The sequence below is a fragment of the Parasteatoda tepidariorum genome, chromosome 6, assembly GCF_982258835.1.
Source record: "Parasteatoda tepidariorum strain Cologne lab strain chromosome 6, Ptep-v5.0, whole genome shotgun sequence".
Classification (NCBI taxonomy): Eukaryota; Metazoa; Arthropoda; class Arachnida; order Araneae; family Theridiidae; genus Parasteatoda; species Parasteatoda tepidariorum.
In genome coordinates this window covers 7,296,482-7,368,570 of record NC_141760.1, presented here as the reverse complement: position 1 = coordinate 7,368,570, position 72,089 = coordinate 7,296,482, and the positions used below count along the sequence as shown (strand labels likewise).

At 37.6% G+C, this 72,089-nt stretch overlaps 5 protein-coding genes and 1 pseudogene across 5 annotated transcripts; 2 read left to right on the top strand and 4 right to left on the bottom strand.

The window, feature by feature from the left end:
• Positions 1 to 14,514: 14,514 nt before the first annotated feature.
• On the top strand, positions 14,515 to 15,300 carry LOC147807537 (innexin inx4-like). The gene has a single exon (XM_087166673.1). The coding sequence runs from the start codon at positions 14,515 to 14,517 to the stop codon at positions 15,298 to 15,300; it is 786 nt and encodes a 261-aa protein (XP_087022799.1).
• Positions 15,301 to 37,700: 22,400 nt separating this feature from the next.
• Positions 37,701 to 38,841, top strand: LOC147807536 (ribonucleoside-diphosphate reductase subunit M2 pseudogene; annotated as a pseudogene).
• A 162-nt stretch (positions 38,842 to 39,003) lies between these two features.
• Positions 39,004 to 39,951, bottom strand: LOC147807535 (uncharacterized). The gene has a single exon (XM_087166672.1). It carries the CDS (start codon positions 39,949 to 39,951, stop codon positions 39,004 to 39,006), a length of 948 nt encoding a protein of 315 aa, XP_087022798.1.
• Positions 39,952 to 54,708: 14,757 nt separating this feature from the next.
• On the bottom strand, positions 54,709 to 55,194 carry LOC147807534 (uncharacterized). Its single transcript, XM_087166671.1, has one exon. It carries the CDS (start codon positions 55,192 to 55,194, stop codon positions 54,709 to 54,711), a length of 486 nt encoding a protein of 161 aa, XP_087022797.1.
• Positions 55,195 to 55,452: 258 nt separating this feature from the next.
• Positions 55,453 to 55,992, bottom strand: LOC147807533 (uncharacterized). Its single transcript, XM_087166670.1, has one exon. The coding sequence runs from the start codon at positions 55,990 to 55,992 to the stop codon at positions 55,453 to 55,455; it is 540 nt and encodes a 179-aa protein (XP_087022796.1).
• A 7,245-nt stretch (positions 55,993 to 63,237) lies between these two features.
• On the bottom strand, positions 63,238 to 63,720 carry LOC147807532 (dnaJ homolog subfamily B member 6-like). Its single transcript, XM_087166669.1, has one exon. The coding sequence runs from the start codon at positions 63,718 to 63,720 to the stop codon at positions 63,238 to 63,240; it is 483 nt and encodes a 160-aa protein (XP_087022795.1).
• Between the last annotated feature and the right edge of the window lie 8,369 nt (positions 63,721 to 72,089).

Below are 72,089 nucleotides of genomic sequence, written 5' to 3'. Positions count from 1 at the left end.
ATTCCACGCATACTGTATTTGAATTGAATCCAATACTACGTATAGGTTTTGTTGCGAGGTTTCTGATGACGCTAGCGTAAAATTCCATGATTTAAACAAGACGATGGAAACCCTGGATATAGATCAAATTTCTAAGAATCTTATAACCAAAAACATTATCTTTCAAAAGATTTTCAACGAGAATCTCGAGTATGCCAATATGCAACCGCAAGAAATTGAGGTGGCGGCAGCAGAGTTTAAAAGATTATATCCAGCTGTATTAAATGGAAATTATAAAATGTTTCACAACATGTGGTATGCGCAAAAGATGCAAGGGGAATTGTATTCCGTAGAGGAGTCACAATCGGAAAATTTTGGATCAGCTTGTTCACAAAATATATATGATGCTATAAAACGCAGGTATCTAACTCCAAAAGTTGTGCAAAATGGCAGGCGTAAAAAAGTTGAAAAGTTTGACTTGTTTGGATTTATTTCGAAAAAACGAGCCAACCAAAGCTTTCACGAACTGGTGTTTGAAGATAATGAATACATAGGTGATATCTTGGAAGAAGTGCTACAACACACTCAAAGAGAAAATGAACTCTTGGACGGTATTGCAGAGATCGCGTCGGCATTAAACAATTGCAGCACGTACAAGATTTTAAATCTACACCCAGTGCAAAGCGTTAAATAGAATTTAAAAAAAAAAAAAAAAAAAAAAAAAAAAAAAAAAAAAAAAAAAAAAAAAAAAAAAATTTTTTTTTTTTTTTTTTTTTTTTTTTTTTTTTTTTCCAACTTTACTTAATTTAAAAATCCAGTGAGATCTAGGCAAAGAGTCATCGGCTAAACAGGACTGAGCGCAAAACATTTACCTGTAGTTATGATTTTTACTGGATATATAGCATGCTGTACATTTGAGGAGCGATTTAAATGTGCATTATTCAACATTTTGACGAAAGAAATGATCTATTTGAAAGTACCTAATGACACAAGAAGACAATCCAATTTAGAATGCATTCCAAACAATGCTATTATTTTTGTGGGTGGAATAAATCAACTCACATGCTTTCAGAAACTCTTTGGTTCACGCAATTCCATCAAAATAAAATGTTTAGATTCCATCAACGTTCAAGAATATCCCAATGCTAAGGATCCACTGATTCCATTTTTATTTAGGGATAAAATATATTATTCGAAAGAATACTTTCAACGCAATGCAAGATATTTGGCGAGAATGATTGAACCGACTGAGCTACGAAATTGCAATTCCAGTGACATTAACACTTGTCCAAGTCTTTTCCAACTGTCTATGGCAGCAGTTTCTGATTCCATTGATAATTATGATTACTTAAACGACTTAAAACTACCAAAGTGGTTTGAATACGAATTAAAATATAAATTCGTTCAAAGAAAAGCGAAACCTCAACTGAGACCCATCAACTTTTTAATGGCCGCCATTTTGGAAAACAAAATTTTGAAAAAGTTTCAAGGAATAGATTTCATTAATCCGAATATGAGCAGAGCTTTGAAAGACATGAAAAAGCCGCTGAAATTTTACAAGAGGTATGTTTTTCAGAGACGTATTGGAAACCAGCAACTGAAATTTCGAATTTTAGTGACTGAAGGAATTTTTTACGCCGTCCATGGAGATTGTTTGATTGAAAACAGACACTTTGGATCTATTTTGAGAAGCATACAAGGACAATATGAAAATATTCATGTAGATACTGTGCATTTGAAAAAAATGAACGAAAATTTTGGTGATGTGTACATTGTTGAATTTTATCTAAACATTCGAAAATGTCGCAACAAACGAAAGATTATAGTGTGTTTAAGAAAAGATGGTACACTTGTCGTATATCCAACTTTACTCCGTTGTATAGATTACTTTATACAGGACCTAACGCCAGAATTACTTCTTGCCATTGACTTGGAAAAACAACATAATCACATTTCTCCGTAAAAAAAAAAAAAAAAAAAAAAAAAAAAAAAAAAAAAAAAAAATTTTTTTTTTTTTTTTTTTTTTTTTTTTTTTTTTTTTTTTTTTTTTTTTTTTTTTTTAATATATATTGTTGGTGATATCTGGATTCATCACATCATCATCAGCTGCATAGGACTGAGCGCAAACTATTTACCTATAGTCATGATTTTTTCTGGATATATAGCGTACAATACATTTAAGAAGCGATTGAAATATGCATTATTCAACATTTTGACGAAAGAAATGATCTATTTGAAAGTACTTGATAATGAAACAGACAGACAATCCAGTTTAGAACTTATTCCAAACAACGCCATTATTTTTGTAGATGGAATAAATCAACTCAAACTCTTTCAAAAAATCTTTGGTAATCGCGATTCCATCAAAATAAAATGTTTAGATTCCATCAACTTTCGAAAATATCCCAAGGCTACGGATCCTCTGATTTCATCTGTAGAATATATAATAGATTATACAAAAGGATACACTCAACACAATGCAAGATATTTGGCGAAAATGATTGAACCGACTGAGCTACGAAATTGCGATTCCAATGATATTAACACTTGTCCAAGCCTTTTCCAAATGTCTATGGCCGTAGTTTCGGATTCTATTGAAAATTATGATCACTTAAATGACTTAAAACTACCAAAGTGGTTTGAATATGATTTGAAATATAAATTTGTTCAAAGAAAAACGAAACCTCAACTGAGACCCATCAACTTTTTAATGGTTGCCATTTTGGAAAACAAAATTTTAAAAAAGTTCCGAGGAATAGATTTTATTAATCCAAACATGAGCTACGTTATAAAAAAGCAGTTCAAATTTTACAAGAGTTATGTTGTTTGTCAGAGACGTAAGGGAAACCAACGTCTGAATTTTCGAATTTTAATGACTAAAGGATTTGATGGTTTGGTCTTTAAAATCAGTGATTTGTCTGTAAACAGACATTTTAAAGCTATTTTGAAAAGCATACAAGGAGATTATAGATATATTGATATCGATAAGGTGCATTTACCAAAGGTTAGAGAAATATATTTCGGTGACGTGAACGTAGTTGAATTTTATCTAAAAGTTCGAAGATATCGAAAGACACGAAAGATTGTAGTGTGCTTAGATGAAGATGAAGACCTTGTTTTTTATCCGACTTCAATCACTTGTATAGATTCATTTATACAGAACGTAACACCAGAATTACTTCTTGACGTTGCCTGTGATAAATATCATGATAATCGAGATTATCACCCGGAATCATCAGATGAAGAATACTCGGAATCGTCGGATGAAGAGCACTCGGAATCGTCAGATGAAGAGCACTCGGAATCGTCAGATGAATAGGATATGACCAATTTGTTTCGTTTCTTTTATTAAACTTACGACAATTTATAAAACTCCCTGCAACCACGTGTTCCACGTGCCATGTCTCAATCTATGGATGAATAAGCATCAGACTTGTCCCATATGTTACAACGAAATATCTAAACATTTGGTGGAACAAATTAAATGTACGACGTCAACTAAACAAATTCAAATCGACGCTCATGTTAAACGCCTGGATATTGTGAATGAGTGGCTGCATATTTTTATTTTAAAAGTCATACGTGAAGTTGAGCTGTGGCGTTTACCAGTGCTCTTAAAATTGCGTCAGAACTTGTGTCAAAAAAAAAAAAAAAAAAAAAAAAAAAAAAAAAAAAAATTTTTTTTTTTTTTTTTTTTTTTTTTTTTTTTTTTTTGTAGGCTACAAAAATCAAACGTTGAGTCTTGATGATCTCAGACTCGTCAGATTTTCTTGAAGCAGTCCACTCGCAACTTAAGAATTTCCTGGAACTCGCAAAGATGGAAATGGAAAGTGATCAAGATAGATGTTCAATTTGTCTTAATTCTTTCAAGCAGCTTAAAATTTATAAAACGCCCTGCAACCACGTGTTCCACATGCAATGTCTCGATCAATGGATTAACAAACATGAAACCTGTCCTATGTGCCGCTTTGAAATATCAAAAGGTTCGTTGAAGCAAACACCAAAACAAATTAAAATTGACACTCATACTAAATACCTTGATTTTTGTCAACAGCGACTACATGTAATTATTTTACAAATCATATGTGAAATTGAGAATGTAACATTATTGCTTAAAGAAGAGGAATCCGTCTATCAATTGATAAATGAACAACGTAAACTGTTCATGGAGTCATCCGCTGTGGCGTTTACCAGTGCTCTTGAAATTGCATTAGCACTTAGACAACACTCAAATGTAGAATTGGAATAAGTGGAAAAAAAAAAAAAAAAAAAAAAAAAAAAAAAATTTATTTTTTTTTTTTTTTTTTTTTTTTTTTTTTTTTTTTTTTCAATATATCTTTGTGTGCAGAGACATGCATTTCATTTTCTGCATGACTGACATTCAGAGATGGAGAGGGATCAAGACAGATGTTCAATTTGTTTCGTTTCTTTTATTAAGCTTACGACCATTTATAAAACGCCCTGCAACCACGTGTTCCACGTGCCATGTCTCAATCTATGGATGAATAAGCATCAGACTTGTCCCATATGTTACAACGAAATATCTAAACGTTTGCTGAATCAAATTAAATGTACGAGGTTAACTAAACAAATTCAAATCGACGCTCATGTTCAACGCCTGGATATTGTGAATGAGCGGCTGCATTTTTTTATTTTAAAAGTCATACATGAAGTTGAGAATGTAGCTCCATTGCTTAAGAAAGAGGAATCCGTTTATCAATTGATAAATGAAAAAGGTAAACTGTTTAAGGAATCGTCCGCTGTGGCGTTTGCCAGTGCTCTTAAAATTGTGTCAGCACTTGAACAACATGAAGTAGTAGAATCAACAAGCCAGAATCAACATGGATATTCAACAATGTAAAAAAAAAAAAAAAAAAAAAAAAAAAAAAAAAAAAAAAAAAAAAAAAAAAAAAAAAAAAAATTTTTTTTTTTTTTTTTTTTTTTTTTTTTTTTTCAATGGATTATATCTCGATTTGCTGAAAAAAAATCTCTTTGATGCGTTGCGATGGTGTAATAAAGACGTCTGCCGAGAGCAATGTCTGTATATCTGCATCGAATCAATACTGTGGAAGAAGCTCCCGTCTCCGATATATACCTCCTCTATAATATTACGGGCGGTATTTCTTATGTAAAAGTGCAAGAATATCTCCATTTTGCTCATCATTGGTGCTTACAAAATGCATTTATACCTTGCACGTTGGATTTGGCATCGGCCGAATGTCATTCTGTGGTTTTGGATTTGGATTTCCATGCGGATGGCCAAACGACTGAATCCTTGTTCGATATCATTCTACCTCAGATACATTCCACCCTCAAAATGACATTTTTGACACATGTTAATCATTTTACTTATATTATAGCGACTCGATCCGACGGACATGGTGTTCACGTTCATTTACCAGAATTTCTCATATCGCACGACGATTATATACTGCTATGTGAATCTTTGAAACCCATCTTGCGATATTCCATTGCAAACAGGGGTACATATACACTCGATATTTTGCAAAATATGACACTTGCGGGATCCGCCAAACCCGACACAAAACCCTACATGGCGCTTCAAATACATTACGTGGACGAGAAAAATGAATACATGATTGATTTCAGTAGGACGTTGGATGTTCAACTGGAAAAAATTAAAAAATCATTTAAACGTGTCAAATACAATCTAGAGTCGTATTTTCGCAAATTTTTGTTTGTCGAAAAGCAGCAGATTCGACAACACATTTTGAATTTTATGATGCCCGTCGCAACACCCTTCCCTGCCTTGTATAAATTGTCCTACCCGACCCTGATTGGATGTATTCCGAATGAATCGAGTGATTTTCAAGCCATTTGTTCATTTTCATACAAGAGTTCTTCTGCCATGGGATACATTTTCAAAGGGAAAAAACTATTGTTTGACGGCACTCATTTCTTGAAAAGCCATCATTATTTGCATTTCAATACATTTTTATTAAGCGATTTCGAAACCAATAACGCCGCCTTAAAGAGTTGGTACGAGCGCGGAGCACGTTTGACACCCCACTCTACCAATGTCAATCCCATTTTTCATAAAATGAATCAAGGGTTGCGAGAAAATAACGACAAGTTTGTAAAAGACGCCAACCCCGTCAAGACCATCATGGAATTTAACGACGGCATTTACTTTTTACCCATGTTTTATGCATTGTGCAAATGCCTAAACACTTCCTCTGTGGTGATGGTGGCACATTTAAAAGGAACTTTGGACAAGGATTTTTTTCCGCTCTTGGATCGCATGGAACTGGTGGATGTGGAACACACCAACGTCACCATGAAGGATTTCACAGAAGAAACCATCTATTTTTGCGGCAACAATTTGTGCGATCGCTACGTCCGCAACAAGGACAAGCTGAAGCAAATTGTGAAAGATTCACAGCGGGCCATTCTGAGTGTGACGACGCCACAGCAAATGGTGGAGCTGTATCGACGCATCCAAGAGAGTCACTTTCCCATCAAGGTGCTGCGCATGCTCAATTCGTTGCGAAAACCATCGACGTACATTTGGAATTATTTGATTGAATCGTGGAAAGAAATTTCGAGCGAAAGTGAAAAGGAATCGCACCTGAGCAATTTGTGGCAATCCATCGTTTCGTGGTTGCAAGAGTACAAGAGATGTCGCAAATTGGGTGGACCCGACGACGAAACGATTCAGAAATTTAACCTCAGGGCAGTGACGTCTACCATTACAAGTGATTCGAATTTGGAACAGAAATACATTCAAATGGATCGTCATAAGTGGTTTATCCGTTTACAGGACGGTTTACTAGACATCTTGACTGGACACATTGGAGCTACGGTACCCGAGTTGTTTTTATCCGATAAGCGTCTCGGCATTGACGTTTCCAGGCAAGAAATGATCAAATTGTATCACAACTCTCCCGATTTGGAAAAATTGTACGAATTGATGACTGACAAATTTTTCTTTTTAAAATATTTAAAAGCGTTGTTTACGGATCGGACGGACGATTTGTTTGACACGTTACATGAAATGATTCAGGAAGAAATGTCGCACATTGCTTACGATCCCTATGCCAAATCCATGATGCATTTTTACGTTCATTTGTGTAAGTACACTGCATTTGAACACGATTTGCTCATGTACTTGTGCGATGTGTTGGCAAGCATTTTCATCGCCACCAATTATGAGAGAAAATTTTTCGTGTGCAAAGGCAAGACATCCAACGGAAAGAGCAAACTCTTTGAGATTCTGGGCCGCGTGTTTGGAGGCTATTACCATTGTATCCAATCGGACAATTTGAAACCCAGCAATGCCGCGGGTAACGCGACTCCCGACTTGGCGTCGACCATTTTCAACTGTCGCATCGTGACATCCGAAGAACTGGAAGGTAAATTGAACGAGAATCGCGTCAAACAAATTACGGGAAACTCTTGCGTAACCTTTCGAAACATGTATGAAGCCAGTCAAGGAGGCATACCCACGGCCAAGCTGTTTACGTCGACCAACAACGTACCAGATTGTCAAGCCACTGAAGCATTTCAAGATCGCGTCACAGCAATTCCCTTTTTGTCGCGATTTGTCAACAAACCACCGAAAACAACTTCGGAACAAGTGCAGCTGAATCGATATGGAAAAGATGAATATGCTGTTGAAAGATCATTTGTAGGTTGTTTTTTAATACTCTTGTATCATTTGAAAAAACACATGAGTATTAAGGACGGGTTGCTGCATTATCGAGACGAGCCTCCCAGTGTAGTGGAATATACTCAAATGTATTTGCTCAACACCGATGTTTACAATCAGTTTAAAACGCATATGGATGTACAAATGAGTGATGATCACATTACAACCATGACGGATCTTCGATCAGCGGTGCGTCAATTTCTGAAAAATACCAAAAATAATACGACTCCGGAGGCAGATTTAATTGTAAAGTTTGAGGAGGAATTTAGTGAATATCGCAAATCTGATTTACAATTGGGATCTGTACGTCACAATAGTATATTGGATCAAGAGGATGAGCCCTTGACATTTGAAAACGGTATCTTGCAAGAGGAAAATAAAAGAAGCGCAACGCTGGAAGGTTTGACAAACAAAAAACGAAAAGTGGAATCTGCAATTGTGTATTATGATCACATCATCATTAGAAACTTGCGTAGGACAATAGAATCCTAGAATCCAAGGGGTGAGAGTTTCAAAGCATCCCGATGAGCGATTGAGACTCGACAGCATTTAGAAAACTGCTCAAGGGCACAAGACGAGCTACATACAAGACGACAATTCTTAAAAAAAAAAAAAAAAAAAAAAAAAAAAAAAAAAAAAAAAAAAATTTTTTTTTTTTTTTTTTTTTTTTTTTTTTTTTTTTTTTTTTTTTTTTTTTTTACGTTGTAAGTTAAAGTCAAAAACGTCGAGTCTTGTTCATCTCAGGCTCGTGAGAATTTCGAAGCTTTCAACTTTTTTTTAAATCTGATGCTAACCTGGTACTCTGACACAAATCATAAAATTGTAAAACTAAGCATTTGTAAGATTATGAATATTAAAAGAAACTATTTAAATATTCAATATTTAAAACACTATAGTGAAGATGAATCGAGCGATATTTGGAGAGCACTGACAAAGGAAATTACGTATCTTAAATCTCCGAAAATAAAACTTGGGAATAATTTGTATAAAATTCCCAGAAAGCTAGCAGCTTATGGAGATGACATAGCTTATACATTTTCCGGTATCACTTTTAAAGGTTTACCATGGACTCCGATATTGTTTAAATTAAAACAATTGGCAAACGAGTTGTGTTCTTTTGAGTTTAATTTTGCTTTGATTAATTATTATCGAAACGGTTACGATAAAATTGGAAAACATCAAGATGACGAAAAAGAATTGGTGGGCCCGGTTATCGCTTTTTCGTTTGGAGCAGAACGCACGTTTGTTTTACAAAGACGTTATTTTAAAGATGAATCAATCGTGTTGGAGAATGGAAGTATTTTAATCATGTACCCTCCAGCGAATCAATATTGGTTTCATTCTATTCCAGAAGAAAAGCATGTGAGCAAACCTCGACTTAGTATTACATTTAGAAGGATTCAAAATTAAAAGGGATCGGGATCACAGTTGACAATAGAGAGTTAAGCTCAAACGTCTACAGCATAGTTGAAAAAAAAAAAAAAAAAAAAAAAAAAAAAAAAAAAAAATTTTTTTTTTTTTTTTTTTTTTTTTTTTTTTTTTTTTTTTTTTTTTTACGTTGTACTTTTAAGGCGAGTCTCAATGTTCTCAACTCATCAGAATTTTTTGGAGCTGTCACCACTTGCAAAATTTAAATGATGAAGAATTTGGATAATCTCTCGATGCGAAGACATCGTCAATATTAAATAACACATCGCAGGCAACAAGGGATTAAGGAGGGTTGAGATAACGTCAACCGGCATATGCAATCACACAACATTTCGAGACCTGCTGGCAACTCTGAACCACGTACATACACTCCGTTACCTGTAGAGTCCCTGCAATAGAGATACGGAGTATCGTCTTTAACGTACTCTAGTAAATAATTCCAAGGAATCATTGAAATACCTTTATGATTTTTTGCCAAATACGGTGTACCATCACTTTGTCGCATCAAAAACGGTTTCCCTTCATGCAATAAGTAATACTCGTTACCGTGTTTGTCCACCGGATAACGCTCTGCGCCATCATGCATTTTTGCAATTTTGACTCTCTCTCCTTGCTGTATTAAATAACTTTTCTTGTCTCGAAGAGGATAATACTCGTTTCCATTTGCGTCACAAGCGTAAAACTCTTCAAATTGCTTGTCACGCGCAAATATATTCTTTGCAGAGTCTGGATACGTCTGGTTTCCGTGCTTGTCACGGGCATACACCTCGCTACCCAACCTCTTTAAAAAACTCCTTTTATCTTTGGAATAATACTCGGAACCATCTCTTCGTCGTCGATAACTTTCCATGGCTGTCGACAATTACAAGATATCTCTCTTGTCTTTACAAGATTGCCCTATTCAATACCATCCCGAGGAGGTGATTGAAATTTTAAAAGCATGGCGCAAGAGTCACACCAACGAAACCAAATGTTTAGTGTGCAAAGATGCGTTAAAATTTACAAAGGTGTCGTGGACAGTATGTTGTAAGCAGTTTTATTATGATGGGAGTATTCGGTCCTACCCTGTCCAATCGATTGCAGTCCCCACACCGGGCTATACGTTTGCTTTACCCGTGTTGAAACGCACGTTACACAAGTTTCGTATAGCATCGAATCAAGATTTTTTAATTCTTCCCGATCCCATTTATTGGCAAGTCAAATCGACACTCACGTATGAAAAAGTCATGAAATTTGTACAAGGTAAACCCATGACGCAACGCACCAAAGTGGTTCAACCCAAGGTGAAAGTAGACAAAATGTTGATCGATATCTTGGAAACGCCGCTCAACTACGGGAGCATAGCACGCAGATCGGGTGGCAAATACACCATCATGAGATATCATGGATTCGGCAAGCGATGCACCTTGTCCATGCGGGGCATGATTGTTCCGGACGCCACCTTACGACCCAACGAAATCCGATTGCCTATCCACATTGTAAAATCGTTCAACTTGTACAAGAAATGGATCATTTTGAATCGTATGCCCTCCCTACAACCCGGTAATTTTGTAGGGTTGTACGTTTCGTCTCCTGGATGGGAATATGATTGTTTTGGAATTCCATTGACTATTTTGCAAGCTATTAATGGTGATTTCGATGGGGATGAATGCAACTTGTACGTGATACCCAATGGTTTGTCGCAAGCCGAAGCCGCCACCATTTTAAATTCTGAATATTCTTTGGGTTGTTTTGTCATGCAGGGTCCCAAGCTGACGCCCAACCAGGACATGTTGGTGGTCTATTTCTTAAAGTATGAGGAGATTGATTTTTTGCCTTTCAAGGCGAAAAATTTACATACTACGTTTAAAGTGTTGTACGACCATTATGGATCCCAGAAAACGTTTGAATACATTGACCGTCTGAGATTATTTTATTTGGAAGTGTTGCAAAACGAAATTTGTTTCGGTTTGACGCTGAAAGAAATGGACATGTTGAGCGAGTTTGGAAGGGGATCCTTTGAAACGTTTAAGCAAAAAGCTGAAGAAACCAATGGCTGTCTGGTGTCTATGGTTAAATCGGGTGCCAAAGGCAGTTATGAACACTTGTATCAAATGTTTGGGCGCATTGGTTATCAGGAAGACATGTACGTTAAAAGTTCGTTTTGGGATGGATTGGACGCAGTGCAAGCATTGGCACATGCCAAAACTTCAAACGATGCGCTCAGTAAAACGTGTAAAATTTGGGAACCCGGCTACAGTTATTCAAAGATGGTTTTCAATTTACAAGGGTTGTACGTAGATTACAAGGGACGCTTGATGGATGGCAAAACTGTTATTGAAATGGATATATTGAACGCGTTACATTTTACAGATGTCATGAGTAGCGAAAGCTTCCTACATCTATTAAGCAAAACATTGAAATTGTAAAAAAAAAAAAAAAAAAAAAAAAAAAAAAAAAAAAAAAAAAAAAAAAAAAAAAAAAAAAAAAAAATTTTTTTTTTTTTTTTTTTTTTTTTTTTTTGTAGGCTCTGTATAAAAGCTTGCGAGATCAACCCGGGATCCATATGCTATTCTCTCATCACTACTTGTTGGACATTCTCTCATCACTACTTGGAAGATGTCGGAACGTATATTACACTTGCTCAACGAGGAAAAGGATAAAGTGCAAAATCACACGACTGAACAAGAGTTAAACGGCCAAGCTGAGGTAGAAAATCGAATTTCCGAAGAAGAAACAGAGTTTTTATTGTGGTTCGATGAAGATCCATTGCATTTGCCAAATAGAGAAATCATTTTAAATCCTGGAAAAATTGAAACTGTAAAAATAGAAAGAATAATTAAACTGCGACCAAATGAAGCAGCTAAATTCTGCAACGAATTAAAAGGTGTTAAAGTACACAATGAATTCTTTCCCCTTGGATACGAAGGACAAATTGAATTGCAATTATCTACAGAGGGAAATGAGACTGTTGTGTTGCAGAAGTACCAAAGAATTGGATATTTGACAACAAGGACATATATGGTTGACGATGGAATAATATGTTTAAGGAGAAGCGTTACCATACCTACAGAGTCAGCTTTTCTGACTATGAAGAATTTGGCCCTCGATGAAGAATTCGCTACTCGATCAAAAAGACGGATCGGATCTTGCTTAAAACACATTTAAAAAAAGAAAAAAAAAAAAAAAAAAAAAAAAAAAAAAAAAAAAAAAATTTTTTTTTTTTTTTTTTTTTTTTTTTTTTTTTTTTTTTTTTTTTTTTTTTTTTTTTTTTTTCTAAAGCTCTGTTTAAAACCTTGCGCGATCAACCCGGGATCCATATGCTATTCTCTCATCACTACTACTTGTTGGACATTCTCTCATCACTACTTGTTGGAAATTCTCTCATCACTACTTGCTTGAAATTTTCCCATCACTACTTGTTAAAAGATGGAACTACCGACTATTAGGTGGCCTACAAATATTGATTACGTTGCAAAGATTCAATGGATGCATTACAATGGAGAGTGTGTACCGTATTCTTTGTACTTTGCTGCCACCTATGAGGAAAACCACGATTACGCTGTGGTCGCAGAAAAGGATTCTCTAACGTCTTTCACGTTTAACGAAGTTTTGAAAAATTGGGAATTACCTCAATCACCCTTTAAGGACTGGCACAATTTACCACCCAAACATTTCGAGATACCTATTACACAGATGAAACAATATTTGAAAACGGAATTTTACCACGAGCATTTGAATGAACCCGCAGAAAAAGTTCATGGATGGCAAGCAAAAATAGCGACTCTGGATATGGGTACATTTATGTATTTGAATGCATTACTACCTATGGATAGTGTGACATATTGCGGACCAAAACTTGATGCTGTAAGTCTGGCTACTGATTATATAAGACAGTATGATTACAATTCTACATCTACAGAGGACGACAATAAAATAGATCAAATTTAAAAAAAAAAAAAAAAAAAAAAAAAAAAAAAAAAAAAAAAAAAAAAAAAAAAATTTTTTTTTTTTTTTTTTTTTTTTTTTTTTTTTTTTTTTTTTTGTAGTTTAAAGGCAGGAGCTGAGTTTTGATAATCTCAGAGTCTCGTCAGAATTTCCGGAAGCCCTCCACTCTCAACTTTGGAATTTCTTGGAACTCGCAACTTTAGAATTTGTTGAAGGTCTCAACTCAAACAAAACATGTGTTCTGAAATTTATTGTATACATTGTAAAAAAGTCTTGGAGTTGTATTTGTGTAACAACGGTTGCAATAGACCCTTTCGCTCAATAAAGTTCTGCGATACGTGTTCAGACAAAATTCATGGAGAGCCATCATGAATGCATCGAGACTCATCGCTCGAATTGAAGATTAAAAAAAAAAAAAAAAAAAAAAAAAAAAAAAAAAAATTAATTTTTTTTTTTTTTTTTTTTTTTTTTTTTTTTTTTTTTTTTTTTTTTTTTTTTTTTTTAACCTTATTGTTTAAAGTCAAGCGTTGAGTCTTAATCAATTCATTCCACCTCTGAATATATTCGTCATCATGGCCATGTATTGTTGTGATATGAAATGTTTTGAAATACCTCGTGAATCTGTGGATGGTATTGCTTGCAAAGATTGTAAAAGTTATTGTTACTGCATTTGCGAGTGTGAATCATATAAAAGAAAACATTCTTGCAGCGGATGCTTCCAGCTTAGCAAACAACTGACATTGCATCAGGGTTTTGAAAAGAAATGTCCTTCGTGCACTGAAAAGAGTTGCAAGAACCATTCTAATTTCCAGATTTTTGAATGCAAGACTTGTAACGAGCCAATTGTGTATCAACTTTACAAACCCAGTTTATAAAATTTGGGAACCCGTCTACAGTTATTCAAATGTTTTCAATTAAGATCAAGCGTCAAGTCTTGAAAAAAAAAAAAAAAAAAAAAAAAAAAAAAAAAAAAAAAAAAAAAAAAAAAAAAAAAAAAAAATTTTTTTTTTTTTTTTTTTTTTTTTTTTTTTTTTTTTTTTTTTTTTATGCTTAAAAGTTTTACGTTTGTCAAACTGGTTACTTGTTGATGAACCATCCAGCTACAGCATCAAGGTCTCTTTTTACTCATCAGCGCTTTCTAGCATAAAACATTGTTGCACCCACACCAAACGATACGAGATATGTAATCAGTTGTATGATGTAGTGCATTTGATGCGAACTGATCAAAGTCGCTCCCGTGGTTGCAGTTGCAGTACTGTAATACATTCCATACGCTGAATAGGCAAAGGACAAAAATCCTATAAACACTACTACCAAGAGTGCACCAATCATTAGTATCTGTAGATTCATATTTTTACTTTATTACACATTCAAAACAAGCAATCATGTTTAACGTTACGCAACTGCTGAAATGGAAACGTTCCCAGGTGCCACAAAAAAGCTTTAGCGCATTGATTGACCTGCAACAAATACATGTACGCAACGTTTTCTTGTTTTGCTTTGGACTTGCCATGACCCGACAATTTTTTGGAAGCAACATTATCTGTCAAGTGGATGGGCATCGCATCAACCAAGAATTGCTGGACACCAAATGCTTCATTAATAGTACTTTTACAGAGTCTTCAAGTGGAATTTTATATCACAATTACTATCAATGGGTATCGGTGGTACTTTTATTGCTGGCGTTTGTGTTTCATTATCCCTTTCGTATTTGGTCAAATCAAATGTCTAAATTTATGACAGAAATTACACACGAAATCAAAACCACAGATGATTCCGTGAGAGTTTTTAAACTTATTCGGGCATCTCGAGGAAACCGTTTGTTTTGGAAAGTGTTTGGATTGGAATGTGTTTACCTCGCGCAAAATGTTTTGATTCCGATAATTTTGAATATTTTTTTCAACTACGCTTGGTCGCTGTATGATTGGCATTGGAATACCATATCCTTATTATTTCCCGAAATGGCTTCATGCAACTATGATTATTATTCTGGAGGAGGAATCACTACAGGAAAATTTAGATGTTTGCTGCCTTTGAATAGCGTGTACAGAAAAGTGTTTTGGGTCGTGTATGGCATTTTTCCGACATTGATTGTATTTCACGTGTATATGTTGCTATATCGCCTTTACCAAGCTATACGTTTGGGAAAAGAGTGGATAAACATTTGGTGGTGTCTAAACATTGCAAAAGCTGAAGCAAAAACTTGGCATGCAAAGCAGAACTTGAAAAACCAATGGCGAAATGCACATTTGAAGGATCCGTTGTATGTCAGCATGGAAGCCTTCATCAAAAGTTAACAGCGTTTTATTTTAAAAAAAAAAAAAAAAAAAAAAAAAAAAAAAAAAAAAAAAAAAAAAAAAAAAAAAAAAAAAATTTTTTTTTTTTTTTTTTTTTTTTTTTTTTTTTTTTTTTTTTTTTTCGTCTTTATAACTTTCAGAGCACACGGCGAGTGGCTACTTTTAAATCCCAAAGCTCGATGAGCATTCAACGTAGAAATTCTGCTTCGAAGCATCTATATTTAAAAAAAGCGATGTCTTTTCCCCGTGGTCGAGGTGTTGTGTTCATTGATGAAGAGATTATTTTTGAGAATGAAGATTTTTCGGTGGAAGCGGAACGAGTGGAATCATATGATGCAGTGTATGAAGATTTACCACCTCTAGATATGGAAGCGGGGCGAGCCGAATCACCTGATCCCTTGTATGAGAATTTATCTGTTTTAAACGCTGAAGCGGTACAGTCTGATCCATCGCATGACGAGTTATCCATGGAAGCAGAGTCTGTCGAATCACCTGATCCAACGCACGAGAATTTATCTGTTTTAAACGCTGAAGCGGTAGAGTCTGATCCATCGCATGACGAGTTATCCATGGAAGCAGAGTCTGTCGAATCACCTGATCCAACGCACGAGAATTTATCTGTTTTAAACGCTGAAGCGGTAGAGTCTGATCCAGCCCACGACGAGTTACCACTCATCATCTCTCCCGATGTGGAAAATTTACAATCCGAACCAGTGTCTCGAGAATTGCCACTCGATTCGATGGACACCCAACCACCCGTCGCCTCTTCCAACGAGAGACAAAACACATCCATTGAATCATCAGAGGCCTTCAAACCTCCAAATGCAGTTATAGTGTTGCCTGCTGGCCCAGAATTGGCTCAATATGATATCAGTCATGAAGTGCTATCTGACTTTTTGTGCGTGAGTGGCAATCAACACAAAAGTTTTACTTTTCTCGCCGTGCGCTTCAAGAATCCAGTTATTGTCTTGAAACACTTTGGAGGGGACTGCAATCCTATAGACATTCCTCGCAGTACTTGCATGTTGGTCGAGGCAAGCAATCGTCCACTCCAAGTACGATATGTTGGAACCCCTCTGATGTTTGTCATGCCTGCAAACTCAAACGCTACACCTACAGAGCACAGCATTCTCTTGTCGTTTTTCCCACGAACATCCGTAATATTTTCAGTGTTTGACAGAGAAACCCTATACATTGTGACCACAAGGAATCCATTTAAAAAAATTTGGAAGCGTGCGAGAAAGACAAAGGCCTTTGAAGCATTAAAGACATTCTTAGAGTGTTGCGTTTTACACACATCCAAATGTATGTTTGACATAAATACAGCGGCACTGATGAGGCATTTTAAACGCAATACAAGAAAGATCAACGTTATAAGTACGTGGTATGCCCTGGCTTTCGCGATGGTTCAAAGGGACGCGGTAAGACATCATGGTCGCGATCCCTGCGCACTCTTTGGAAAAAGATTGTTTCAAATTGCAGAACGCACGAAACACTTTGTACCTCTTCCACATCTCCCGCCACCAGACTTTTACACGTGTCAAATCACTTTAGGCAATGAGCACCCCGTGGGAATTGCCTTTCGATTGATAAATGGTAAAGTAGAATACGTATCTTTGATGATTATTAGCTACACCAAAGAATGGTACTTGGACGCGAATAAAAAGGCTTGCTGTTTTGTACCCACTTCCAAAGAAACCCTGTGCCGCAACTGGTTTCCACTCTTTAAAGATATCCTTACTTGGCGGACGTTTGGATGTAAGTTTTACGAGAGCAATTTGGAACGTTACAAAAGGATCTTGATGACCTTATTGGATTGGTTATCGATTCAAAAAACAGATCCGCATAGCTACATTAAAAACGATTTGCTGCAAGTGTATCAACTTTTAAATGGATATGTTGAAACAAGATGGTCTTTAAATCATTAGTGGCCTCGATTTTACAATCTCGAAGGAATCCGAACGACTTGGTGCATTTGCAGCACATGCAAACGTTGAAAAGGAATGTGTCCCGTGACATTTCCGAGGCATTCGTCATGAGTCAACCTTTGGTGGAAAGCCATTCCGAACTGTATCGACATAGCAAGAGTTTTTTGGATTTTTTACTTCAGTTGTGTCACGTGGACACATCCGAGGAACCACGCGTGTGCCAGGTGTCTGTCGAAACGTCAAACTGGGACGAAACGATAAAAAATTTGAAAGCGTCCAAGGATCGTTTCAAAGACAAAATGGACGCATTGGAAATGGAGAAAGTGGAAATTGAAAATAAACTCGAATCATTAGAGGGCGAGGTCAAGTCTATGAAAGCCCAACTGAAATGCTGTGAAAAGAAAAATGTAGACCTAGAGAATCAAATGAAAGAAGAGGTCGAGTCCATGAGAGCCAAACTGGAAGGTCGCGAAAAGGAAAATGCAAAGCTAGAGAATCAAATTGCCGGTGTTCGAGAGGAGAATCGAAAATTACGAGAAAATATGGAGCCTGAGCGTTTGACGGATATCCACAAGAGCGAATGGAAGACTGCTCTCAGGGACATGTTGGTCCATTTTAAAGAGGAATGGTCGAAAGAGTTTTCGACATCCAAAGAACACGAGGAAAAAATGGATCTATTGTTGTCGAAACTTGAAAAGGATAAAGATGAAAAATTTGACAATTTAATGTCAAGGTTGCCCACTTTCAACGTGCAACTCATTGGCGACGCGCTGTGTCAAAAACTCGAAGGACTGATGAATCGGATCATTACACACGAAGAAATGACTGAAATGTTGGGCATGTTTAAAGTAGAGGCTCATTTCGAATCCCTCAAGACAAAATTGAAAACTTATGTCACAGCAGATGTAGCCTACACTGAATTGGAAACTGAAATTAGTCACAGCCAGCAAAATATTATGGGACTGGCGAGAGAGTTGTTGCGAAAAGTATCGGTGGGATTGGGTAATAATTTACCGGTCATCCATTTGTCCAATCGCATCGACGAGTTGCAACAGCATCTCACAGAAAGCAATACTCAACTGGCTCGCATCGATAAGGATTCCAAAATTACTCAGTATTTAAAAATGCATTTTGCAGAGATTGGATACGGAGAGAATTGGCAAGAGCAATTGATTGAGCTGATTGAACGATACAAAAAATTCCAAGTCGATATGGTGGAACAATATCAGCGGGTTAGAAACAGTGTGGCGCAACGGCTTCTAGTCGAAATACCCATGATAACGAGTGAGGAGACCGAACCTAGACTAGATTTAATGTTACTTTTTAGACCTTTGGAGGCTGAAAATGTGAATTTAGTAACGACCAATACTGCGTTGCAGCAAGACGTACAAGTGACGCTTTCGTCTATCCATGAACGCATGGGCACACTGAACCAAACCGACCATTTACAAAATTATATTCAATCACGTTTCATGGATCTACAGGCGCGTTTGGAGACCCTGCAACTGCAATGGGTTGAAAGACCCCAGATTGAGGAAGTGCCAGAGGCTCAGCCCAATTCTGATGTCATGTGTATTGAAAATGGATCGCAACAGGCCTTACCGAGTACCGCCCAATTGGCCATCGAACATGCACCAGAACAAAATGAAGACATACAAACATTGAAAGGTGTTTTGGAAGCTGTTTTACACGTGACACTCCCCGAGGATGTGGCCCGATGGGAGTCGCTCATCAGAGAAGAAGTTTCAAATTTGAACAATCGATACCAATCAGCGAATACCGAAATAAGTAAATATACCTCCCATTTAAACACATTGAAAGTTGTTTTGGAAAAAGTCTATGACGAGAAATTTTCTATGTATTTTGATGAATGGGGCGCTCAAATCCAAGACATAATGTCGAAAATGAAAAACACAATGTCGAAAATGGAAAAAGAATGCGAATCAGCAAATAAGGCATCAAACGTTTCACAAAATGTAGAAAAACACGCGAACGAATTGAAAAAAGCTATAAAAGAAAAAGACTCCAATGTAGAAACCTTGAAAGGTGTTTTGGAAAAGGTCTATGGTGTGACATTTTCTGACGATATGAGTCAATGGGGTGATCAAATCAAAAGCAAAATGTATGGAATGAAAGCTGAATTCGACTCTGTGAATAATACAACATTGAGTAAATACAACTCCATTTCAGAAACATTGAAAGGTGTTTTGGAAGATGTCTATGAGGATGAATTTTCTAGTGACTTGAGTCAATGGGAAATCCAAATCAGAAACAAAATGGGGAAGATGAAAAACGATTACGACTTGGTGAATGATAAATTTGCTAACTACGTCTCCGGTTTAAAGACATTGAAAGGCGTTATGAAAAAGATCTATGGTGAGACATTTCCTAACGATTTGAAGCTATGGGGTGATTATATCCAAAACACAATGTCAAAAATGAAAAACGCGCTGTCGAAAATGGAAAAAGAACGCGAATCAGCAACTATCGCATTAAATGAGCTTACCGCCTCCTTAAAAGATGAGAAAGAAATCAGTGAAAAGTCAAAACGGCGCCTCAATGTTTTACAAAATGAAGAAAAACGCGCGAATGCATTGGAAGAGTCTATAAAAGAAAAAGATGAGACGTACAAGGTTAAAATGGGTCAGCTCGAAAAAACCATACGCGAAAAGGACCAGGAATTGAAAAATCAACATGATGAATGTAGTCGTGTCATTGAAAATCTTAATGATAAAATTGGGTGGCGGGATGGTGAAATCAGTCGATTGAATGCCTCTGTCAGCAGTTTGGAAACAGAACGAAGCAAACTGTCGGAAGATTTGGAAGCGGAAAAAATGCAAGTGTGTGAAGATTCCCTCGTTGAATCCCTCTCTGAATTGAAAAAAGAAAATGAAATGAAACAAGATCAAATTACTGAAAATTTGAGGAATATTGAAACGCTAAAGTCGAGAATAGAAAATTTGACACCGGCCATCGCGACTTTAAATTCAGAAAAGGAAAAATTGGTACAAGATGTAGCCTCAAGGGAATCACGATACGCCGATCTCCTTCGGGAAGCGGAAACATTCAAGAACGAGACCAACGCCAATCTTCGAAATTTTACCGATAATGCTCGTAAGGAATTAAGTCAAAAATTTTCTAAAGAAAAAGCAGAGTTGAAAGAGCAAATAAAAGAGAAAATGAGTGAAATTAAAAAATGTGAGGCCAATCTCAAAAGTACAAATGACGAAAAACAAAACTGGGTCGCGGAAAACGGAAAGCTGCAGGAGCAACTAAAAGAGAAAACGAATAAAATTGAAAAATGTGAGGAGGAACTCAAACAATTAAATGGCGTAATTGAAAAATCGGCCCAAGAAAAGGAAACCGATAAAAAGAACTTTAACGCAAAAGTCGTTGAATGTGACAATTGTAAAACCAATCTCGAGAAGATAAGGGGTGACGTCAAGAATTTGACCCAAGAAAACGCTACTCTCAAACAAACGAAGGAGGAAAACACGAATGCGCAAAAATCGATGTCTGAGGAATTGCAGCGATTACGTGAGGTGGAGAAAACGCTGACTCAAAAAATAAACGAGAGAATGGTTCCTGAATCCATACAGAAATTGCGGCGGGATATCGATACTCTAAACGAAAAAAATTCAAACTTGCAAAGAGAAATAACCCACTTAAACAATTCAAAGTTGAAACCGGAGGTAGAGGTAAAGGGAAAACGCAAGCGCGTGGCAGCAGATGAGGAAATAGAAACAGATAAGGAAATAAAAAGTGAAAATTTGAGAAAGGAGCATGAGCGGTTGCAAAAGAAATATGACGCCATTGAAAATAGCAAAATAACCATGGCTCAAATGACCCAGTTGTTTGCATTATTTTATCGAAATGTGTTTTCAATGTATTTACATTTTAAATGGAATCTCATTCTCTCACTTCCAGAGAAACTAGTGCTCGAAATACGAGAAAAATTGAACCGTTTAAGGGAAGTAGATGTTAACACAAAGAAGCCAAGTGCAATTATGAAATTATTGCTTTCGTACGTCCGATACGATTTAAAAACTATAATTGATGATGAAACCGATATAATGCAATTGATTAGGCATGGTGATACCGTTTATCCAGATCTTGAAACTTTACTGCTCAAAAATTTGGAGAATACAAAGGATTATATTGACGAGGTGGCAAAGAATCTAGTTCAATTTGGCAAAATATCCAACAGTGACACCATGGACGTTCAACAGACAGAGTAAAAAAAAAAAAAAAAAAAAAAAAAAAAAAAAAAAAAAAAAAAAAAAAAAATTTTTTTTTTTTTTTTTTTTTTTTTTTTTTTTTTTTTTTTTTTTTTTTTTTTTTTTTGACGTCGTAGTTTAAAGCCAGGCGTTGAGTCTTGATGATCTCAGACTCGTCAGAATTTCTTGAAGCCCTCAACTCGCAACTTTAGAATTTCTTGGAACTCACAATTTTAGAAAGTTTAAAAATTTCCTGAAGCCCAAAGTCCTTAGACCATATTAGTTCAAACGCCCAAAAGTCAAGGCGTCCACCACCATTGTCTCGCCTTACAAAACCAATAACACAGATCAAAAACATCGCTAAACCATTCCAAAAACAACCACTTTTTGATGTAGCTCAGGAAAAAAGCAATAAATATTAGTATATTTATGATAAAAAATAGCCATAAATACCACTTTCTTGTTATTAGCATGCATAACGCAATAGCGCCTGTCGTATAAGCAGCTGTAGCCATCAACGTGCCAATGACTAAACGATCCATCCCAAAGGTTTTTCTTGAATCATATACAAACGCCACTCCTTAGGCGTCACATTTTTGTATAGTGTATGCCATGTAAGTTTTATATAGGCGTGGTAAAACCGATGATTCCAACAAACAAAAACCATAATCGCACACAACAGTATGACAATCATCTTTCTTCAACGTAAAACAAAGGCATGAATATCGGACGTGATCAAAATGAATCTATTGTAAGGCGACGTCGAAGAGCTAAAATGGCGAGAATGGAGGTCGACAACAATGATTCGGAATTAGACAAGGGTGAAACTAAAATTTTTGTCGAGATTCCAAGTGAAATCAATCCCGATGTATCCTCTGACAAACCGAAAAGTCGCCGTAGACCTTTCCCAGCGGTACCTTATGAATTTGAGGTAAGCAGGGATGATTATTCCGATTTCGCGATTCCCGCTTTAAAAAGGCGTCGTTCCATTGAAGAAGCTCCAAATCCTTCTGAAGAACCACCCTCTAATGACACTGGAAACCCTTCCGAGGGACAACCCATGGATGACACTGTAAATGCTTCTGAAGAACCGCCGACCAATGGCACTGGAAATCCTTCTGAAGAACCTCCCGCTCATGAAACTGAAAATGCTTCTGAAGAACCGCTGGCCAATGACACTGGAAATCCTTCTGAAGAACCTCCCGTTCATGAAACTGAAAATGCTTCTGAAGAACCGCCGGCCAATGACACTGAAAATACTTCTGAAGAACCTCCCGCTCATGAAACTGAAAATGCTTCTGAAGAACCGCCGGCCAATGACACTGAAAATCCTTCTGAAGAACCTCCCGCTCATGAAACTGAAAATGCTTCAGAAGAACCGCCGGCTAATGACACTGGAAGCCCTTCCGAGGGACAACCCACGGATGACACTGCAAATTCTTCTGAAGAACCACCGGCTAATGACACTGCAAATTCTTCCGAGGGACAACCCATGGATGACACTGCAAATTCTTCCGAGGGACAACCCGAAAATTCTTCTAACAATTTACCCGAAAATTCTTCTAACGATTTACCCGAAAATTCTACTGAAGAACCACCCGCCAATTCTTCAGAGGATGAACCCATGGATGAGACTGGAAATTCTTCTACAGAACCGCCAGCCTCATTCAATCCTTCCATCGAGCCACCAGCCGATGAAACCACCACTCCCTTAGAAGAAACACCTGTTCCCGCAACTCCTTCTGTCGAACCACCTGCCCCCGAAAGTGACATTGAGTATTCTTTGAATCCATCCAAAGAGGCACCTGCACTGATGCCCACCACAGACACTGCGCAAGAGCATTTTAATTCAACCGTCATACCGATGGTGGTGAGAAACGTGACGCTCGATACAAACGACATTTATTTCGCTCAGCCCGCATTTGCTCGAGTTTTACTTTCCAATGAAAGATTTACCTGTTATCCCACCTATCAAATGATGGTCAATGGAATATTGCGTACTGTTGAATACATTCCGAAAGCCCCAGACGGGACTCCGAAATATTTGTTCACCCGGGACAATTTAATCGCTTATCCATTCGACTTGACATCCAAACAACCCTTGTATCCTAGGGATGTGAATGGGGATGAAATCTACTTTGGAATCGATGGTGTGGAACACTATGCGCGTGATGCTTTGGGAAATCCAATCTATGCCAAAGACAGTCAGAATAAAGAAGTACCCCCCAAAAATAACGAGGAGCGCTACTATGCGCGCAATGTGTCTGGAAAGGAGATTTATCCTAAAAAAGCCAACGGAAGCGAGTATTACATTTTTCGCGTGTGGAAAGAAATACCCGCTAAAGATAATTTGAACGGATATTATGCAGTCGATGAAAAAGGTTTTGGAATATATCCAAAATATAATAAAAATTTGAAACCTAAAGACGCGACTCTACATTAATCTTATGAATCAAGTACAATGTACATGCTGCCTGATGTTCTAAAGGGGGTTTTAACCATGTCCGAAAATTTCCCAAAGGAAGACGGATATTTTATCGTGGATGCATTAGGCGACCAACACTATCCAAGAAACCCAGATGGAGGCGAGGCTTATCCCACCGTGGATGATATCGATGAGACAAATGGGAATTCAATGTTTGCCAGAAGAGGGGGTGAAGCGTATTACGCGAAAAACTCCATCGGCAATGAATATTACCCGACGCCAGCAATACCCCTAAGAACGAGTACCGGAGAGCTTAAATATGCTCGCGATCACTTGGAAAATGAATTATATCCAAAGTTGAATAATGGTGATGAGTATACCTTTTGGTATGGTAAAACCCCCCAATATGCCTCAACGTTCGAAGGAGATCGATTTTATCCAAAAAATAATACAGGATGTGAAGTGGTGATCGATAACAATTGGATTATGAAAATAAATCATGATACACAATACCCTCTCTGTCATGATGGTAGACCCATTTATCCAATGGACAGCTACGACAATGAATATTACATGGATAACTTGGCAAAAAACAGAAATGGGGACGAGGTGTACGCTCAAAAGGCGAACGGAGACGAGTTTTACTTGGACAATACGCGTTTTGCAAGATTGAAAAATGGCAATTACATTTATGCCCTGGACGACAATGGAAAAGTCATATTTCCAAAAGACGAAGACGGAAACGAGTGGTACATTACAGACAAAGAGAGCGATAGTGACGTCATACACATGAACAATAAAAACATTGACCGATACGCAAAACGGTCCAGCGGCAAAGAAATTTACCCCAGGGTCAAAACGGATCCATTGTCTTTGGACAAAAAGGAAGTCATTTTAAACAAAACGTATGCTCGAGTATTTGGAAACGCTGACGGATATCCTGTAGATGAAAACAATAACGAATATGTGAATGATTTCTCGGCTTCAGATCCCAATATCGAAGAAAATTTTCCATTGGGATATCCCAAAACCAACGATGGGTACGTGATCCTACCATCTGTTAACGACAAACCTTATATAAACGCAAATATCAACCCCCCAGTGAATGAAGATAATGTCATTGGGAGATTGGATCGCAAACACAAAGGCTACGTCGATTATTTAACAAATGTCCAACATAAGAGTCGTCCAAGGGTACCGAAGAAAAAATATGACGTGATGCCTTTTATTAAAACTGCGCAACCTCCAGCTCAAAACTACCCTCCAGTTCAAAATAACCCTCCAGTTCAAAATAACCCTCCCACAAAGAATGAATCTCCTGCCGTAAGAGTACCTTCTTTGAAACCAGTAGCGCCCGTTCCAACAAAAAATTGGTTGGTGGTGACCCTACTCATTGTAATGGGATTACTGATTGTAGGTCTTGGCCTGAGTATCCGTATGTTTATGAATCGTCATTTGCATCCAACGTCATTTGAAGAAGCATACAAAGCAAGCAACAAGCAAATTTAAAAAAAAAAAAAAAAAAAAAAAAAAAAAAAAAAAAAAAAAAAAAAAAAAAAATTTTTTTTTTTTTTTTTTTTTTTTTTTTTTTTTTTTTTTTTTTAAATATATAAAAAAGATTTAAAAGACGAAACAAGAAATGTCCAGCACCACTCTGACCGAGAAAATTGAAAAAATATTGGCCGCGGATGATGCAGATCGTGTAAAGGAACCCTTTGGTTCTAGCGAGAAACAACTGGCGCAGATTGTATTGTTTCTCGTTGCGGTTCCAGCAGTGTCCCTACCCGCAGTGCTTCATTTCGTGTGGAAAAATATTTATTGGGGGATATTCATTTTGGCTCTGTACTTGGGAAGCATATATTTTGTTATTCAGCATCGTTTGAATTGGCTGCTGTACCTTTCAGAACAATTCCACGCATTATACAATGTATGAGTACGAATTTCGGCTGGTCGTTCAAAGCAGTTCGAGTCTCGAATATCTTTTAAATCACATTGCGTCTGAATGGTGCGTCACTCGCCCAATCTATTATATAAAACCTCACTTTCGGTTTCGTGACAGAGCTCTTGAAATCAAAACAATTTTAGATACAAAAATGGTTTATCACGATCGTTTATGGTTCAGATGGGTACATTCTAAGGAAATCCCCTATAAAAAATGGAACGTGGAGAATCACAAGCAATTTCTGGATGCAGTGGGTAATTTCCAATGTCCATTTCGGATCGAAACGCGTCGTGTTTTGAAATTGGATGATTGTGCCCAAATTTACACGTTTCAAGCAATCGATGGAATGTTTCGGTTAGTATTTGAATGGGAGTATGGTGTGTTTGAAAAACCCCTTGAATCCATTCCCGGAGAGCATTTATTATCATGTTTAACGAAATATAAAAAAATCTACCCTTATTTCCGCGATTTTCCACACCCGACCTACACACTAGATGAACACATGTCCCGAAAACCAGTAACGTGCATTCCTGATCTCATCTACTCTGATACCCATTTGGTGGCCCATAAATGGGATGGTACGTTTGGAATGGTATACAGTTATTCGGATCGTATTGTAGAAAAGTGGGAAGGTGGATTGCAAAAACTCCGCAAGGGCATCACAATTGATGATGGAATTGTATTCTCTGCTGAAAACTTGGGTCACACAGTCATTTTGCTGGATGTGTATCAAGTCCGAGGACATTTGGTCGCACCTTGGAGCAAGAAGAACATTTTTTTGGAGTATTTGCCTAGCATCTCTTTGCCTGAAGGGTATCACACGCAAAAATATTATTTCTCAGTATTTGAGTTACCCGAACCAGATTTCGATACAGATGGCTATATTTTCCATGATACGGAAAGCGATAGTGTTTTTAAAGTAAAAGAAAACCATTCTTTAGATGTCATTTACAACGATGGATACTTTTACATTCCTCAACATCGTTTCAAATCATTGGAAGAAAATACATTAATTAACGGCCACGTTTACGAGGTTTCTATATCGAATGGTCGTGTCTTGCGTGAGAGAACGGATCGTATGACGGGAAACACACAAGATCAAATACACAGTATATTGAATAAAAGAAAATGGGGAGGATCAACGATAGAAAAGATAATTCCTCCTGTGGTAAAATTAAAACCGGGAAGAAAAAAATTTAGTTTGTTCAAATGAAAACTAAATTCTCACGAGTTGAGATTATCGAGACCCGCTACCTGATCTACTTTAGAATTTGTCAAAGGTCTCAACTTTAGAATTGCGTGATGCTCTCCACCCTTGACAAGACAATAGTGGCGCAACATTAAAAAAAAAAAAAAAAAAAAAAAAAAAAAAAAAAAAAAAAAAAAAAAAAAAAAAAAAAAAATTTTTTTTTTTTTTTTTTTTTTTTTTTTTTTTTTTTTTTTTTTTTTTTTTTTTTTGATCTCCTGTTTAAAAGCTTGATTGCCTCGACACAAATTTCACTCTCAACTAAAACCAACCAAATCAAGACATGGATGATTACAGTTCTCTCATCGCTCGGGTTTTGAAAAATGAAACCTTGTCCGAACAGATTAAGGAGTTGGCTGCCGAAGGCGATGCTTTAAATCTCACAACGCAGGATTGGAAGCAAGTGTTGGAAAACGACTCATTTTACCAGAGATTACAAACCGATGCCAGATCTCTTTATGGTCCCGCAAAAGTTTCATACAACCAACAATTTCGCGTTCAAAACTTGAACAACGAATCCATTAAAGTGATTCTAGTTGGACAATGCTCTGTCTATCGTTCGTACGACAAGGATTCAAAACGCAGTGACAGCAAGTATTTCGCCATTAATTTAAAAGAGTGTCCCATTTTGAACGTATTGAGTGCAGCGATGAACAGCGATGTGAAAAATGTAAAGTTTTCAGACACGAGCAAATTAAATTTTGGTGCGTGCAGCATGTTTTGCAAGTACTGCAATGATGCCAGAGAAGAAATGATTTGTAAAGGAGCACATTTAAAATTGAACAACTTTCATAGTTGTATCGTGAAAACAGCCATCTATGATGGGCGTAGGGTTATGAATCGATTTGATACTCAAATATCGCAAATGTTTGAGGGAACATTTATCGCTATTCTCAAATTGGAATTCAATATCCGATATTTTTATACGCCAAAGGAAAGCCAGGATGAATGTGTTCGCCTTGGTGGCAACGTGTTGAAAATGATTGCCTTTCCAGAATCCAATTTGAAAGAATTCAAAATATATTTAGGAGATGTTTTTTGGGAACCTAAGCCTGACGTACCAGAAGATGCTTCTCAGAAAAGAGCTTTGGACAATGATGACGACGAGGTAATTGATGTGTACTCGTGCAAAATGATGAAAATGGAGAAACCTGAATGCGTTGTCGTGGAAGAAGAAATTATAGATTTTAATTAAAAAAAAAAAAAAAAAAAAAAAAAAAAAAAAAAAAAAAAAAAAAAAAAATTTTTTTTTTTTTTTTTTTTTTTTTTTTTTTTTTTTTTTTTTTTTTTTTAATAATCAAGTATATACTTAATAGGCGCGTCCAGCAATCATTGTTCTACGCAATGCATTTTGTTGATTAATCATACTTTTCGAAACTTGGTGGTTTACAATTTCTTTGGGATGCACGATAACATTTTCAGCATAGAATCCCAAGTCGGACGCTGCCCCTGCCTCGTGAATTCCTCTAGCAGATCCAAAGATGACGAGTGGATAACTACGCTCGATTTCCTTGCTGGCCACGACACCAATACCTTCAATGTACATGCAACTGTACAGTACATTCGACACCTCCCATGTTGTTGAATTTAAATCCTTCACGATGTGATGGGAGGTTTCAATTCTACTGAGAAAGTATTTAAGGCATAGAGACAATTTCTCTTCTTGCATGAGGCTCAATTTTTTATCCCCGTTTAATACAATTCCATTCATATGCTCCTTGTTGGCATGATTTTCAATAAACGTTTCCGATGCTGTCATTTTCGATCGGATATAACCAATGCTTAAGGGATCAATTTCACAGGCTGCAATAGGGTTAAGGTTCACTTTATCAGACGTTTCAGATAAATTTCGAAGCATTTCGAATGTTGTGCGATCGCCTTTAACGACTTGAGTTTTATCGGTTGCTCTTCGCATAAATGTGTCCAATACGTGATTCATGGAAAACGTTTTCTCCTTATTAGTCAGGGCTGGCGTGTTTGAATCATTTTTATTTCGATATGTTTTATCAATAAAACTTTGCACGGGGATAATGACTTCGTTTCGTTTAAAATTAATTCCTTCACAGGGCTTCAATACCCAACCCGTAAAATTGTAAGAAGTTGGCTTTTCTATGCAATGCGCATATACTTCGAGTCCGTAATACTCTTTCAAATGTTTGGCACACAAGAGATTGTTCAAGTGAGTATTCTTACGTCCATTGCAAAAGGAACTTCCTCCACTTAAAAGGCAAGCAGTTGATTCCATTTCTTTACTTTGTTTACTTTGAAAAACTAAGCAATGGCGGCTTGGAAAAAATGGGTGTTCAAGCGCCCAAAAATTGGAAAAAGCTTCAAAGGATTTAGGGGGACGGCTAAAAATGTGAAACACTTACGATCTTTTGTGAGTAAGAATGATACGCTGCGTCACGTCATTTCCAAAGTGTTTACCAAAAAAGGTTTGGTGGCGGTCACTGCTGCCACTGTGGTAGGCGTAGGCGTGTCTGCCATCAACGATTACATACAATCCAATTCGGGTTGTTTCGTCAAATCGGAAAACGCCGTGTGCAAAGTGAGAGACCTCAGTTGTTGTCAACCGGATCCAGTGAATGAGCTTCCATTCTGCTCGCAAACCGTACAAGGAGACCCTTGTTTAAATTTTGATGAAGACAAGGAAAAGTCGTGCTGTAAATTATGCGATTGTCAATTTTATAATTGCTTACCTGGTCAAGAAATGGAATGCCGCCGACCCACGATTGGAGAAGCGTTGGCCCATTATGCTCAAGACTTAACGTTTGGTGTTTGGAATTGGGTGACGTATTTGGTACCGTTACTCTATTGGGCAGCGGGAATCACGACAGTGCTTATAGTGTTGTGGATAGCGTGGAAGATTTATAAAAAGACAAGAGCGACATGATTCCACAGCTGAGACAATTGGATTTACCAAACGATCAATTGATTCAGCTCATGCGCAAACGACACAAGATGGACATTGAGAAGAAAATCCCAACATGCGAAACAATGAAACCGTTTACCAAAAGAATAACACTAGAGTTTGTCAAATGTCCAACGGTACAGCAAATGGCCAAGACGTATATCGAACATCTTTTGAAAAATAAAAATGATTATGGATACTTGTACTTTTTAATTAATCAACCTCTTTTTGTCAAACTAGACATTCGATTTAATGGAGAAATGGCCATCGAATGTTCACGAAAGGATGAAGTTGTCACAATCATTGAAGATTTGGCCAGAACCTGGGCAAGAGAAAATACAATGCTCTATGAAGTGACTCGATTGGAATTGTTATACTTTTTGGTTTTGCTAATCAACCCTCACTTGAATTGGGTGGCTGTGGATTTTTTGCTGAAAGGAACCAGAGGTCATGCTCATCTCATTGTTGCACCACATCGTCTCTTGAAAAATAGGAAAGCAACATTCTGAAAAAAAAAAAAAAAAAAAAAAAAAAAAAAAAAAAAAAAATCGTTTTTTTTTTTTTTTTTTTTTTTTTTTTTTTTTTTTTTTTAATTTTGTATTTTAAAGCCAGGCGTTGAGTCTTGATAATCTCAGACTCGTCAGAATTTCAATTTCTTGAAGCCCAACACTCGCCACTTTAGAATTTGCTGAAGGTCTCAACTTGAGAATTTCTTGAAACTCGCCACTTTAGAATGTCTTGAAACTCGCTCGACTTGAAAATCAACTTATCACACATGTACTCTGTTCCTCCAAAGTCTTTTCATCTCCTCTATGTACACGAATGCTGTTGATGTAATTTGTCTCGTTTTGACCCATCTGCAGCTCAATGTCGTCATCACTCAACATGTACACGTAGCCCTCCTTTTTGCGAGGGGGTGTAATTTTTGTTTGAAAGCAAACTTTGTGTTGAACTAATGTTAACGCCATTGGAACCATTTTGACATCGACAAAATTGCTTGCGCTGTGCCGAAACAAATTCAACCACTCCATCACCAACTTTGGCATTTGAACTTTGGAAGGAAGTACAGTGTCGGATTTTGTGAGGCACCACGATGGATACGCTACACCCTTTTGAATACCTTTGTTGACTGCGTGTACGTGATCAAATCGAAACGATTCCATCACTTGAAATTCATCCGTGAGTGTCGCAGTTTGAAAAATGTATTGAATGCCTCGTTGTGATTCTAGCGCAGGGCGTCCCTCCAAAATCGGAAAACTAAAACAGAAAAATCCCCCATTGTAGACGTATCCCAGAACCGTCGAATCTACACACACTTTTTCTGTATCGGGTGGTAATTTTAAAAATGTCGGGACATAATAAATGGGTGTCCACGCGGTGGTGGGAACTTCATGAAATTCTGTATACACGTCATATGGATATCGGACATACAAAACGCGTTTAGGCAATAGTCCATTTACAGACAATGCCACAAATTCCTTGGGTTCCTGTGAATGGGCTCGCGTTCCTTCATACGTGATGCGTAATGGACATTCGACAATGACGCCCAATTGCTGCAAAACGTCATCTGAAGGTTTTCCTTGGAGAGTGACGACATGATTACGGTGGTACGAGTTTAAAATGTCTTGTATGATAAGGTGGGGTCTGTTTATGGACAAGCGTTTTTGTATCGCCCCGGTTCCGACAGCCCTCTCTTCTGGTAAATAAGGTCTTTCAACGAGTTGAAAAGGAATCAATTTTGTATCTGTAATTTTATCTTTGGTCAAATACAATCGAGTTTCAATACCCATATTCTGTTTGCTGCGCCATTCTTCAGCAACAGACAGTACATGTTGGGACGATTCCTTACTCAAAATGCAAATGCGATACATTGCATTTGTGCACGGTCTGCAATCTCCAAAATAGTTTCCACCGGGATACGGTAAATCCTCCTTATCCAAATAGACAACGCAGTTTTTGTACGAAAATATAATATCTGATGCTTGATGGGATATTCCTCGCATGTATTCGGCGACAAGAGCGGGATCGCTTACAAAGTAAGGGGTGGCATACATTTGAAATGTAGCAGATTCCTCAGGCATTGGCGTAATTGTCTTGGAATTGCCCAAGAGAGCGCTCCAAGTATTATTTTGGCACACGACAGTGATGGGATCTTCTGTATTGAAAAACATTTTGAGTGCTTGAGCAAAAGGTTTTGTTGTATTTCTGCGGATGGTATCGTATCGATACAAATGCAACACGGACCAAGGATCAAATTTCGCATCTGCAAAATTTAACACAATCAAATCTCCTTCATTTTTGGCTTCCGTATAACCATGAAAATTGCTATACAACGTGCTGTACCTCGGAAGATTCATCTTTGCTTTATTTCGTTTGTAGTAAAGTAACAAAATGTTTAGAATCTGAATTTTTTGAAGCTCTCACAACTTGCAAAGTTGAATGATGAAAAAATTAAAAAACCTCTCAACACTTTAGACGAGCTACGTGTTATACAACAATGTAAAAAAAAAAAAAAAAAAAAAAAAAAAAAAAAAAAAAAAAAAAAAAAAAAAAAAAAAAATTTTTTTTTTTTTTTTTTTTTTTTTTTTTTTTTTTTTTTTTTTTTTTTTTTTTTTTTTTTTTGAACGTTGGATATTTAAGTGAAACATCGAGTCGATAATCTCAGCTCGTTCAGATTTTCCAGAGCTCTCACAGCTTGCTCAAGTTTGGACCAGTGTTGTAACCAGTGTTGACGTCGTGCCATTCCCATCTAAACATTTTTCAACGTTGTTTAAAGTTTGAAATCTTTTAAATCATCCGCAGCCTCTACAACTGATCCAGACCACTTTGGAAAGGACACCCACGAATCCTAATCGGCTCTCCATCCATTCTTGGCTCTCTTCCCGTGGAAAAAAAAAAAAAAAAAAAAAAAAAAAAAAAAACGTTCTTTCAAAACATCCTGTGACACTTCCTGCCTGAGCAGTATATAAGGTGGAGCCTTCTGAGCCTTCAGATCATTCAGAGCCAGTGCTTTGCCTCTGCCAGTTCTCTCTGCTCTTCTAACCATGGATGACTCTCTGGACTTTGAATTGTCTTCCTCCTCTGACGACGACGACTTGTACGAATTGAATTTCCAGTCGGTGCCTCCTCTATCGCCTCCGACAGCCACTTCTATGGATATTGACCTGATGAAGCTGATTTCTCCGATGCCTCCCTCACCTGAGCCTCAGCTCTTTGAACCCGTGTCGCCTACCATGCCTGTGGCCTCACCTCCTGCCAACATACTGAAACCCACTCCACGCTCCATCGTCCAAGTGGCCCCCTCTCGTGTTCATCCTGCCAGAATACCCTTGATCTCGGCCTCTGACTATCGATCCCGAGAGAAGCGAATCTCCACCTCTCCACCTCGCCTCTCCAATCCACCCAAAAGATTGAAATCACCCATCTCCAGGTCCAGGCTTCCCACCTGTCTCATCTCAAGACCTCCCCAGAATTCAAGCCGCCACTCGAGCCAGACACCCGTGGACTCTAACGCCTCAAGCCAGACACCCGTGGACTCTGAGGCCTCGAGGACTGTCAAAAAGTCTGCCCCACCTGCCAAGCCCAGCACCTCGAGCCAGACACCCGTGGACTCTAAGGCCCCGACGACTGTCAAAACGTCTGCCCCACCTGCCAAGCCCAGCACCTCGAGCCAGACACCCGTGAACTCTAAGGCCTCGACGACTGTCAAAACGTCTGCCCCACTTGCCAAGCCCAGCACCTCGAGCCAGACACCCGCGGACTCTAAGGCCTCGAGGACTGTCACAACGTCTGCCCCACCTGCCGAGCCCAGCACCTTCAACGACGAGCGTTCTCACTCTCCCACGCCAGCCTTCGAGGAGACGAGTCGTTACTATCGTCGAGACGGCTACGAACGGAGGCGAAAGACTAATTATACAGGGCGGCATTCACAGACCTTTGCCGTGCTGTGCATTCGAAAAGACGGACACACCCTGACCAATGGTTACGTATATCACGTCATGGATGGACCCATGTGCCCTCAGATCCTGTTGGAGAAACTCTACGACATGCGGGTCCGTTCTTTGATCCACACGGATGCCATCACCAAATCAAAATGGGGTGAAGTGTTAGCGAGGCTGCCCCCCTTTCATCCAGCCCATGAACTAAAAACGGTGGTATTGAAACCAGATGCCATCGTAGCCTCGAGCAGGTGTCTATATTGCTCGAGGGCAGAATGTCACAGATGGATTGCCGTGACGAAAGGCATTTCAAAATTTTTGCATTTGGGAATGGAACCGATCCCACATCGAATGTGAGTGTTTATTTTTGTAGTATGCTTGCATTTAATATATATTAGTATTATAAAAATATTTTTGTATTATGCTTACGAAAAAAAATAAAAAAATGTTTATAAATCCATGTTGTCATCTTTTCACACAACTGCATACATGATCCAATTTTAAAAACTATTATGTGCCACGGAGGGTCTCAACCACTCGCTCTGGATAAGCCAGTTCGTTGAGTCTTGATGATCTCAGACTCGTCAGAATTTCTTGAAGCCCTCAACTTTAGAATTTCTTGGAACTCACAACTTTAGAATTTTTTGGAACTCGCAACTTTAAAATTTTTTGGAACTAGAATTTGCTGAAGGTCTCAACTTTAGAATTTCTTGAAGCTCTTGGACTTGGAAAAAAAAAAAAAAAAAAAAAAAAAAAAAAAAAAAAAAAAAAAAAAAAAAAAAAAAAAAATTTTTTTTTTTTTTTTTTTTTTTTTTTTTTTTTTTTTTTTAAAGCTGATGGTTAAAGGCAGGCGGTGAGTCTTGATAATTTAAACGCATGATAATTTTCTAAAAATCTCACAACTCATCAGCTTGCCGTATAGAACAATATTGAACGTTTCAACATTTCAAACGTTGCCCTTTGAACACCGTACCACTCGAGACATTTTCTACTCCATTGTTTCAAGTACCCTTGGTGTGTTTTAGGAAAGAGTCTGGGTGCACGAGCATAGTCGGCCATACACTCTGGATGCATTTTCAAAAATTCCATACGTTTAGTTTTATCCGTGTTGAACCACGTCAGCAAATCATTCATTTTTAGTTAGTTTCGAGCAACAAATACACCAATAGAGCCATTTCATCAACGTGTCTCAAGGTTTTTACTCTTTTTCGAATGTCATTGATTTGATCTACAGTAAACCTTCTACCACTACGCTGCATCATTGTCTTTTTTCATGGAAACATCATTTGATCAATGGCATAATGCAAAACTAGTAAATACAAGAGCTGACGTGTCTCCCGATGCTTGCAAATACGTCATTTTGATGAGGACAACCAAAAACTTTAACATTGAACAAGACTTGCAACGCCATTTGTCCTTACGAAACAAACCATTGGTGTGGTTTATTAAACAATTTACCAAACTTTGCATTCGAGTGGAATACGCAGACATTTTTATTCAACGGGAATTGAATCATTTTGGACCCATAGCCCAAAATGTCTCTTCCGGAATCGTGCAAAAGATTTTTCAAAAAACCTACGACAAACAAACGGTTGTTGCGCCAACCTGGGTTATCAACAAAATTTGGCCAGAACACAAACCATTTAAAACACTTTCTCCAGAAACCTTTCGAGACTACCTCCTCTCATAAAGTTCTGAAGAGATTGTTGCACCAAGAAGTGGTGCGTCATTGTCTCCTGGGACGGCAAACGATTCGAAAACATCGATGGGATGTGTTGAAGCAGGTCGCTCAATGGTTACACATTGACAATGATTTGGAAGATTTTCAAGATGGATTGGTTCGCGAAGAGTTGGTGTCGTTACTCTCAAAGGACGTCAAGAGAAAAAATGTAAAGCTTTTGCCCTCTGATGAAATGGATTGGTGCGCATTGTTGAAACAGTGGTTGAGTCAAAATACTACAAATCATGACGTGAGCAACCGTAACATGTATCGTTTATTGGCTGTAGACGGGTTTGACGGATTGGAACCAAAAGATTTGAAAACTTACTTGTTGGCGATGATACATCCGATTAGCATGCGTCGGGAGTATCGCTCACATGCTCGGTCTGTACGTGAAATGTACGAATGGTTGGATAGCAAACCCGAAATCTGTAGTTTGGGAGGAACGGATTCAGGCTGCGTTGTGTTTTTGGCATTGTTGCAATTGTACAGTCGGGAATTGCAGAGCGTCATGCAAAACGATGAAATTGCGATGCAAACACATCGAGTGAAAGTGTGGACCGAAACATTTTTACATCGAAACGCGGAATATTTTACCGACGTTAGAAAGGTAACTCCAGAAATTTTAAATGAGTTGGGTCAAGTCTATGTGTCTTGTGAAAAAAATTGGCAACAAGTTGGACGAGAGCAATTGATAAAATTATTGAGTAGTAACGATGTATGAAAAAAAAAAAAAAAAAAAAAAAAAAAAAAAAAAAAAAATTTTTTTTTTTTTTTTTTTTTTTTTTTTTTTTTTTTTTTTTTTTTTTTTTTTTTTTTTGGACTATTTAAATTGCTGCAACTTGCTTGAAGCTTCACACTTTCAAATATCATCAAAAATCATAGCTCAAATATCATGATGAAACTAGTAACAGAATCACGTGTTGTAATCGAACACAAGCTGTTTTGTTCAGAGGATATAGTACTTGAACCTTTTCAATCAAAATACGTAATCATAAAAGAAAACGTAGAATTCTTACCAGGATTTAGTTTTGTGATACCTCGTCCAAACTCCAGACCTATGGTTGGGTCAAACAATACGTGTGTTAGCTGACATTTTTTAATGAATCAAGCAAGTATGTTCGGCCTTTAGACAATCATAGTCGGCTTTTAGTGGTTTTAGTTAATTATTCCGATAAGGAGAAGGTAAAATTATCCAAAGGTGACTTATTAGCCGAACTGGAATTTATACCGATGGCTGGAGATCGCAATGACGATAGCCAAAATTTTGAAATTCCATCCGAACGCGCACTAAGCCTTAGATATGGTAGTAATGGAAAACAATAATAATCAACGAAACAAATGCTCCAAGAGGACAAAAAATATTTCAATAAAGTTATTTCTTCAATTTAAAAAAAAAAAAAAAAAAAAAAAAAAAAAAAAAAAAAAAAAAAAAAAAAAATTTTTTTTTTTTTTTTTTTTTTTTTTTTTTTTTTTTTTTTTTTTTTTTTTTTTGGGGGATTATTTAAAATGTGACTTCTTGCTTGAATCAAATTATAACTGGTGACGGACATGGTCAAAATACTTGTTGAGATTCAAGCCTCCTTTGTAGGCATCGGCAAAACTACTGTTATGAAAATTTTTTCTTATCCAACGGTTGATGGTTACATAGATGATTGTGTCGACATGATAGAGACTGACCCAGATTTCTTTCACGACTCAAACAATGACACGTTACGCAATTACTTGGTCTTGGAAAATTTTGCTGCTCGACTGCAAGCAAAGGTATCCACCCTGCAAAAAACCTGCGCATCCAACTGGACCATCATCACTTCCAGGTGTCCCTTGCTATCTTGTATTCAATTTTCAGACGGTCTATTGGATTGGAGACCTTTGGAAAGATATTACAGGAAGCGTTTGAAGAATTTGGGTGTAGATCACGTACTCATTTTGGATTATGGTTCATCCATTGCTGGATCCAAAAGCTGTTGAAGCGGGATACAAAAGAATGAGAAAAAGAGGGCGCAAGTTTGAATTGGAGCGATACGATACACTCGAAGCCTACAACAATTTTTTTCAAGAGGCTGAGCGCAAAAAATTGGATGTGCTGAAGGATTTGGATCCAAATTTCTATCAATATCGAGACGTGGATTTTTGGGATATTGAAAATTTTAACGAATTCAACATTTCAGTGGCAACGGAAGTCATTAGAAACCACAAAGATTTTGTTTTTAATCTTTTAAAACTAGTCCCAAAGTCACGCAAACCTTTCTTGTATGTAGAACCGCTACTGGAACCCAATCCGGATCGCTTCGTGACATTCCCGATAGAATACCCAGACATTTGGGACATGTACAAAAAAGCTCAAGCCTCTTTTTGGACAGTAGGAGAGGTGGATTTATCCAAAGATTTAGCAGATTGGGATAATTTAAAACCTGATGAGCGTCATTTCCTCTCACATGTGTTGGCCTTTTTTGCGGCAAGCGATGGTATCGTCGTGGAAAATTTGGTGGAGCGCTTTGCGACAGAAGTACAAATCACGGAAGCCAGATATTTTTACGGATTTCAAATTGCCATGGAAAATATTCATTCAGAAATGTACAGCGAATTGATTGAGACACTCGTTCGGGATCCCAAAGAAAAAAATACATTATTTCACGCCATTGAAAAAATGCCCTGCGTGAAAGCAAAAGCCGATTGGGCATTGAACTGGATACAGCATCCCTTCTTTGCCCATCGTCTGGTAGCATTTGCGGCCGTGGAGGGAATTTTTTTCTCCGGGTCCTTTGCAGCCATCTTTTGGATAAAAAAGCGTGGTCTTTTACCTGGTTTATCCTTTAGCAACGAGCTCATCAGTCGAGACGAGGGATTGCATTGTGATTTTGCGTGCCTCTTGTTCAACAAGTATTTGCAAGAGAAACCCACACAAGAAGAAATTTTGCAAATCATAACAGATGCAGTGTCCATCGAGCAAAAATTTTTAACAGAAGCTCTACCAGTCAGCCTCATTGGGATGAATTGCACATTGATGAATCAATACATTGAGTTTGTAGCAGATCGTTTGTTGGTGGACTTGGGATGTGACAAGTTTTACAAAAAGGAAAATCCTTTTGATTTTATGGAAAATATCAGTTTGGAGGGAAAGACCAATTTTTTTGAAAAGCGGGTGGGAGAGTATCAAAAGTGTGGAGTGCTCTCAAAGAGTCACGAGTTTTCTTTGGAAGAGGATTTTTAAGAGCAACACGTTATCCAAATTTTTTTTAGGAAAAAAAAAAAAAAAAAAAAAAAAAAAAAAAAAAAAAAATTTTTTTTTTTTTTTTTTTTTTTTTTTTTTTTTTTTTTTTTTTTTTTTAAATACTTGTTGTGTTTGTGCCTCTTCACTAATGTTTATATACTTTTAAACATAACCAACAAGCTGTTTCATTAAATTTGTAATTTCCAAGTCGTCATCATTTTCAACTTTTGGAAGGGGGTTACCATACGTTCTAGGATGCTTGCTAAAAACCTTCGTCTTGTGAGGCCAATGATTACAGGTTCGTCGTTCTTTGAAATATTTGATCCTTTTCTGAATTTGAGTTTGACTTGCCAGTCTTGCAGGTGTCATACAAATGTACAGAGCACATCTGATATTTGGTAGTTTACGATTACGTTGTGGTTCCATACCTTGGTGAATGGTTCGACTATCCCACAACACGAGGGAGCCAGCGGGAGCCTTTACGCAGATATCCGATGGAGTGTCTAGACGATCCAAGTAAAATTGTTTTTCATCTTGTGTCAACCGACAAAAATCTGATGAATGTGTAATTTTAAACGTTTTTTGAAATTCCTTGTGCAATAAATGACTTTTTCTGAGAATTCTCAAGGTGGCGTCACCTTCGTAAACTGGAAAAAGATTCACGAGTCCTTGAACACATTCAAAATTATTTCGTTGAAAGTTTTGATCAGTGTGAAACCATTCCTTGTACTGCGTCCAACCGCGCATCGTATATTCACAAGGTAAGGAAATACTGATTCCATCAAAGCTTGTGAGTAATTGGTTTGTACACCAAATACGACTAAATTGATTAAAGACATTTTGGTTTTGACGAACGTACCAGGATAAAGGATTGTGTCCAAAGTCCCAGTGCTGAAACAACATACCGTGTTTTGGATAGAGATCAAATAGAGATTTGTAAGTCGATATATCGTTTTTGACAATGGGTTTATCCAAGTATTTTGTTTTATTCTGTAACCAAATCCACATTTTCTCTTGGAGTTGCGTTACCTCTTGAACCGTTAATACATTTTCAACAACCTCCACCCCGTCTGTTTCAAGCGTAAAATGTTTACAATCGTTATAATACATTTAGAAAAATTTGTAAGCTTTGATACTTGCTTGTATGAAAAAAAAAAAAAAAAAAAAAAAAAAAAAAAAAAAAAAAAAAAAAAAAAAAAAAAAAAATTTTTTTTTTTTTTTTTTTTTTTTTTTTTTTTTTTTTTTTTTTTTTTTTTTTTTTTTTTAACGTTGTAGGTTAAAACCGAGTGCCTGGTCTTGTGCATCTCAGCTCATCAGAATTTTTTGGAGCTCCCACGACTTGAAAAATATAACCTTGCTGCATACAACGGTATTGGACGTTTCAACATTTCCACCTTATCTTATTATGATGGAAAAAGATCGACGCATAATACTATACAAAGTGAAAGAACCATTCTTTGGGACGGAGCCAAAAGTTTTTGAAAATGTCGTACAGATTTTTCCTAATGGTAATTACACCCTTGGGGAAAAGAGCAAGGAAATAGTGTCTACTGATATCGAGATCAAAATACCACGAGATACCAGAGGTTGGTTATATTCATTAATTCCGGGGGTGAAAGTATATCAAATAATTCCTTCTGGTTCATATTGTAACCTTACTTTTCGTTTATTAAATAAAGAACGCGAACGAATTCATATTGATGAAAAAGAACCAGTGGTCAAATTGGTTTTAAAACGGACCAATATTACTTTAAACCCATTTGGTAAGATATTGCTGCGAAGAATTGACAATTTCATACGGACTAGATCCTTTTCACGCTCTGAGATTCTGTGGGATTGTGCCGGAGAAAATTATGAAAAGATTGAACAGTGGACATCATTGTTTTATGACCCATACAACAGTAATTGAAAAAAAAAAAAAAAAAAAAAAAAAAAAAAAAAAAAAAAAAAAAAAAAAAATTTTTTTTTTTTTTTTTTTTTTTTTTTTTTTTTTTTTTTTTTTTTTTTTTGTAATTGAAAAACTTTATGCTATAATTAAAACTTTAGCATTATTTAATACTGTGGAATATTAACCCTATTATTCAAAAGACTGAATTATTTATTTTTTTAAGAATTCTTTTATTAATATTTGACAATTTTTTTGAATTCTTTTTTAATGTTTTACAATTTTATTTTCTTGAAAATTGTTGTTTTAAGTATATATTATTGAAAATGGCAGAAAAATTATGTAATTGAGACTGTGAGAACATGCCGATTTCGAATTTGGAGTTTAAAAGTACCCCCCTTCTAGCTGCGACTTTTAAACGATTCAAGGTACCAATCCTTTTGGTACCATGAATCGTTTAAAAGTTAAAATTTATAATCAAACTTTTAAACTCAAAATCCTTTTTTAATAGCTTTTAAATGCAATTTTCGCATTAATTTTGTATAAATCATACAGTTTTTTGTATCAGTTATTTTGTTTTTAACTGCTAAACGTGACTTTTACAGACTCGAAAATGGAAATGTTTTGCCTTTCCTCATTTTCCAAATTTCCAAATTTTCCTATGATAATCAAACGTTTGCCCGTTCAAGTATTTTTTCGTTTCTGAGAATCGCTTATATATTTTCGCCGTTTTCTACTGCACCCAGTTTCCAGTTGACGGTTTTCGAATATGGAAATGCCATACGGACGAGAGACGAAAAAATACCTGCGCAAAGAAAATATATAAGCGCCGTCATTTTAAACCGTTTGTCCAAACATGGCCATTTGACTCGACCCATGAAAAGACGCTACATAATAAAGGTGTTTTTAAAAAACATGAAAATCACATTGCTAGGTGCATATTGGGGGCTACCCTACTTGAATTACAGCATCAAGATCGGGACGGATGGAAACATACATTGTGACACAAAACATGGAAGATTTCACATGGTTTGCGAGAATCTTCCTCTCAATGAAGCGTTTGAAAGCTTCTTGTTGAAACATGGGGAAAAAAAAGAAGATGATTGGATTGTGGACTTGGCACAAGCCGATTTGGCTGAAATTGTGGGAAGTTTCGCAACGTTGGTAGTTAAAATTGCCACGAGCGAAACTTTGGATAATGTATTCAAAATGTTATTTGTTGAAAACGGACCATGTCAAAATTGTTATGCCATGGGTTCTCTAATCAACTTCAAAGAAATAAATGAAAAGAGCGTGCTTTTCAATTGCAAGACGACCGATATTTTAAAAGTAAATCTGAAGCAATGTGTGGGGAGGGAGGGATTTTTGAGCATTGAGACTAACGATGATGATTACGTGAGCGTTTTCTTTGTGAACCCACCCAATTATCTTAAAAATCTGTTGTATGATTGTAGACAAGATTATTTTATTTTGTGTGAATGCTTTTTGAAGCATTTTGTCGCAAAGCTCTCGAATTGGATCTGCAACGAAAATTTAAATTTGCTTCTACCTACAACCATACAATAGATACAATTAAAAAAAAAAAAAAAAAAAAAAAAAAAAAAAAAAAAACGTTTTTTTTTTTTTTTTTTTTTTTTTTTTTTTTTTTTTTTTTTTGAACTATTCTGTGGACGTTTGAACTCGAGTCAATCATGTCCAAGGCTGCAACCTTCAACACATTCTAAAGTTGCGAGTTTCAAGACATTCTAAAGTTGCGAGTCGAGAGCTTCCAGACATGGTTGAGCCCAAACAACTGTTTTATTTCATAGACTACACTCACGCTCTCCTCGAAAAAAAATCCCACATACCCACGCCAGAGTTTACCTAAAAACCACGGCGACGCATTTTATACTAAGCCATGTGAGGTCCCATCTCTACTGCCTCTGGCTCAGTAAAGAAATTACTCATACACTTTTCCAAACAATGCGGTTTTCCGTTGACGTTAAACTTTTTGTATGGGTCGGGGCAGAGACACAGAAAACTGTCTCGTCCATTGTATAAAAACGCTCCTTGTTCACATACATCGGGATTCAGTGTATCGCATGCAGGTCCCGACCAAAACGTTTCATCGGTACAAAGGCAAATCCATCGCGCCACGTCGTCATTTGTCAACATCAATCGACCTCCTTTCTCTTCATTGCATTCAATGGGTGCTCGAGCATCTGTCACACACACACCCCCCAAGCATCGAGTAGATTTTTCCACGCACAAGAAACTACAATCGTCTACGCAAAACATGCGTTTGTCTGTACAATTTTGCTGAAAAATGGGTTCGCGTACTTGAATTTTTGATTTTGTTTCAAACTCCTTTGGTGTCCACCAGAAGCACATCCAGATGATTAAAAAAAGGAGCCAGGCAGCCCACATACTTGTCTTTTTTTAAAAAAAATCAAGATGCAACGATCGATTGATCATCACGATTCCCAAAGTTGTCACCGCACCTCATCGAATCACGTCGGTACGTGGCAAGATGCTTGGACCATGTGTCAGTACATTGCCGATAAGTACTCTGCTACAGATTTTACTCAAATTCACATGGTGTTTGCCGAGTGGATTCCCATGCTCAATGTCATCTTTGGGCGTCCCATCAAGGACTTGGACAATTATAATTTGATATTTTACTATCTTTTCGAACCCAATGGCCCAAAGGAAATTTTCACGTCGTACGCCGAAACTAATAAACGTAAAACGCCTCATGAGAGAAAAGGTTTTCACGTGGTTTTCAATCTTTATGAATTTAAAGCGACGCTAAACAGTTATTGTGATAATGTGTGTCGAAACAATAACATGGTCGACGAGGCACGAGGCACCATCAATTTTACTTTGTTGGATGAGACTCACCACGATCCAGCAGAATACTTTAGACACAACACCACGTGGCAAATGCTGTTTATCTACACGTGTCACTTTTTAGCGCACTGGGAAACTTTTCAAAATTATCATCACGCGCATTACGATAATCACGACAAAATGCAAAAGTCTCCCTTTTTTAACCTCTTTCACTACGGGGAGATTGTTTACAAATAAAGGATGCCACGTGCAAAAGGAAACAAGATTACCAAGAAAGCAAAGCCTCGTAAATATGTAAAACCTCCACCCTTTCCTCCTCGCAAAATTCCAGTGTTCTACGCGTACGAGTCGATGCTCGACTATTTTGCAGATTACAAGGACGATATGAAAAAAGTTTTTTCATTGTCACACATGGAACGGCTGGGGAAAAATGGCTTGGTACCCCTTTCAAAATTGAAACCCTTCTTTAGAAGTTTTTCGGCCTACAAAGACTATGTGGACAAAAAAGCGACGGTGGTTCCAGAGGAGGCGTGGGAAAAGGCGTTTCCGGATGCCAAAAACTATGTTCGCAAGTATTACAGACCCCAACCGGGTAATCGAAAGCATTTGAAAATGAAAGCTTTTGTTGGATCTCCTGTCATGTCCGAGGTGTCTGATGACGAGTCTGTCTTTTCCATCGATGCATCCAACGACGAGAGTGACAACTCCAATGTCAATCTGCCGAAAGAAAGTGTTTGCGGGGGCGTTTACAAGGTGTGTCGTAATTACGATGCAAAACGAAGATACAAAAAATTCGATCCGGATGGTAGCGAGAGAGATCGTTACATGTTTAGTCTAAAATACCAATAATGGGTTTTCGAGCGGATTGTACACCAACGGAAAGAGTGTCTTGTGCAGAGGGCTGTAATGCATTAAATACGGATGTTTGAGCTTTGTTGGAAAATCATTGTTTAAAGATAAAATTTGGGCGTGGGAGGTGCAGGGGGACAATTTACCCCTCAGCACTCGCACGGGAATCACACCGGTGGTTTCGTTAGGACCAAAACAAGTTTCGAGCTCTTTGGAAACTGGACATTTTTGAAAGTGTTGCTCATCGTATTTGAAAACCCAAAGCTTGATAAATTGAGGTAACATTCTAGTGCAAGTGATGGTGTCCAAACCCAACAGAGGAGAGAGGGTTGGAATGTCAAAATTTAAAAGTGTTATAAAATGGTATAGTTCTTCTTCAAAGGTGTCACTCGTTTGATTTTGGATCACGTCCACGTAATAGCGATTCAATTTGACGCGTTGACAGTGGAGCGGTAAGAACATAGTGTCGAAATGATCCGTTTCATGTACATAAAACATGTTTTCATTGCCGACGAGATAGGAAAAGCGAAAGGGATCCGTGTGTTCTGAGAGCATGTACGTGGCATCATGTGTACGTTTGTCATATGCATGAACCACGTCAAATTTTGCATTTTCTGGTAACAATTTGTAATGAATATCCATGACAACGATATCCTTCAGTATGGGATATTGCCTTTTGGAGAGTAAATGCAGTACAAGCGTCTTGTAATCTTCTGCCATAGTTGGCTTTATTAACTATACACATGGCTCCGGAAAATTTTTGAGATGGACGAGCAAAGATTAAAACCTGACTTTAAACTACAATGTAAAAAAAAAAAAAAAAAAAAAAAAAAAAAAAAAAAAAAAAATTTTTTTTTTTTTTTTTTTTTTTTTTTTTTTTTTTTTTTTTTTTTTTTTTTTTTTTTTTACGTTGTGTTGTAGCCAAGTTTTTTGACCCATTCCAAAATGATATTTTCTCTCAAGTGAACGTCTGGCATCAAATGTGCAAAGTCTCGCAATACTTGAATTAGGTTCTTTTGATTACTTTGACACAATAGCATATGCGTTTCCGTGTCAAATACCTCTTCAGTCTCATTCAAAATGCATCGTTGACCCTTCTTTTTCTTTTGATTAAACATGTTCATAAATTCCAATTTGAGATATCGAATAACGTCTCGTACGGTTTTCTTTTCCATAAATCGTCTCCATTTCTTCTCATTCAAGTGAGGCGTGTTTCCTTTTAACCGAATACGATTCTCCACGTTATGACTTCCCATATCACACAAAACGGGATGCCTTTCCGTGTATAAAAACAAAAAATGTTTTAAATCTGGAACCGCGCCCCCCAATCGATGGCAGGTGGCACAAAATAATACAATGGTTGCATAGGCACACTCTTTGAAGGAAACACGCTGCAATTTACTGGGTGGATACAAATCAATGGCCTGTCGAAACATGCCGATCGTGTAACCGGATGATTCTCGCAGATGACCTGAAAACGGCAACACGTATTGACTCCCCAACCATTCTTTCATTTTCATCATTTCATCAAAATGTTCAGGTATATCACACGATTGATCTATCGTGTAAGATTTCCAAACGATGGATCGATTCGCGTACAGGCAGTGAAATCGCTCCGCGTTGAAATTGTTCAACAGCAACATGCAAGGTTTCCTGGGATGAATGGGACAATCTGCCGCCGTAAAATTTGAATTTGTGAGGTGCCGGATAATACTTTGAATACGATCTTCTGCTCGGATCGTGCATTTTGAGCTCATGTTCTTTGTTTACAGAGAAAAAAGCGACATGCATCCAAAGTACGTTTGCGTACTGGATATGGATTTGACCCTGGGGTTTCACAGTGCCCGAAAATTCCACCCTCGCCCCAAATTGAAAACTTTATTGCAGTTTTTGAAATTGATCCAAGCAGACATTATCTTGTGGAGTCATGGCAAAGACGCCTACGTGAAAGACACGGTGAATGTGTATTTACCGGACGTGGCCGAATGCGCCCACACGCTCTTTGGACGAACAGAATGCGAATACTCTAAAAAATTTTACAATTATCTCAAGGCGTCGGAGCACGTGCGCGACATGTATCGAAAAAGGTTCAGTCAAAACATACTCTTGATGGGGGTCGACGATAATGTCACCATCAACATGGACGACGGTTATGATTTGCGTATTTACGTCAAACCCTACGAGACTGTCAATTCTTGCGATAAAGAACTGATGGTGGTGGTGGAAAAGATGATTCAAGGTATCGTGGAGAGAACCCAATGAAACAAAAATGTATAGTGTGAATCAGTATTTAAAGTCTGTGCGAAATTTACAAACCAAATGCAAACTTTTGACTTGGTTGCGCCTACAGGATGCCGCCCATTCAAACATTGGATTAGTTTACAGCGATAAAGAGTATAGAAAGGTTTACATTTATTAACAAAGCAATGCGTTTTTGGATTCTGATATTTTTGTACGTCGCCATCGTCATTTATTACGCGTCGCACACGCCTCGTACTCTCTTTTCAAAGTGGCCTCTCCTCCCAAAGCACGTCGAAACCCCTTCACCCGACACATGCACACACACATCCGACTGCAAAAAACACGACATTTGCGTGAATGGCGCGTGCGTCCCTCCACTGTTGAGAGGTGAAGACTGTTATCCCGAAACGGGTGCGTGGACCCTCGTTTCGCATCGTGGCAAGTCGTTTGCAGCCTGCATCTGTTTAAATCCCAATCTCGTCACCCAAACTCATTTCGGAGGCAACTGCACTGTCGATGTGGCGTGTCGACCTAACGGATATTTCAGTATACAGTTGCAAAAATGCATTTGTGCGGAGGGTTTTGTACCCGCGGAGAACTTTGAGTGTCAAAAAATGTCAGTCGTGGAACGCATGAAATACTATCCGTGTGAAGAGGACGAGGTGAACGGGTATCAGGTGAAAGAATCGGACGGACTCGACCCAAATTACATACGTCGGCACTCTGAGAAAAAATGTTTCAAGAGACCTTGCACGTTTGACGCCATTACGGGAAAACCGCTGAAAAGAGCTCGCTACAAATCTGGTTTTGGGTGTGTGTGTGATCCCACACTCGGTCAATTTGGAGTCAGGATAGAGGACTTGGACGACTACACCTATGGTGAGGGCTACAATGCGTGCGTCAGTGCGTTTAAACATCCGCCAGAGGAATCTATGGACGTGCAACTGTATGCCTATTTTTACTTGCTGGATCATAACCCCGTTACGTTCTTACACTACAGCAACGTGAATCCCCAAAAGGTGATTGCTCCCCTCCGAGACCAGGTGCGCGATGGATCCTTGCAAATTGGACAAGAATTTCCTTTCGATTACATGCAAGTGTTTTTTTTGGAAAAAGAACCGTTTAAAGCCAAAATTTACAATTATCGCGTGTCATACGGTAGATTTGGAAAATACAAAATGGAATCGTCCCTTCAACCCAATCGTATGGAATGGTGTCGGTGGATCACGCGTCACTGGCAACCCGGGTCGACACCCCTCGTGTGGAAAAATCAGTTAATGTACGCGTTTCCAGCCTGCTACATCGGCAAAAACGATCTTGGAGTACCCGAACAATACCGCGGAACCATCGTTTCCAATCCCCATCACATGACCCTTCCTGGATGGCCCGAATCCCCTCGATCTAATGGATTGCTTTTGAAGCACGAAAAGGGTGATTGGACACTGGAACTGGCTCCAGATTACAAATTGGAAACGTATTCGCAAGTCACCGACAGTGTGCCGAAATGGGAGGATCCTTTGGTGGAGGCGTTGGAAAATCGTAAAGTGACCCGACGAGCCGTAACAGCGGGTCACGAGGCGTATGAAAAGACAAAGTCTGATCGAGAAAAGGAACCATTCTTTTAAACAAAGATGAAGCGGACTCACGAAGAGGATGCCTCATCAGAAGACGACGAAGAACCCCCCACCAAACAAATTAAACCCTCAGACGTATTACACGATCTCGAAACGGGTTTGACAGAAAGAGACGATATTAGTCAACAGCTGATGAATGCTCAAAAGCTATATTTCACAACCTACATGGAAAAATTGATGAATAAACTGCCGATGGGAAAAACGGTCGTCGATACGGTTCGCAAAACGGGTTCAGAAAACGATTTCATGTACATGTACACGGCCGCAAATACAATCATCCAATCCCTTTTGAACGTGAAACAGGTAAAAGCTACAAACTCAATGGTGGATATGATTGCGGGTGTCATGTGCCGTTATATACACGAGAAAGTGCTCACACCCATGTTACAGCCTGTGGTTCACGATGAACATTTGAAACGAGCATTTCAAGCCTATCAAGCCAGTGTGAAACAGGATGAAGATGCCACTGAACTGGAACTACGTTGCGTGGTGCATACGGTGAAACAAATGCTGGAACAGGAAAAGGATACCTTGAAAATCAGTCATCCCGTCCGGGCTCAGGTGACTCAGCAGATGAAAGCTATAAGTGATTACGTTGTAACGTTATTACTTTCCCTCTCAACCAAACCACCCGAAAGCAAAACGGAATTTGACCAGCTTGACATTGAAAGAGAAGAGGTGAATTTTAATGCAGATATCTCAGACAAGTAAAAATCAGTGGTCTGGATATCAGAGGCCGTAGGATGATGTTTACTACTTTAAACTGAAACAACGTTGAAAAATGAATAGTTTGGGATGGCGTCAAGTCTTTTAGAAGACTGGAGAGCTGAGAATATTCTGATGAGCTGAGATTATCAAAACTCAACGCCTAGATTAAAAAAAAAAAAAAAAAAAAAAAAAAAAAAAAAAAAAAAAAAAAAAAAAAAAAAAAAAAAAAATTTTTTTTTTTTTTTTTTTTTTTTTTTTTTTTTTTTTTTTTTTTGACGTTGTAGGTAGACTGTGTCTCAACATTTTTTAAATTTCTACTGCTACAATTTGATTCATGCTCCTGACTCTGCTCAATGCTGTATATACCAAATTCAAATCACGACTTCCGTTAAAATTGATGGCTATTGCGGCATCGTCCATTGTATCCCCTTGAAACTTGTGTATAGTACCCGCATACCCAACCATAATTGGAAAATCTCCTTTGGAGTTTCTTTGAATTATTACCGTGCTGTTGTCTGCGACATTTTTACATTCGATGCAATCCTTTTCTTCATTGAAGCGCTCAAATATCAGAGACGTACCATTTGAAACTGTGGAAACTCCATTTTGGAGAAGAAAAACATGACATCCTGACTTTACGTCCACATATGCGTTACCCGAATGGGTTTTAGATTTTCGCCACAAGCGCAGTCGTGGACCTTTTACCAACTGCGTCAAATAAAAATTGTTGTACGTTTCTACGGAGGATTTCAAGTAGGCCAGAGCTCGTGTGCATTTCGCCAATAGTGTCGTGTCGATATTTTCCACCACTGGATAATGCGTCACTAGAAATGTAAAGAGTCCAGTCTCATCCTCTTTGTCTACAAATGACCTCAAATTTTCAATAATTTCCTCATACTCTTTTTCAAAACGCTTGCTTTGCATTAAATCGATGCGTTTGGTTTCAGATTTGACACCCGCCGTAAACATGTTGTGTATAGACCTTACGGGTCGCAGTTGATTGGGGTCACCCATCATGATGCACAACACGGGATCCGGGCGCTTAAAAAAGTACTCAAATATCCATTCCACCAACCAAAATGCAACCATACCCACTTCATCAATCACCACAATTTTCGGCTCGAATGGACAGTTGAATTCCTCGAGGAGGCAAGCGCTTTTCTTTAAACACTCTTCTGTATCAGCTTCCTCAACCAATTCCTTCTCCAAATTGTTCAAGACGGATCCTTTGCCCCAATTTAATCTCATGGCGGAATGAATCGTGCTTCCATTCATTCGACTCGCCACTCTTGCCGTAGGAGCCATGCGTAATTGAGGAATTTTGATAAAATCCAAACAAGTCATGACGGTATAGGATTTCCCTGTGCCCGGTCCACCCGCCACAATGACTTTCAAATTTTTAGGTTTTTTAAGCCATTCATCCACCAACAAAGGAAACTCTTGCTGGCTTTCAGTGAGCGTTTCAACATGTTTGTGATACCCGACTCCATAAGCGGGGTGGTTCCATTGGTCAGTCATGGATGCCCCGATTGCAATTTGAAATGCGCGACACTCGTCTTGATGGATTCTGAAACACGAGAAGAATATTTAATTTTAGCGTGTGAAAGAGTTGCAGTTTCGTACTTGATGGACTTGTATGCTTTGTACGTGGCCAAAGATGCTACACACGTTCCGTCGGTTCCAATCAAATCAGTGGTGACACTCGGTGTGGAAAAAGTGATCCCTCCTGACAAATGGTTAAAATGTATTTTGTGGACGCGCTACCAACGACAAGGTCCGCAGGCAAGTTTGGAATGGTGCGTTTCTAGACCAGGCACGGCTGCATTTTACTACTCGGTGGGAGAAGAAGGATCGTTGCTGATGCCTCGCAACGGTGATTTAAATACGATACAAATTCACCCAGACACTGTCAAAACAGTATCGGGACAGTCTGACCGTTTTTGCAAAAATCCAGTGCTTTTACTGTTGAATAAGGAATCTCAATGACATGAATGATTTGGCATGAACAAGATTTTTCTTTTAAAGGTACAAAAAAAAAAAAAAAAAAAAAAAAAAAAAAAAAAAAAAAAATTTTTTTTTTTTTTTTTTTTTTTTTTTTTTTTTTTTTTTTTTTTTTTTTTTTTTTTTTTTTTTACATAATGTTTTGTATTTCTTCTTCCACGTGTGCATCCTCTGATGGAAATTCAATAGCTGGTGTAATTGGATCCAAAAACACCATATCGGGGCATGGTTTTATTGCAGATTTTTGAAATACAATCATGTTTTGGATTGTCCCACCAATTTTGTATTTATCATCTCCAAAAGTTGTTCTGCTCCTAATAGTAACTTGACAAATGGCTAAAAAAGATCCCATCTTTGTTAAACTCGCTTCCAGAGGTTTTTTGAAGGCGTGTTTTAAATCTTTACCATTAAAAACCCTCAATTTAGTCACACACCAATTTCGTTCAAAGTCTAACGGCACGCTTCTCGACAAATGCGCTTCATAACACGTGTGACACATTGCTGGATCGCAGTAATCCATAAATAATCGAGCACCATCATGTAATTTTTGAGTTGGATTTTCTCTCATGGCTTCTCCAATGACTTGTAATGGGTAACAGTCGCGAGCCACAAAAGACGTGTGTCCTTCCGATTCTTTTGTTTTATCATATGCAAAACATCCCACGAGAATAACCTTATGCATCATACATGGTTTGATAATGTTGCGAGTAAATGTCTTTTCGTTACTACTGGTATGACCCTTGGAAAATAAAACGCCGTTTTCTTTATGAAGTTTATACGCCTCATTTTCATTTAGCTTATTTTTCCAATCAGGTGTTATGAGGTTTAGTGCTCCGCTGTCCGTTTCGAGATCTTGAATGGCTTTGGCGAGTGCAGGGACTGCGAGTGTATGTTTCACAATGTAAGAATATTCCATCTTGATTAAAGATGATTAAAAACCCCTCTAAAATATTTAAAAATTTGCAATTCCTTTTTTTAGTTAGTTGCCATATTGTTTTCGTTAGTAGAGGTAGAGGGTTTGGTGGAAGGGTAGATTTTCTCTGGCAATTTACCAATTGTTTTAATCTGTGGATGTTCCACGCCAGTCATCAGATGAAACGTTAACGCAGACAACTTTTGTTTAGTTTCGTCATCATAAGGTAAATTTTCGATAAATTTATTATGATGTAACTCACCATTCACTTTGTTGGCCATCAATACCTTTTTTCCATGGGCCATTTCGACATAATCTCCATAACGCTGCACCACAGACAACCAGTTTCGGTAACGTAAAAAAATGGCGGCTTTGGAGTCGGGAAATTGTACTTCCACTCCATTCGTCGGGTCATTTGTCCGAAGCTGAGTTTGATCCTTTCCAGTGACTAGTGCACCTTCTGGATCCTCCCCGACTTTCCGTTTCTTAGATCGCAATGCTTCCGAAATGTCACTATCCGTATACCATTGGTTGTTCTTGTCTAAAACGGAAAGTCTTCCTTCGGGGCTAAATTTATAGTGACCATGACTCGTCTTAATTTGTATACCGTCTGTTGTATCCGTCACCTGGCCCCGTATTTTCTCACCAATAACTTGGAAGGCATCGTCTGCCATATCGTCTTTACTTGATTCAATTTCTTCAAATATCGGAGACAATACCTCCGATGAATATGGACTTGAAACAGGGGCATCCTGGGGACAAATTGGACCAATCAATTCAGTATCACTGTCCACATCCATTTGACGCAAACTGTTGACAAAAGGATCGTCCCAATCGCTTAGCAACTCTTGACTAGGGTTTGAATTTTCGTCCGAGTCTGAATAATCTTTCTCATTCATTTCTTGATTGTTTCATTTAAAAAAAAACAAAGAATATGTCGAGTCTAAACGCAATTTTACATCAAACACCTTGGATACCCTACAATGACACCTTTTACCGGTCTCGAATGATTTTAACCTTTCCAAAAAATGTCATTTTCACAGCACAGTTGCTGTCCCACGTTCAATCCTTGCCCGTTTACAAACAGTATCCCCATGCCGAACGTTTCGAAGCGAAATGGTTGCAAAATGTGGATTGGAAGCAGAGCATGATTGTCTTTGATGACAATTCTCACGTCGTGATGGCTCCAGAGCCAGTGATGGATTTAATTCAATTGGATCGTCGTTTGCAATACAAGGAGGCTGCTGACGGTATATTTGGTTCTTTTCGACCCATGTTTCTTAAGAAGCAATGGCTTTGGATTTTCGGATTGGTATTGGGTTGGATTCTGGTCAATGTATTCTTGACTGTCGCGAAACGCACTCCTTATCGCTTGGTGCTGTCGAATCCACCTACACGTTCGTAGAGGACTTTTTCAACCGCAAGGAAATGCACGACCTATGGTTAGGTTGGGTCCATAGACCTTGCAAGAAATCCACCTCGTTCGTAAATACGGCCCGCTCCGCTTCTTTGTAGCAGGCTGGAACTGTGACGGTGTTTTGGTAGAGTGTTTGCGCTCGCTCAAAAGACTCTAGAGAATATCGGGGTGTCGATAGTGCCGTCAACAGACGATTGCGATCAAAATTGTCAAAAATTGTATTTTGAATGTACTTTTGAGGAAATGTGTGTTTTGTGTAATAATCCTTTAACCAGAAAAAGGTCACCCAAAACGAATCAATCAAATCTGAATCTCCGTGCGTCACCTCCCGATAACGTAAATATTTTTTCATTTTTTCAATAAAACTAGCTATTGCAAAGGGTGGATCCTGTTCCTCGTCGGAAATCAAAGCCTGCGTTATATAAGGTGCGTTGATGGGAGTAATGCCCACCAGAGCGGGGATAAAATCATTTCCAAACAAAAAAGAGCACGTTTCCAGCTGTTTTGGAGAGTAGGGTAACCATTCATGAACGAGTTGTGTGAAGGGGTAGTATTTACCATACCGATAAATTTGAATCGTTTCGTAGCGATTCAAACGCATTAAAGCAATGACAAATACATCTTGGTCTTCGCTCGCAACGATTGGATTTTTGCAGTGTAGCGCTTCGGCCATGTGAAACAATTTATGCTCTCCCTCGCCGGGAACGTTGCATCCACTGAGGACGACGTGAAGCTCACGCGCTTTGAAAAACTCAAAGTGTTTCAAACGCTCTTTGAAGAAATCCTGAATTTGTAGAGAGATTTTGTTGGTTCCAAACAAGGCGGCTCGGTATTTGGCTTTTCCGCTAGCGATTGAATGGTTATCCTTTCTGGTTCTCCGTGCACGTTGAGTGGGCCATTTCATGGGTACGCCATCTCCATCAAACGAAAGTATCAACGTAATTTTGTCTGTAGAGCCATAATACAGAAATTCATTTAAATGCGTGACCAATTTGTGCCACGCTAAACGACACATTTCTTTAAATAATTTTTCTTCATCAGTCTCCAAGGCCATCGAGATGGCCACATGTAATAGGGATTGAACATCATATAAAATGGAATCGAAATACTTTGGTTGAGTGGGTGGCTCTTGATCAGGTTCGTGCAGCTTGTTGATTAACGCACAAAAGTTGTTGATACCCATCATACAAAAACAAATATTTGCGAGAGGCTCGCTTTTAAAGCACAACCTCAAAAAAAAAAAAAAAAAAAAAAAAAAAAAAAAAAAAAAAAAAAAAAAAAAAAAAAATTTTTTTTTTTTTTTTTTTTTTTTTTTTTTTTTTTTTTTTTTTTTTACAATTTCCTGACTTAGAGCGAGAGCAAGTGTTGTATAATGTTTACAATGTCCTAGCTAATTTCCATATTCATCCATCTCGTCTAGCAATTCTTGCTCGTTATATTTTTCGTGTTGAAAAACAAATGTATTTGAATCCGTTTTAAATCCTTTGGTAGATATCATCATCACTCTTCGTAGGTTTGGTCTTTCGCTACACAATAAAATCATTTGTGCAATGGGTTCGCCAGTTTTGATGTGCGCCGATTCATTACCAACATTTCGCAAAACAACTTTAACGCTTCCTCTATATCCAGTATCAATAACACCAGCATCCACTTTCAATTTTCGTTTGGTCACCACAGATGACTTATCCTTCAACAATCCAATTTTGAAATTGGGTAGAGAAAAAACCACAAACGTATCAATAATTACTTGTTGACCTGGTTCAATATCGGCATCCATTGGAGAATACAAATCAACACCGGGTGACAATTCATCAGACGTTGTTGGCAATACTGCTGATTCATTCAGCAAGAGGAAATCTAAATTTAAATGAGCCATGTTCTAATCTATGTGTGATTTGGAAAAGTTGTAGGAGTTTATGATTTGGAAAAACTCAGCTGCTGCTTTTAAAGAAAGGTTGAAAAAAAAAAAAAAAAAAAAAAAAAAAAAAAAAAAAAAAAATTTTTTTTTTTTTTTTTTTTTTTTTTTTTTTTTTTTTTTTTTTTTTTTTTTTTTTTTTTTTTTTTAACATTGACTTGGCTTAAAAGGCAGTATCTAAATTCTTAAAAACTCCCCAAAAATTCTGAGGAGCTGATATCATTGAATCTTGTCTAGACTAATATAATCTACTCCATTATGCAAATTTTGATAATTTCCTTCGAAATGAGAAGCAAAATCTTCCATATAAGGTTGTTTGCCCGATTTCTCATAATGATAGCCGAATCCATTCATACCTCGTTCTGTTTCGGTAGAAATCCTTTTTACTCTTTGTAAGATTGGTCTTTGACAAAAAAGTAAAATCATTTGCGCAATGGGTTCGCCAGTTTTGATATGCGCTGATTCATCCCCGACATTTCGCAGTGCAACTTTAACGCTTCCTCTGTATGCAGTATCAATAACGCCACTATCTACTTTTAATTTTCGTTTGGTCACCACAGATCGCTTATCCTTCAATAATCCAATTTTTGAATCGAGTATGGTAAAAATCACACCAGTATCAATAATTACTTGCTCACCTGTCTCAATATCGACATCCACCGGAGAATACAAATCAACTCCGGGGGACGATTCGTCAGACGTTGTTGGCATTATAGCTGATTCAGTCAACAAGAAAAATTCCAAATCTAAATGAGCCATGTTTCAATGCATATGTGATTGGAGTTGTGAACCCAGTAAGACTCAGCGCTCAGCCTTTAACCACAACGCAAAAAAAAAAAAAAAAAAAAAAAAAAAAAAAAAAAAAAAAAAAAAAAAAATTTTTTTTTTTTTTTTTTTTTTTTTTTTTTTTTTTTTTTTTTTTTTTTTTACGTTTGCTTTGAGATTTGAGATTCCTCATTAAGAACTCCAGAAAAATTCTGAGTATCTGATATCATGGAGTGAGTCTTGTCTAGGCTGATATAATCTACTCCATTATACAAAATTTGATTATCTTCAGCGAAATCATTCAGAACTTGATTGAGAACTGAATCAAAATCTTCCATATAAGGTTGCTTGTCCGATTCGGTAAGGTTGCTTGTCCGCTCAATATCGATATCCATTGGAGAATACAAATCAACTCCGGGTGACAATTCATCAGACGTTGTTGGCATTACTGCTGCTTCTAAATCTAAATGAGCCATGTTTCAATGTATGTGTGACGGGAGTTTTGAATCGACAAAGCTCAACGGCTGCTTTTAAACAAACTTATTAAAAAAAAAAAAAAAAAAAAAAAAAAAAAAAAAAAAAAAAAAAAAAAAAAAAATTTTTTTTTTTTTTTTTTTTTTTTTTTTTTTTTTTTTTTTAATGAAATAACAATTTGGTGAACCAAGAATCTGAAATCATGTTGATTCTATATATAATGTTATTTTTCGCCATGTATACATTCCATTGCTTAATGGCGCGCAATTTTCTTGAATATTACACGGCTCGCGCTCATCCATTTCATTGGAATTTGCATCGTTGGAATCAAGATGTCACATTCCTCGTTGATAAATTGGTTTAAACAACTCTTGTTTGGATGCAACCATGGAAAAGAAATCCCTCCACCCTGTGAACTCGCCGAATTAATCTTTCTATTGGAAGAGGATGGAATTTATTGGGAAGACATGCTTCATCGGGGTGGGCTCACAAACTATCGTTATCAAATACAAGGTGATTTAGATCTGTTACTGGATTCACTCGAAAAGAATCCGGATGCTTTGCCAGTGTTTCGTACTAGGGCCGTCACCTCGTTTTTTAATCATTTGATGTGTCTCTTGTCTCGCCCTCGCCAAAATACTGTAAAAGACGACAATTTAAATCTCAAAGCCATTCTTGAAGGTTCTTCGGGACCCTTTCACTTTGAATCTGCTGAATTTTGGGGAAATTTGGTTCAACAGTACTTATCTCGCAACCGACTTCCACAAGAGTTGCAACCCTTGCCCGCAGCCCGGGATCTGGACTTGAAACGCAACGAACGGTTGTATCAACTCACTTGCGAAACTCGTGGCGAGCGTTTGAATCCATTTTCCACGTTTATCGTTCCGTCCCACGAATATGTGAATGCCGTGCATTGGCAATCGGAAAACACGTTGGAAAGCTTTATGAAATTGCGACCCGACCACGCACTCTCCCAATCCATTCAACAATTGGTGTTGAGAGCATTGAATCAATTTTTAGATGGAAATTATCCATCCTGTTTGGACTCGAACCATTCCAAAGCGTTTGAATTTTTACAAAACGTTTCTGTGGTGCACGACTCCATTTCAGAAGTGACATTGCTCTCACCACCGCCACGGGTCATTGATGTGTTTCAACGTTTACTCTCCTATGCTCGACTGGATGACTTGTGGCAATCGTGTTCCAACGTTCCCCTCGACACGAGTTCCGTCATCGACACTTTTCACTTGTCCGAAAAGCTCCTCTTGGCCGAGAAGCAAAACAAGATTTTGCTGCAACATATACCGCAGGATTAATATGAGGGCCACGTGAGAGCACTTACTAATGTGCTTGTGGAAAGGACAGAGTATATTTACAGCGTATTGGGCGGATAATTTTGTCAAAGAAGGTACATCCAAGGTATCTATATTCAAAATTCTGGGTATCTCGGCATCTCGCAAGACGTTCATTTGATAAGTCAGTCCCTTGCAACCAAACACGACCTCAGGTATCATTTTTTCCAAAAAACGATAACGCTCGTATAAAAACTGAAGCACTTCTGAATAGGGGGTGGCTTGATCAGGGGTCACGATGGCATCTGGATAGTTGTGAGGATACATGGATTTCAAATAGGCATAAGACATTGGACAATTGATGTGAAAATGCTTCTCGTATCCAGTTACATCCACAAATGATAGTTCAAGAGGTGCGTATCGTTGACCGAGCAGCACACCTACGGTATGAACGAGACCATGTACAGCCATATCTTGTTTGTTTTTTTGTAAAACAAGATGAAATTTGGCCTCCGAAATATAATCTTGGTAACGGTGTTGGGACTGTTGTTTATAACGGTTGTAGTTCAAGTATACGTCATGTACCAAATATCCAGCGCCAAGAAATTTGTCATAGATCAAAGTAAAGTCATGAAAGAGAAAGGCGTAGAGGCCCAAGAATTTTGGAATGCAAATTCTTCTGGTTTCTATTACCCAGCAGTTGGAAATTTGGCGTGTATGGTTTTGCTGGGATTGCTACTCGTCATGGGATAATAAAGTATGGACCTCAGAACAATATTGCTGCTGGTGTTGATTATTGTAATCTTTGCTGGACTGGCGTGTTTTGGATATCTAATGTACTCGACGTACCAGGAGGAAACAAAAACGGCCTCGGTATTTGTGAGTGACCAAAAACCATTTGTGTTTCTACAGGCTGCAATGTATATCGTAGCACTTGGACTGTGCGGTGGAATCTGGCAGATGGCTCCAGGCAAACGAGGCTTGTGATTTAAATGTGTCACGCTTCAGGAAGAAAATGAATAGAGTGTAAAGTATCAACTCTTTTAAACATTAAAAAAAAAAAAAAAAAAAAAAAAAAAAAAAAAAAAAAAAAAAAATTTTTTTTTTTTTTTTTTTTTTTTTTTTTTTTTTTTTTTTTTTTTTTTTTTTTTTTTTTTTTTTTTTTTAACATAGTAGTTTAAAGTAATTAAAAAAATAGTTGTTTACTATCCTTATTATAAAGAAAGGAATGATGGATACATTAAAAGATTTATTTCGATTTATTTTAAGACATGACCATGTGGTTGTGTTTGGAAACTTGGGTCGATACCCCCAAAAAGTATTTGACGCTCTGAATTTAGATCCTCAGCTACATGTAGCGATACAGTCTGCCTATTACGATTGCCCGTCCTCTCCAGACGGTCGTATTCGCGTCATTACACCCAATCAGGGTTTAGATACCTTTTGTGATTTAATGGTCATCTTGGAGCCTGTACCCGATCAAATATTGGAGAAACCGCCCAAAGCGTCTCGTTTGGTAGTGTTTACAAGCCATTTCAACTGTTCACGAAATCTCGAGACCGTTTGGACCCACGTGTGTTTCTTTCACGGTGAGTCGCCGCCTCCCCTGATGATTCGACACACCCAAGAGTTGTTGAAGCTGCAAGACAAATCCATCCAAACAAAAACCATTGAACAGGTTCAACCCAATGCCGTCCATTCCTTCATCATTCGAGGAAAAACGCAACAGGCATTAGCTTCGGAATCGTACGTTTTGATTGATTTGACTCGATACACTGAACCTCTCACCATGTATTTGGCTTTTTGGGATGCATTTGATTACATGCTTCAAAGCAAATCAATGGTTCAAAGGTGGCTCATTGCTTTTCCTCCGCGCCAAGGCGTGAGAGCGTTCGAACAGGTCGTGCAAAATTGTTTGAATTTGCTCTATTGCAAAACATTTAAGCATGGAAACGTTACGGATTTACAAAATATCTTGGGTCTGTTACCGTTCTATAAATCGGGTAGTGTTGACAAGGAATTTAACGTACCGACCGCCTCCTTTATGGGGGTGGAATATTTAGCTCTTTCAAACCCAGAGGATGTTTGCAAAGCTGCGAGCATGCACAATCTAGAATACTGGGTGGGTAGCATTTATCGATTAAAATAAGTGAAAAGAAAACATGGTAAAAATAAACGAAACCGACTCATCAGACAGCGACGCTTCTTTGAGCGATTACATGAGTCCAATCATAGCGTTAGCCCCACCTACACCTCCACCGAGTCCATGCAAACCGAAGGGTAAGCGTGGTCGCCCGAAAGGGTCGGGCAAGGCTAAACCTCCCAAGATACCTGGGAAGAGAGGACGTCCAAAAGGCTCAGGCAAGAAAAAACCTCCCAAGAAACCTGGAAAACGGGGACGTCCGAAAGGATCCAAAAACAAGAAAAAGACGGATAATTGCAGCATTGTTTCTTATAAAGGTTGTTCCAGTGGATCGGCATCCCCAAGTTCTTCTGCAGCATCTTCCCGCTCTTCGTCTCCATGCGCGAGTCGTGCCAGAAGTCAATCTGTGAGTTCGGCTGCGAGTGATCGGTCCGCAACGGGTCCAATGGACTCACGCTTTTTGAAATGGGGAAAAGACCATTCAGAATTGGTGTATGATTACAAGCCACATCGGATAACTTTTAAGAATGAGGATGGAAATTTTAAGCAGAAACGTCTTCCAAATAAATCGTGTCGTTACTTGTTGAGCCATTGTTCGAGAACGCATCCCACAAAAAGAGATACCAAACCACGTAAAACACTCATTACGATAAGGAAGCGACCCACTGTACATAGATGGCTACCACACAGTTGATTCCATGTATAAGTGACTCGCTTCTAAAGTTGCGAGTTTCAAGAAATTCTAAAGTGGCGAGTGGAGAGCTTCCAGAAATTCTGACGAGTCTGAGATTATCAAAACTCAACGCCTGGCTTTAAACTACAAAGTAAAAAAAAAAAAAAAAAAAAAAAAAAAAAAAAAAAAAAAAAAAAAAAAAAAAAAAATTTTTTTTTTTTTTTTTTTTTTTTTTTTTTTTTTTTTTTTTTTTTTTTTAGGTCAAGCCAATATTGTCTAAGGTCGAGGGCTTTAGGAAATGTTTAAATATTTGAAAGTTGTGAGTTCCAGGAAATTCGAAAGTTGCGAGTGGAGGGCTTCCAGAATTACAATGTAGTGTAAAGTAAATGTAAAGTAATTCTCATGTAAAGTAAAACAGCGCAAAAAATAAACACACTGCCCATACGTGTATCCATTCAATCCATAGCAATGCAAAAACAATCAACATGAATGCAAAAGCGCCATGTAAGCTCCAGTTTAAATATTGTTTTTCCTTTAAAGTTTGAAAATGGTACAATTTTCGTTTCGGCGCAGATTTTATTGTGTTTTTACGCAGAGCCATCAAATATTCTGAAATTTTTTCAGACATAAATTCATAACGATCCGATTCGTCTTCCTCGACCCATATTGTATCCCACACCACTTCAGGTGTAATGAGGCGCGTTGCTTCATTTTCCTTCTTGAAATACAAAAAATCCAATCGCTTGTTGATCTTGGTCAACATGTCTGCCGTCAATACCGAATCATAATTGTAAGGATCAATGACATCCAATACGAGAGAAAAAATACTGAATATGGCGAAAACGTTGCTTATACCACCCAACAATTTTCCAAACGTGGCTAATGTTCGGACAGACAGAGACACTGTTTGGTTCAAGACCACTTGCGTGAGGGCAGACTTAATGGGAATGCTACTGGCTGCTTTTGCAATGAGTTTCGGTGCTTTTTTGCGCAAAATCTTTTCCACGGCATAGACGGTAATGTCCAATCCAAAATCAAACGCCACTTCTTTGGCAATGTCTTTGGCAATCTCTGATCCGTCAGCCGCTGCCTGTGTAATGTCTGTCACGTCCGGCACATTTGGAAATTCAATGTCTTTTGGAAGGGTGGGCAATGTCTTTTTGGGAGGTGTTATGGTGGACGTTTTAATGGCTCGATACACTGTTTTTCCCACGAGAAATTCCAAAATGGTTTGCCCAGTTGGAGAATAGCAGTCGTTTCCATCAAATTCCAAACCATAGGCGGCGCAGTAATCTTTATTCAAGTACATGTTTCCCTTTTTCCAATCCAACCCTTCGTGTAAAGTATGCTTTGACTCTAATCCAAATGCCTTTTCAGGAAATATGGCGAGCAGTTTCTTCAAAGGATTGACCACCATACATTGGTCGTTGATCCATTCGGAATCGACGGTCGAAGAGGATCGCCAACAACTGGGCTGGCACGCCAAGGAGAGATGATTGCTTCCGATGGGAATCCACTGGACAGGATCTGTTTTTTCACAGGGTATTCCATCTGATTTGTATGGAAAACAACCCAATTGCGCACAGCCCTTTTCGGTAAAGGCAGTTTTTTCCACCACAATACATTTCAGAGTCAATGAATCGGGTATATAATAATCTTGACGTGTGGCGGGGCGAGTATGTATTTCAGCGTGTTGAAACAAAAGAGGATATCGTTTTCGGTACTTTTCCATCATGTACAAGCGAGTGTTTTCTGTTGCGTACAAAACAGCATGTTGCAATTCATATTTACTGGGCCGATGCATCTGGACACAAAACGCTTTCCAACGTGGGACCCTTGTTTTGAGCCGATAAAACGTTTTTACTCAAGAAAAACACGGGTTCACCTCTTAATGTAAATGTGGAACACTTTTCACAAGAAACGTTTGACTTTTTCAAAAATACGGTATTGGGCATTAAAAACCTTTCAAATTTTCTCTTTTGACCTCCTATTCGTTTACAATGATGACCAAAATTGTGAAATTTCTCTCGAGTCAACCATGTCACGATCGTCTTTTCCTCTTCCAGAGTGCAATGGCTTGGCAAGGCGTAACAAGGAAATGCGCACAATAAGTGGGCGTCATTGTTGATTATGATGCTTTGCTCACTGACAACGATTCCGTCCTTTGAAGTGCAGGCGCAGCGTAAACCTTTTTCAATGTGAGGGCAGTGCGGGGGCACGTTGTCTGTTTTCACTGTAACGAGTCCTTCGTCGTTTGAGTTTTTTAAGAAGGGGCTGGTAGGTTCTTGCACGTACAAATCCATAATTGTACAAAATGAGAATGTGACACTTGATAAAAGAGCCTTGATATTCCCAATATCTCACAGGGAATATTTTAAATTGATAAATATTTGGATGGTGTAGCTTGAAAAAACTTCCTAGGTAATGAGATAATAAATGCTTGTTCCAAACCAGCTGAGGTGAATGCACACGGATGCTTGCAGTCATGAACGGCATTGGTATAAGTTTAGTCTGTCCCAAAGATTATATAACATTAAAAAAAAAAAAAAAAAAAAAAAAAAAAAAAAAAAAAAAAAAAAAAAAAAAAAAAAAAATTTTTTTTTTTTTTTTTTTTTTTTTTTTTTTTTTTTCTTCCAATCTAGGGATAATATGTTTACTCATAGCACTAAGCCGTTAGTGGTTTTTGATTTCAGAATACCATTTTCATAAACAGTCACCGTTTCTACTCCGTCGACCAAAACTATTGTAGTTTCAATTTTCATCCCATTTATAAAATTACTTATATTTCTAATACTTCGTGATCCAGGCGCATTTTCAAACATGGAAAATGAACGATTTCTTTGAAATTCATCAAAAAACTGTTTTAACAAATCGTCTCGATTTTGGAATGAAAATGGGGAAAAAATAAGATTGTGGCCCGCATCGGCATCTTTACCATATTTATCGTATATTTTACGTTTTTCTTCATCAGACAATACTTCATAGGCCTCATTGATTTCTTTAAACTTTCTCTCAGCTTCTTCATTTTCATCTAAATTTTTATCAGGGTGCCATTTTAGAGCAAGTTTTTTGTATGCCTGTTTAACTTCTTGAGTAGTGGCGGATTTTGATAATTCTAACGTAGCATAATAGTCAACCATTCTTTCCATTGAAAAAAAATTTATTTAAGCAAGGATACTTGACGCATAGATTTAAAGAAGTAAAAAAAAGCTTTCAAAAAAAAAAAAAAAAAAAAAAAAAAAAAAAAAAAAAAAAAAAAAATTTTTTTTTTTTTTTTTTTTTTTTTTTTTTTTTTTTTTTTTTTTTTTTTTTTTTGAAAGCTTAACTTGTATTCTGTGTAGTATTTGTCTCTTCGAGTGATTCACTGGCGTCTTTCACGTTTAAAGAATCCAATTTGTTTCTTAATAACATGTTTTGTATGTTGTCGAGGATACGCTTCCATCCACCACGCTTTTCAATACAATCATCAAACATGTATGAAATGAATCGCTCACACCTGTCTGAAAACTTTCGAGCGCAATCAAAGGGCCCTACATCGCAACAGTATCGATTTACTAATGACAAACGAACAATGTGCAGAAATACAAATATATGAGTAATTTGTATTGGTTGGTCTCGCTTAAGCATTGATATAGCTATCATAAGTATTTGGAAATTGATTTCTGAATCGCTCCATTCACACATGTCGGTGTTCAATGGTATGTCGGTTATCAATGACATCGGCTCAAATGCTGTGTATTCTGTCTTGATGTACTCATCAGCTATATCTTTTAGGTTTTGGTACAATTTTTCATCGGAAAATTCAAACCTGTAAAGGAATCGGTCTACAATCCGAGATGTCCATGACTTGTCAGAGTCTGGTATATAAGAACATGCCAACAACTTCCACGAAGCAGCAGGAGGCTTCTCATCCGATTCACAAGGCGTGTGCTTTAGGGCCATCATTGTTAAATTACTTTTTGCAGCTGACAATCCTCTGCTGTCGTTGATCCAATAAGAGTGTGAGATCATCAAAACTCAACGCCTGGCTTTAAACTGCAATGTCAAAAAAAAAAAAAAAAAAAAAAAAAAAAAAAAAAAAAAAAAAAAAAAAAAAAAAATTTTTTTTTTTTTTTTTTTTTTTTTTTTTTTTTTTACGCTTCAATGATTCAATGAATGGTTTGATTTTTTTTCAAGGTTACTCTCCAACGTTCTTTGATTTGTGTGGGTGTCTTTCCCAACCAAACGTCTGCTTGCAAAATTCTAATTTCACACATTAAAAGATCTACAATTTTTTTTAGATTCAAAGGCGATGTCATCTGGTTATTCTGATTCAGGAAGATTTCATCTGGACCCATTTCATTTTCGTCACTTTCTTGGGAGGATTCAACTTGATCCATGCGTTCATCATTTTGTTGATTGTTCCTTTCCCGGATGGTTTCAACCTGTTCAACCTGATCCATGTGTCGATCGCCAGTTTCTAACCGTTCTTGATCATTTTGTCGATTGTCGTTTTCCTGGGAGGTTTCCCCTCGATCCACATTCCAATCACCGCTTTCTAGAGAATCTTGATCAATAGATGGGTCGTCACTTTCTTGAAATGTTTCGACTTGATCCCTACTTTGAGCGTCACAGTCTATTGTGTCCCTATCGATAGGGGGGTCGTCGCTCTTCTCGATAACTTCCACTTGATCTCGAATGATTTGATCCATATTCATTTTCAATTTCCCACACCAAAAGCACGATGGCAAAAAGTTTTTCAAAAGACAAATTGGACGATGAAATCCAACCAACAGGTAAATCATAGGCAGGAAACACTTTATAGTTGAGCAAAAAAATATCTTTGAAGATGTGTTGAAAACTCCGTTGAACAGAATTTCTGATACTTCACACGTGAACGCTAATGGCGATAAGAAGGGTAGCGTAGCAGCAGACCATACGTATTTAAACACACTTTTTTCGTAAGAACCATTGGCAAAATATCCAAAGAATCTGACAAGCTTGTTGCATTGACATTTATGTCCATCAACAATCAAAGGTTTATTCATATCAAATGGTTTAAACATTCCATTGCAAAGGTTCAAAAAACGATCCCTCTCCAAACTAGAAAAATTGATTCCTTCCATGGATTCAAGAATATATTCAGCACACTGTTTAGCAAGTTGTAATGGTAATGGCCATCGACTCACTGCAACATTTAAAGACAACATAAAAAAAAAAAAAAAAAAAAAAAAAAAAAAAAAAAAAAAATTTTTTTTTTTTTTGTGAGTTCCAAGAAATTCTAAAGTTGCGAGTTGAGGGCTTCAAGAAATTCTGACGAGTCTGAGATCATCAAGACTCAACGCCTGGCTTTAAACTACGACGTCAAAAAAAAAAAAAAAAAAAAAAAAAAAAAAAAAAAAAAAAAAAAAAAAAAAAAAAAAAAAAAATTTTTTTTTTTTTTTTTTTTTTTTTTTTTTTTTTTTTTTTTTTTTTTTTTTTTTTTTTTTTTTTTTTTAACTTTGCTACTGACGTTTGAGCTTGAGTAAATAGTGTCCAAGGTTGAGAGCTTCAAGAAATTCTAAAGTTGACCAAACGTTGTACTCTACAGATTTCTGTTAACGTTGTTGCGTTTCATTTTCATTCATCCCCGCGCTCGTCTGGTACACTTTTGACATAATCCTTGACGATGTATCGTCGTGTAACAAGTATAAGGTCTATCGCATTCCCAAGTACCTATCCTTGAGCCACAATTCTCACAATTGATCACATAACACATGTTGACCCTTCTTATTTTTTCTCGTTGCCTGGCTTCCATCCTTTGAATCGCGATAAGCAAGAATATTATCAGTATGAAGCATGACACGTTTCTCCATCTTAAGAATGCGTATCGGGGACACATTGATAAAACCAAACTAAACCAGGTTGCCTTGCAGGAAACTGATCCATTTTTACATCGGACGTTGCGACTCGTTACAGAAGAGGAATCTTTTGTGGTTCCTTGGGACGTTTCTGAATTTACTGTTAAATTTCGGCAAGCCACACCCCCAGAGCGATTACATCAGGTCGTCGCGACCTATTTATTGCGATTGACCATGATTGTGAAAGAAGAAATGTACATTCGTACGTTCACCAAACCAGAGTCCCAATTGGCCATCATGGCTTGGAAAAATATTTTGAGAGAAAACATTTTTATAGTTTTAACCTTGATGTACAATGTTCAATGGAATTCAGATTTACTGCTCAACAAATTGGAAACGTTGATGATGGATTTATTGGAGGGCAAAGCATCGGTCCTTCGAGAGTTTTTAAATGATCAGTGTCAGATCCCAGCACCCATAACACCTGCTGAACAACTCTTTCCAAAACTGAATTTTCTCACCATTGGTCAATTTGGATCGTCCTTTTGGCGATTATTGCACTGGATGGCAGAAGCTATGGACGGTAGACCCGATGATTCAGCCGACGTCGCATTAGCTAAAAACATGTGGCGTGAGCAGATTGCAGAATCCATGTATCGAATGTTGCGGTGTGGAATATGTATGGCGCATTTGAAGCATATCGTCCAAGAATTGAAACCTCAATTGATGGATGAGAAAACTGAACAACGTAAACTGTGGTACAACATACACAACAAAGTAACGGAAAGCAAACTCGATCGCTATCGAACCCTTGAAAATGCAAATTATTCAGAATCAGAATTTAATGAAGACGTATCATTTATGCGCCAGGCTCTATTTCCATAATAACTACTTTTTGGAGGTTGGGTGGCTCGTATCTTGTTAATCTGCATCTGATTATAAAGGTGTGGTGTCACTGCTTTTCGTCCGTCAGGAGCCACTAGAGCATCGACACTCCCTAATACTTCAGGATTTAGAATATTCCACCATATAATGGATAAATCGTATCCAATGGAATCCTTGAAAGCATAGTTTGATAACAACATTTGGTTTTTAAATGATATTTTTTCCAATACACTGTCGTAAATGAGTCCTCCATAGGTACCATAATAATTTTTAGGATCCACCATTACAAAATTGGGTGCTCGATGTGTGGCACCAGGAAGAGCAGCGTCTCGTATCAAATTCAAACATTGAAATTTTGCCATCAATTCCTGAGGCGAATGGTAGGGTACGTGAACGAAAGCCATGTCTACAAGATTTTGAAAAGCTTGAGGTTCAATAGTTTAAGTAAAAAAAAAAAAAAAAAAAAAAAAAAAAAAAAAAAAAAAAAAAAAAAAAAATTTTTTTTTTTTTTTTTTTTTTTTTTTTTTATAGATTTTCTAAATAATTCATTACACAACACTTGCAAGTTATAAGTGCTCCATATGCGTAGTCGTATTCGTATTCAGTCGTATGCTTAGACCGTCTGGTACGATACCGATGGGATTTGACACACACATCTTTTTTGTCTGAAATAATCCTTAAGTTTTATTATTTCTTGATTCCAAAATTGTTCAACAGCCATTGTACGAGCCTCTGTTGCCGTGCATGGAAAGTCAAATAGCTTGTGATGTTTATGTTTGCAAGTATAAATTCGTTCCAGTTTAAGCTTATTTGTAATACGTGTTACGTTTGGTAAACCACACACCATGTTAAAAAACATTTTTTGCTTTTCTGACCTGACTCCCACGCGTTGTTTGTTTGCAAACAATACATCTATTAAGACATGATTTAAGACTAATCTCCAATTCCACACATACATTTTATAAATGATTGGCTGAACCTCATTCACAACATTTTTGCATTGCCGATGAAATCGCTGCTTGCATTTAGTGGCACTTTTGTTGCGTATTAAATCTGTCATTGAAACCATCAAATTATTCGGTAAAATCATTTGTAGAATATACACGTGATCAGGATCAAATGTCTTTGCAATGGATATTTCAAGAGGTAATCTTCTGCCGTGGCCATACTGTATCCAAGCAAATTCAGCACAGAGGTCAATAGATGTATGGTTGATCATAGTCGACGATTTATAACTAATATACAAAAGGTAACAATATTCACAAGTCGTGACAGCCTCAAAAAATTCTGATGAGTTTAGAGACTCGACAGGCAACTTTAATACTTCTTAAAAAAAAAAAAAAAAAAAAAAAAAAAAAAAAAAAAAAAAAAAAAAAAAAAAAAATTTTTTTTTTTTTTTTTTTTTTTTTTTTTTTTTTTTTTTTTAAATCAAGAACATGACTAAGCATAGTTGGGTACATGCGTATATACCATCGTCACATAATGAACGTATATATGAGATGATTGTTGTGAGAGACGATGACAATACACTATATTACTTTGCAAATTCCATTGCATGGTGTTTGGGACATGGTATTCCCCATGAGGCCGTCCGGCAGTTGATGAGTCAGGACCATATGTATTCTCTCGATTGGATATCTGGTATTTTTTTAAAACTGGATGGCGTACAAGAATTGATACATAATTCCAATGCATCTTCGTTTTCAAAAGATTTTGAAACCTATCACAGTCTTTGTCAAACCCAACGTGGTGGACATTATCCTAATTAGACTCGTAACCAGAGTCGCAACGGGGTCGACGTATTCTTGGCCTGGGAAAATATCTTAAGCAGTTTGAATCGAGGTGGCTGAATCGAGTGTTGCACAACGGACATGATCTATAGTGTACCAGACAACGTTTATGAAATTCGTGTTCGCAATCCAATAACCACACCTCACTTCTTGGCCATAAAGCATCTCCGCATACAAGACATACCATTATTGTGGTTTTTCAATGTACACCGCGGGTTGTGTGTCTTGAAAAATTTTAAAATAATCGTTTTTAACGGCAATTTTATACTTTTCAGCAAATCGTAGGGTATTTATAATGTAATGTTGTATGGTTCTCTCGTGTTGTGGTAAGATGGCTACCGCAATGCTTCTATGACGAAAAAGTTCTCCTCCCGTGAGCAGTCTCAGAAAGGCATCGTGAGCACATTTTGACTTTGTTACATCCAAGTGAATATCTTTCTTGACGGGTGCTTGATTTACTCTTCCATCCATATATGGCAATGGAGTGACCTTAGCATGATTCGTGAGTGTCTTGGAGTTTTTAATGCAAATATCGCTGTATAGTGATCCCACATGCAATTGCTCCACTCGAGAAAAGGTTTCTGGAAACCACACAATCAGATGACTCGTTAAAACAATCACGTGTTTCACATTTGGAGGCTTTTGAACATATTTTCCAAAATAGGGTTCCACAACAAGCAGAAAATCCAAATCGGGAACGGGTTCGTGAACGCTATAATCACATTCTTTGTCCCAAGGAGAGAGTACACCAATCGCGTCTGAAGCAGAAAACGCCAAATCCAAAAAGTAATTCAACATCAATGGATGTCTTCCCAAATTTCCAAAAATGATTGTAGTGTCATTGTCACGACACGATTGAAACAAATGAATAGCCTTGTCCATTTGAGTGAGGGTCATTTTGGATTGATCCTCTCCCCGCTTTCGATCCTGAGCCTCTCGCAGATAATCTTCAGTACATTCTGGTTCAATCTTTTTATAATAATAAGAGCTATTTGTGTTTGAGCTAAATTTCACAGACGACTTGCTCGCAGACATCTTGATTGCATACGCTATAACTGCGGGTGAGAGAAGTAAATTTAAATCACAAGTTTAAAAAAAAAAAAAAAAAAAAAAAAAAAAAAAAAAAAAAAAAAAAAAAAAAAAAAAAAAATTTTTTTTTTTTTTTTTTTTTTTTTTTTTTTTTTTTTTTTTTTTTTTTTTTTTTTAGGATTCCATTTCTTCTACGACCTCGGGACCATTATCATTTTCTTCTTCAATTTCGCTTTCATCATCAGTTTTGTTTTCATCCTCATTCTTCGCCTCTGGTTTGCAAAGCTTCAAATACTTTCTCAAATACTCTTCCAGCCGCTCCTTTGACATATACTCTTTGTACACTTTTAAGCAACTTTTCATAACCTTTTCTGGTAAATATGGCTCGATACGAGCATCCGGAATATCCACTTCAACAGTATCTTTAATGAGCCTGTACATGACTTGATGTACGAATTTGCTTATTTCAGGTATCGCTTTCATTTTCTTGACTAGCTCTTCTCTAACTTTTCGTATGGCTATTGCGTGTATATGTTTCAGATCATCATCGGGTTCTCGGTCATACATGTGCTTTGTACCGTCAAAACTATAATTTAAATTGTGTAGGTATTTTTTAATGTCAAAAACGGGTTTGGATTTGCTTGAAATCTTGTGTAATCCATAACCATCTATCGCCAGTAGTCCACTCACGAAATTTGAATAATTGTTTTTGCAGAGGCTTTGCAAGACTTTTACAAGTTTGTCATTTCTCACAAGGTCTTGAGCAAACACATATGCCCACTCTTCTCTGTGGCGTACATGATCCAGAATGTCCTCCGCTATTCTGGGATGAACGGGTGTATGGGTCTCAAACACGCAATTCAACTCGTGACGAGTTATACCCCATTCATTCATCAAGTTGACGAGCAGCTTATACTTGAGAGTTTGCAAGGACGCCAGTTCACATGTAAATGTGTCAAAAGTCTTTATGAGGCAGTCGTTAAACTGCTCACGGAGGTAGTCGGCGTTTGCTGAGAAGACCTCTACGGAACAATGTGCATGAGCCATATCTATTCACTTTATTCAAGTAGATTGAAGTAATGTGAGGCTCACGTATCGAAATGACAGTGTTGAAAAATATCTGTTTCTGGTCAATACTCTAAAAGGCGTATGAGGGGTCAAGTCAACTTGTCAATACTGTAATAGATGATTTCTTACGAGGTCGAGCTTAAATACGCATTTGAAAAAAAAAAAAAAAAAAAAAAAAAAAAAAAAAAATTTTTTTTTTTTTTTTTTTTTTTTTTTTTTTACGATTCCATTTCATCTTCGTCTGGAGTAAACACAATGTCTGCCAGCATTTTCAAACATTCCTCCATTTTTGAATCAGACATCATAAATAGTTTTAACGTGTCCATGGTCCATGGAAGAGGATATTGCGCATCAAAATCCGATACTGATGTCATTAGAGTCTTGACAACAGTTGACAATTTTCTAGCTTTCGCAAACGTACCTTTCCTTGGTTGACAGGTATTTTTATCGAAATTACTCACGATATGTGCCAAGGCAATAGTAAACGCCATTTGATCCGCCGACGATTCAAAGAGGGTGGCTGGAAACAGCTGACTGCTTACCATCTCCTTCATATCGGGCATTGCTTGAAGCTTTTCTTTAAAAAATGCTTCCAATTGACCATATTTTAGAAAATTTTCAGAGAGGCACTCTATACCGTCGCCCCTCTCGATACTCTTGACCAAGTAGTAAAATTCCATATTGCGATGGGTGTTTCGCCTGAATGAAAAATATTTTGTTATGATGGCGCGATATTGGCTTACCAATGGACACTCTTGAAACTCTTTCCAAAAGTATTTTCCATTGCATATTCTTACGATTAAATCGAGTGCCCAATTGGCCACTACACCAATGTCTGTGCAACATGCATAACAACCCACCAAGACGTGAAATATGTCGAAAGGAAGACTGTATTTCCCAAACGTCTTGCGAATCTGC

Excerpts from the sequence above, each read along its gene's own strand:
- LOC147807533 (XM_087166670.1), bottom strand. The coding sequence starts at position 55,992 with ATGGCTCATTTAGATTTGGAATTTTTCTTGTTGACTGAATCAGCTATA.
- LOC147807537 (XM_087166673.1), top strand. The coding sequence starts at position 14,515 with ATGACCCGACAATTTTTTGGAAGCAACATTATCTGTCAAGTGGATGGG.
- LOC147807532 (XM_087166669.1), bottom strand. The coding sequence starts at position 63,720 with ATGGTTGACTATTATGCTACGTTAGAATTATCAAAATCCGCCACTACT.
- LOC147807535 (XM_087166672.1), bottom strand. The coding sequence starts at position 39,951 with ATGTATTATAACGATTGTAAACATTTTACGCTTGAAACAGACGGGGTG.
- LOC147807534 (XM_087166671.1), bottom strand. The coding sequence starts at position 55,194 with ATGGCTCATTTAAATTTAGATTTCCTCTTGCTGAATGAATCAGCAGTA.